The sequence below is a fragment of the Neodiprion fabricii genome, chromosome 2, assembly GCF_021155785.1.
Source record: "Neodiprion fabricii isolate iyNeoFabr1 chromosome 2, iyNeoFabr1.1, whole genome shotgun sequence".
Taxonomy (NCBI): Eukaryota; Metazoa; Arthropoda; class Insecta; order Hymenoptera; family Diprionidae; genus Neodiprion; species Neodiprion fabricii.
In genome coordinates this window covers 38,265,285-38,326,232 of record NC_060240.1, presented here as the reverse complement: position 1 = coordinate 38,326,232, position 60,948 = coordinate 38,265,285, and the positions used below count along the sequence as shown (strand labels likewise).

Below are 60,948 nucleotides of genomic sequence, written 5' to 3'. Positions count from 1 at the left end.
TTGGTCAAAAAAAAAGGAAGGTTAACCCCTTTGTATTTTTGGCGAAAATTTTCGCGACTTTGAAAAGTGCTGGAATAAATTAATTGCGGCGCTATTCCGACGTAATTTTGCGAGAAAAATCGATTGGATGCAGTCCCAATACGCTGCGATCAACGCATCGGAAGTTACAGCCAAAAAACGGAAACCTGAATTTTCGACATTTTTCAGCAGGTGCTTTTTCCTTCGTCATTGCTCTCCTGTTGATCCCACGCTCTCTTCGCTGCGTTTACTGAGTTCCTTGGGGTCCAATTGGTCGGACAAAAGTCATACGAATCAATTCTGAGACGAAAAATTTTTTGGTCAAAAAAAAAGGAAGGTTAACCCCTTTGTATTTTTGGCGAAAATTTTCGCGACTTTGAAAAGTGCTGGAATAAATTAATTGCGGCGCTATTCCGACGTAATTTTGCGAGAAAAATCGATTGGATGCAGTCCCAATACGCTGCGATCAATGCATCGGAAGTTACAGCCAAAAAACGGAAACCTGAATTTTCGACATTTTTCAGCAGGTGCTTTTTCCTTCGTCATTGCTCTCCTGTTGATCCCACGCTCTCTTCGCTGCGTTTACTGAGTTCCTTGGGGTCCAATTGGTCGGACAAAAGTCATACGAATCAATTCTGAGACGAAAAATTTTTTGGTCAAAAAAAAAGGAAGGTTAACCCCTTTGTATTTTTGGCGAAAATTTTCGCGACTTTGAAAAGTGCTGGAATAAATTAATTGCGGCGCTATTCCGACGTAATTTTGCGAGAAAAATCGATTGGATGCAGTCCCAATACGCTGCGATCAACGCATCGGAAGTTACAGCCAAAAAACGGAAACCTGAATTTTCGACATTTTTCAGCAGGTGCTTTTTCCTTCGTCATTGCTCTCCTGTTGATCCCACGCTCTCTTCGCTGCGTTTACTGAGTTCCTTGGGGTCCAATTGGTCGGACAAAAGTCATACGAATCAATTCTGAGACGAAAAATTTTTTGGTCAAAAAAAAAGGAAGGTTAACCCCTTTGTATTTTTGGCGAAAATTTTCGCGACTTTGAAAAGTGCTGGAATAAATTAATTGCGGCGCTATTCCGACGTAATTTTGCGAGAAAAATCGATTGGATGCAGTCCCAATACGCTGCGATCAACGCATCGGAAGTTACAGCCAAAAAACGGAAACCTGAATTTTCGACATTTTTCAGCAGGTGCTTTTTCCTTCGTCATTGCTCTCCTGTTGATCCCACGCTCTTTTCGCTGCGTTTACTGAGTTCCTTGGGGTCCAATTGGTCGGACAAAAGTCATACGAATCAATTCTGAGACGAAAAATTTTTTGGTCAAAAAAAAAGGAAGGTTAACCCCTTTGTATTTTTGGCGAAAATTTTCGCGACTTTGAAAAGTGCTGGAATAAATTAATTGCGGCGCTATTCCGACGTAATTTTGCGAGAAAAATCGATTGGATGCAGTCCCAATACGCTGCGATCAACGCATCGGAAGTTACAGCCAAAAAACGGAAACCTGAATTTTCGACATTTTTCAGCAGGTGCTTTTTCCTTCGTCATTGCTCTCCTGTTGATCCCACGCTCTTTTCGCTGCGTTTACTGAGTTCCTTGGGGTCCAATTGGTCGGACAAAAGTCATACGAATCAATTCTGAGACGAAAAATTTTTTGGTCAAAAAAAAAGGAAGGTTAACCCCTTTGTATTTTTGGCGAAAATTTTCGCGACTTTGAAAAGTGCTGGAATAAATTAATTGCGGCGCTATTCCGACGTAATTTTGCGAGAAAAATCGATTGGATGCAGTCCCAATACGCTGCGATCAATGCATCGGAAGTTACAGCCAAAAAACGGAAACCTGAATTTTCGACATTTTTCAGCAGGTGCTTTTTCCTTCGTCATTGCTCTCCTGTTGATCCCACGCTCTTTTCGCTGCGTTTACTGAGTTCCTTGGGGTCCAATTGGTCGGACAAAAGTCATACGAATCAATTCTGAGACGAAAAATTTTTTGGTCAAAAAAAAAGGAAGGTTAACCCCTTTGTATTTTTGGCGAAAATTTTCGCGACTTTGAAAAGTGCTGGAATAAATTAATTGCGGCGCTATTCCGACGTAATTTTGCGAGAAAAATCGATTGGATGCAGTCCCAATACGCTGCGATCAACGCATCGGAAGTTACAGCCAAAAAACGGAAACCTGAATTTTCGACATTTTTCAGCAGGTGCTTTTTCCTTCGTCATTGCTCTCCTGTTGATCCCACGCTCTTTTCGCTGCGTTTACTGAGTTCCTTGGGGTCCAATTGGTCGGACAAAAGTCATACGAATCAATTCTGAGACGAAAAATTTTTTGGTCAAAAAAAAAGGAAGGTTAACCCCTTTGTATTTTTGGCGAAAATTTTCGCGACTTTGAAAAGTGCTGGAATAAATTAATTGCGGCGCTATTCCGACGTAATTTTGCGAGAAAAATCGATTGGATGCAGTCCCAATACGCTGCGATCAACGCATCGGAAGTTACAGCCAAAAAACGGAAACCTGAATTTTCGACATTTTTCAGCAGGTGCTTTTTCCTTCGTCATTGCTCTCCTGTTGATCCCACGCTCTCTTCGCTGCGTTTACTGAGTTCCTTGGGGTCCAATTGGTCGGACAAAAGTCATACGAATCAATTCTGAGACGAAAAATTTTTTGGTCAAAAAAAAAGGAAGGTTAACCCCTTTGTATTTTTGGCGAAAATTTTCGCGACTTTGAAAAGTGCTGGAATAAATTAATTGCGGCGCTATTCCGACGTAATTTTGCGAGAAAAATCGATTGGATGCAGTCCCAATACGCTGCGATCAATGCATCGGAAGTTACAGCCAAAAAACGGAAACCTGAATTTTCGACATTTTTCAGCAGGTGCTTTTTCCTTCGTCATTGCTCTCCTGTTGATCCCACGCTCTCTTCGCTGCGTTTACTGAGTTCCTTGGGGTCCAATTGGTCGGACAAAAGTCATACGAATCAATTCTGAGACGAAAAATTTTTTGGTCAAAAAAAAAGGAAGGTTAACCCCTTTGTATTTTTGGCGAAAATTTTCGCGACTTTGAAAAGTGCTGGAATAAATTAATTGCGGCGCTATTCCGACGTAATTTTGCGAGAAAAATCGATTGGATGCAGTCCCAATACGCTGCGATCAACGCATCGGAAGTTACAGCCAAAAAACGGAAACCTGAATTTTCGACATTTTTCAGCAGGTGCTTTTTCCTTCGTCATTGCTCTCCTGTTGATCCCACGCTCTCTTCGCTGCGTTTACTGAGTTCCTTGGGGTCCAATTGGTCGGACAAAAGTCATACGAATCAATTCTGAGACGAAAAATTTTTTGGTCAAAAAAAAAGGAAGGTTAACCCCTTTGTATTTTTGGCGAAAATTTTCGCGACTTTGAAAAGTGCTGGAATAAATTAATTGCGGCGCTATTCCGACGTAATTTTGCGAGAAAAATCGATTGGATGCAGTCCCAATACGCTGCGATCAATGCATCGGAAGTTACAGCCAAAAAACGGAAACCTGAATTTTCGACATTTTTCAGCAGGTGCTTTTTCCTTCGTCATTGCTCTCCTGTTGATCCCACGCTCTCTTCGCTGCGTTTACTGAGTTCCTTGGGGTCCAATTGGTCGGACAAAAGTCATACGAATCAATTCTGAGACGAAAAATTTTTTGGTCAAAAAAAAAGGAAGGTTAACCCCTTTGTATTTTTGGCGAAAATTTTCGCGACTTTGAAAAGTGCTGGAATAAATTAATTGCGGCGCTATTCCGACGTAATTTTGCGAGAAAAATCGATTGGATGCAGTCCCAATACGCTGCGATCAACGCATCGGAAGTTACAGCCAAAAAACCAGAACCTGTGTTTTCGACATTTTTCAGCAGGTGCTTTTTCCTCCGTCACTTCTTCCCTGTTGATCCTACGCTCTTTTCGCTGCGTTTTCTCGGTTCCTAAGGGTCCAATTAGTCAGAAAAGGGTCATTTGAATCGAATCAGAGACCAAAAATTTTCAGCTCAAAAAATGAAGAAAAAAAGCAAGGCTAACCCCTTTGCATTTTTGGCGAAAATTTTCGCGATTTTGAAAAGTGCTGGAATAAATTCTTTCTTGCACTATTCCAACGTAATTTGGCGAGAGAAATCGATTAGGCGCAATCCCATTGCGCTGCGAGCAATGGATCAGAAGTTACCGCCTAAAATTATAAAATTTCTACTGGGTTTTCCTGCAGAGATGAGGAAGGAAAATGAAAAAGTCATATATATATGGTTTTTGTTTTATTTCAGACACCCTTTATTACATATTTCTTCTATCTTGTACATGCATTTGAATGTCAGCGTATAGTTCGAAAAAAAATTGACAAGTTGTGTTATAGTCAAAGACAAAGAAAGTATTAAGAAAGAGTGAGCAAAGTGCAATAGACATTTGTTAGAGCAGACCATAAAAAATGATATTTGAACTAGTTATCATTCTAGTTGGTAAGCATAGTTCATGTTTAATATTCCCTCCATGTGCAATGTATCTCCCTAACATACGATGTATTGTGTGATATTTATTCGTCACTGTTTCACGTCACCTGCATTTATATCAATAAATAATTTAATTTTCCCTATACTCTTCGTATTTCTGCAGCTGCTGGTCCTACACTATTTTGAATGCCTCGTTCGCAATTCTTGGTAATTTCTTTGCTGCCGGGCCTCTGCTCTCTTTGATGTCTCTTTCTCGTTTCCTAGGGTGCAATCATTCCGAAAAGTGTCATCTAAATCGATCCTGAAACAAAAAATCATATGCTCTGAAAATCACGAAATAAGTGAGGCTACTTCAGAACCCTTCGGGTTTGAGCTGAAAACTTTAACGATTCCGAAAATAAAAAGTCTTTATTTCGTTGTTGTTACTTTCATCAGACGTCTACCACGGAGTAGGTTTCCGAATAAAAACATTCAATGAAATGAGAATCTATTTGAATCGTAATTTTCACATCATTGATCGAGATTCAATTCCCTTTACCGGGTGAGCAATTTTTGTTTCATGGGATATCACAATCATATTTCACGTATGTGCAACTTTGACATCTCCGCATCAAATCTCTACGATTCATCTCATTATATCCGACTAGCCAATATAACCTCACGAAATCATTTCATCGAGATTCATACGTAAGATTTTCATCTTACCGATCAATGATTTCAAAGCTTGCAAATTATGATTTTCCATGTGCATGTTTTACTCTCAATTACACAGAATAAACTGGGCCATCAGTAAACGATATTACAATGAAAATCGGCCAACATTTTCTTACGCTCTAAGAACTCCAAAAAACCAGCGCAATTTGCCGAACGCCTCAAGAATTAATAATCACACGAAGAGGTCGATTAAAGTGAATACTCGCGTAGGTATTCCCGCGAACAAGTTCAACCGCAATTAATACTAACGTCATAAACGCCGAGGCTTTGATCAAAGGCAACAGATCAACGCATTTTGATTAAACGAAATCCCATCACCTGCAGCATTGCGTATATCAAGACATGCGGACGATGCCTGTCTGAAATGTCGCGTAGAGCTGACTCCGTAACAAATCCTGTGGAGTCGGAGATCAATTTCTCTACCTGTTGCAATACATTTATCGCGCCCTAAGATACTATCGGCTGTATGTACCCAACCTAGAAGTCTAATATGCAATCTAATAAACCTGCAAACAGTTTAACGTATAACAATGAAGTGCCCCAATTGTGGGTGGTGTTGCAAAAAATTCAATTAGCTAACAATAAATCTAATTTCAAACTTATCTTATCAGAATCTGTCCAGGCTCTTACTCAATGGATCCTGATTCAATTTCGACCATCGCTGCCTACCGCGTATTACGCTTCACGTCAAACAATGACGACCATTGATGTTTTCTGAAGAAAAACTAAATAAGAGACCGCAAAAATTATGGAGAATTGATGAAAAACGAGTTTAAAAAATTTCACGTTTTTCGTAAACTGTAAAGAATTGGTAAAAAAAAAAAAAAAATACGTCAAAAATTTTAATCCTACCCGTATGAACAAAATGTTTATTGATCACATCTTCGGACATTGGTGTAGATAAAAACTCGTAAAAAAAACTCGTAATTATGCCTTAGTCCGACGTAACGGCTTCCTTAAATCCATACGCTTCAGAGCTCATGATGGATCTTCTCATTTGAGATCACTTTAGTCTGCTCCAATGACCCGAAACCCTTGACTTTTTGAATATTGTCCTCATTTCAGTTGAGGGTTAGACATGGCCAGGCCATTGCGATTTGGAAACAGATTATTTCTTACCCAATCTGCAGACTTACTCCACGCTTGTAGTTATTCACCAGACCGCGTTGTTTTTTTCTTGGAACTCTCGCTGAACGAATTAATTCGATGCTTGTTTCAATGTTATGCAATTTTAATGAAGCTACCTCAGGGTGAATCATTCCTGATCGTGAGCTGTATTCATGCAGCTCTTTGTGGCCACCGTGAACCCGCAGAAAAAATTCAGCATGAATCAGTGCCTAACCCCTGAGAAACACATTCACTTTGGATTTTGCAGACTGGATGATTATTTAGATTTCTCTGTAGAAGCTGAGCTATGCAGTTGGTCTGAATACATAAATTGTTTGACCAGTAGATAGAGATGAAACACGAATGTAATGAATGGAATTTTTTCTGCTTTGCACTTTCAAATTCCTTCAAACAGCCACCTGGTCACGAATATCTCTCTCTCTCTCTCTCTCTCTCTCTCTCTCTCTCTCTCTATTTTTCTCGCGGTTATTTTAGGCCTGTCAATTGCTCAACGCAACTGACTCAGACATAATGAGAATGAAACCTGAGCGAAGGAACAGCTAGGCGAGGCCCTTTCACCCTTTAATGATTTTGATCCTTTGTTTCCTGCGACATTGGGCAACGCCGGTATAATTCTGGCTTTCTTCAACCTTCGCCATTTGAAACCTCGAACCGATTGATCGCCATGCCTGTCAATGGAGCGCACTGGAAATCATGATTAATGGATTCACGAACTTCATAGGTTCAGTCCTTGTTCCGTGAAGGGATAACTCTTCACAAAATTGCATTCCAAATCACGACCGTGCATTTTCGAGGTGGCATTGAAAGCTGCAGCTTAGAAGATCGACAGCCGAACGTTCAATTTCACAGTTAGTTCTTGTTCATTACGGTATGATCAGACCAATACCCTGTAATCATCGAATGTAGTGTAACGGCCCGAACAATCCCGGTGCGGCGTGTATATAATTATACAAATGACGTAAGACTTTTTGATCTACGACTCGAGGCGGCGAGCAAGGTCGCCGGTACATAAAAGAGCATCCTTCAACTGCTCTTCATCACGCCTAGAATCTCGCAACGCATCGCAGAATAAACCAGCCGTATAAGACAAACGAGTTACAAGCCTGGTCAGCTGGTCCCACCGTTGCTCCGGAATTTTTACTGGCTGGGCGTGAGGCACGCGTTTTAGTGCGTGCGTTACCAATTATTTCGAATGATCCAAAGGTCACGTTCAATTAGTATGAGCAGGCTGATTGGACAGATTATTGCCGAAGAATAGTCCGAGGTACACAACCTGGGCGCCAAAGAACTCGATACCAATTCTCGGGTAACTCAGGGTAAAGTCGGCAGGAATTTCGAAACTCAAAGGACGTGTTAGACTCACTTACGGCGGTGATGCGATCCGCGGTATTTACGACTATTTTTTTTTTTTTTTACATCATTACCTGGGCCAATAATCGTGCAGGTTCTTCATAGTTCGGTAGCAGCCGGACTCACCTTGGTTGTGAATAACGTACAATCATACAATCGATGGTCGGTGATTACTTCTTGAGATGGAAATCCAGCTTAGTTTATTGGCCAATCGACCTAGGCGCCTCGTCACGAACTCAGTAACACCGAATCAATCCAATGCATGCGCTGAAATTGCGACCTTTGTCACTCAACAAAGTCTCCTCAAATTCTTCTCCACTCGAAAACAACCGTGCAAGTTGCCGAAACTAATAATATACGGGTAATAAGGGACAAGGTGAATTTCTAAATTAAACGGATATCGTATTGATGTAACAACGTCATATAATGCTAATGCATCATGCTCATTGAGTCAGCCAATATTGCACTATCTAAATTTCCATGGAGTGAAAACTGCGCAATTCTTCGAGAGTAAACTTCAACTCGAAACTCTTAGAATGAAAATGATCGCTCCAAATTTCACTCGTTGGAGTGAAATATTCACTCGATATAGATTTACGCAATTTTCACTCTCGCTTGGTGATTTCTTATTATATTGAAGTGAATTGTAACTCCAAGACAATAAGAGACCAGTTGACTTATTGTTAGCTGAATCAACTAACAACATATCATTACTGTGCTCAAGTAAATGCGATTCGTTAAACATGCTATTATTCTTTCATTCAAGAAAACGTTCGTAGATTCGATTGGCTCCATAAACTGAATCGTTTACGAAACTGAAACAGATTATAAAGTTTACTGAACTATATTAGATTTGTCAACTGTACGTTCATTCATTTGACTCAAGCACCAGCCGGCTTGAGTCAACTGACTCCCTGAACTAAATATTTAACCAGGCTCAACTAAACAGAAATTGTTAGAAATACTTTTTTTTTCATTTAATGTGAATTCACGCTAGTTCATTTAAATAAAAATTTGTCTACCATGTATACACTTAGTTGATTTAACAAACCCTTTTCTCTGTGTGCTTTTTCTTATCGATTATATTTCGAGGACTATTATCAATATTATTCTCAGAAATAAGCTCCACGACATTTGAAAAGCTTCCAAGTCGTTTCGCGAAGCCAGTTCGTCAGAGTGAAGTGATTGGGCATTAACTTTTTTCCAATCGTCCTACTTCGATCGATCGATTTTTGGCGCGTTATCGATCGCTGCATAAGTAATAAACCACTGCACTCAATAATTCGATATAATATTAGTACGTGTGATATTACTGTCGTGCAGGTTCTGAATAATAAATGCATTTGGATCAAGTTTGTGTTGTGATATGCTAGCTGGGAGCTAGACGATCGTGATTCCTATCGATGCTACGTGATCCGAGCTGGAAATAATACACCTTGACATTTTGATTCGGGTTGTTATTACTTAATAACACTGTCCACTTTTGATATATCCCTGTACATGTTCGGCTTTTGATCAGCGGACCAGGCTCCTAAAATTCCTCAGGTTTTCTCTCGAATCCATAAATCCTTCCCCCTGACCACAGCTCCGCGGTTATTAACATGGAACATTAAATACCAGAACGAATCGCACGGCTGTTTGGCAGATGATAATGTTCTACCAAAATATATACCTTCAACACACAAGGCATTAACACCACCACGGTGAGACTATTCCGATTGATTTCGTTTAGTCAAACGGCGCTGACTTCGCATCATCGATTCTTTTCTTACATCTCGTTAAAAAAAATCCATATTCTTTCGCAAAAGAATCTCGAATAGGGCATTTATTCCAAGTTTTTAAGATAAACTGATTCCCCAAAAGCAAAAGATATTGAAAGATAAAAATAGCTGCATAAAAAACATTAATCGATATCGAAAGAGATTTTCTTGAAATAATGCCAAAGGGAGAAGAATCACCTCACATTCGAAAGTAAGAGTTTGGCATATCATGCGGTACTATGCAAGAGTATAAAGCGTGGGTCGAAGAAGACGTTCCCAGTGATCTGGTTCACTTCGGCAATGATTTGCCATTTTGAAATTGAGTTTCGGGAGGATGTCGGAGGTGAAACTACATAGCCAGATATTGCGGACACCGAAACCTCAGACCGAGACATAGACGGATTGATCAGCGTGTTTGCTCTGCAGGTGGGAGTGGCTCGTGGAATTTTTCATTGTACATTTATCCCGATCGGCTGGCTCTTGAGCAATAGCGAATGATCTCGGTTCACGAGGCGATCAGTTTTGCCCGAAAGTTGACTGCAGATCGAAAGGAATGAAAGAGTCGGCATATTATCTCCTCCGTCCTTTCGTGGGAAAGAATATTTATCACACCTCATCAGCAGTGTCAAATGATTGAAGTCGCATTGCATTGGTTCGAACGAGGGATGCGTTGAGCAACGCTGCAATGGCCATAACTCATTTTCACGAGCTCGTTAGAGCGACCGGGGCGATATTTTATCGCGACTTGTTCACCGACTCAGAAACGGTTGTCAGAACGTCGGCGTAAAGTCCTCGTCGTCTTTACACAATGGACCACTGTTTGACGATATTCAGCTGCGATTACTTCGGGCGCAACCTTGTCTGCATCAGGTAACTCGGGTGCCTTAAGTTAAGCTCCCAAGTCTCGTACCCTCGCCGTAACGCGACGCGGAGACGAATGATCGAGATAGTATCTGATCATGCCGCGCATTGTGCTCGGTCATACCCCGCACACAATCGCGAGCTTGGCAAAATGGCGAACTCGGATTTAGTAATTGGGGCACTTAAGATCCTATCATTGGATCGCCTGGGTGTACCTACACGTTACGCGTTTCGTTTGTTCCACTAATGTAAATAGTCCACGTCCACCCACCGTTAGAAAGTGTTTGATGGACTCTGCCGGTCGCTTCTATTCTTGTCGAAATCCGGCCAATCGCGAGCCTGATCGATCAATCCATCGTCCGTACCGCTACCGTCTGACGTGCTCAAGGTGACGATGTGCTCGTCAAAGTGTTGTTCCAAATTCTTGTGGTGCATATCGGGACTGATCAGAGTTCTTGGAACGAATTGCAAACGGTAACATCAACCATCGAAGAAACGAAATTGATGAAGTTATTCAAACCAAGTATACATTACGTCCCTGCATTGTGTTATTTGCCCTGGGTTCATGTCCCGAAGGACGTCTTCTGGACGGGACAGCCTTGAGGGTTGCGGGAGTAGCCTCGATCAGAAATCGTGGTATTCAGTGGTATTCAGGCCACTGGTTTTCAATTGGCATTCGTAAGCCAGGCGCCGGTATTGTCGGCATAACTAGATCGATACTCGTCCACTCACCCACCTCGAGAAACTTCCTCCAATTTCGCACCTCCTGCAATCTGTCTTATTTCCTACTAGGCTGTCTTTCACCCCGAATACACTACAATTCACCAAATTCCGTTCAATGCCAGTTACGCCCGTGCGGCACCAACTCTGAGCTGGATTTGCCCACTCGATTCGAGATTTATCCACGTCTACAGGTCCCATTAATGACTGTCTGGATTCTAACTGATAGGACCCAAGTGCCAATGATCCACTTATATCGACCAGATAAAATGTTGGGTTTAATTAAGACTTCCATTCGTTTACTGTTTATCATTCCAATGATCAATACCTGCTAGGCACGGGCCCAAATTCTATTCTATTCTTAAGTTCCGAAAGCAAAAAACAAAAATATACGAGTCAAGGATCAATGTACCGTTGTTGCACCGCAACTCGCCCGTTCGATCTCTGGAACAATGAACCGAAGCTGTGTTAGAACTCTGTGTGGGCGTTGGTGTCATGTTAGTGCAGCTACCGCATTTAGGGACCTATTATACTCACGGCATAATTATATTCGTGCAAGTAAGATGTCCTTTCGTTGCCTTCGGGCTAGGGAACTTTTTAGAGAACAATGTTACGCCGATGCGTTCATATATCGTTAAGACTATTAAACAAGGTGTGTTATAATGTTGTGGTCGTGATGCGGCTGCTCACCCACCATTGTTCCGGTATTTCATCGTTTTTAGTAACTGCGGTGTACCGTTAATTCATTCCCTTATTTTCTAGTTCTCGTTTGCTACATGAGCTATTTTTGTTCTTTCCAAACATAATTAAGTGTCAATTTAATTGTTCCGTTTACCTTTTATCGGCAGTTACATTTTTTACAAAATCATCCTTCTTCTCTTTCGTACCAAGCATTGATGGGTTATTTTACAATTTCTTTACGAAGCAGGAACTCCGTGAATAGTACACATCCTTTGGTATAAATAAAATTCGAAGTTCATGTGAATTTGTTTCAGTTTAAAAAGTGCAGCTGCACCGCCGGACGGAACTTGATGACCTTATAAAATAAAATTAAATTGAAAGAAAAACAAGTGAATACGTAACGGAACAAAATAGAAAAAAAAATTTATACCTACGGCAAGGTGTTCCAGATTTAAAATACCTGAATATTAATCGTTGTATACTTGGTCCGGGCTGTACGGATATATACAGCTGTTACAAAACCGCCTGTGACATTTCGTTATCTATTTTTCTATGTATACGCGCGTTATAGATTTTTTTCTAAAGGTATGCAACGATTGAGAAATTGAAACCAACCGAAGTCATGGTATAAAAAATACCGCATCGATATGACGTACAATAATATTCCTAAGACAGTCCAAATGGTGAATTACACTGCGAAATATACGTTGCGGTCTGATTCGCAGTGCAATTTGTACAAGTGATGTCGACTCGAGTCCAAAGGTCACATTGTATTGTCGAAGATGCTGAACAGCAGGAGCTACAATAATCGTTTGGATACGTCTACACGCTGGTTGGAAAGACAATACCCTCCACCCACACTCCGAACCTACGGCAAGCACCCGAACAGAATATATATATACATACATATATATATATATATATATATATCGCTACCGATCGCCGATAAGACTGACAGGTTCGATCAGCAGTGACGTAAGGTCGGACAGACTCGTGTCCAACATCGTTTCAATGGCGAAAAAAGGAACCGCCCTAAAAATTAAGCCGAATATCCTGACCGGCGTTACAGGCTACCAGGGTACGCAGGTTCGCCAAGAAGCAAGCCTGCGGTGAGTCAGAATCGCGAACCGATCGATCGGACCGAAACCCCCCCATGCAGCTTGTACGTACATGTTATCATACTCCTCGGAGTTCATATCTGGATCTATGGTCACCGGCGATTTTTATTTGTCGGCACGAAGAGTGACTGCGTTCTCTGCAAGGAGTCGCCGACTGCTCGACTCGTATCCGGAGGTAATATGCACGCATTACACCGAGAGGATGTCATGCGGCGGCCGCGGCTAAGGTCCTTGACATAATTGCGGCCGCGTTGGGTGCGCGAACGCGAAACTTTTGACCGTAATTCCATGCCTCGTTCGCCACCCACACCTTGGGATAAACTGCATTATCGGTCGCGTGCAGACGGTGGTCGATGATCGATGATCGATTTTCGACTCGCTTGTCCGAGTCACGGACGGCATCCTGCGATCGGTGCAACGTGTACGCCCAGAAATTCTACACGCCCGTGAACTGGAACCGGTATTGGGTATTTTAAGATTGAGAAAATTATCTTGTTCCCTCACTGGCGACTGCAATTGGGTCAGTGGATCGCGTCCCGCTCGGTTTTCAACAGAACCTTCAATCTTATCGCTGCAGGTCGGGCGATCAGGCCGAAACTTTTGATAAGGCGAGACAAGTTTTATTGCCTGTATAAACGAGGATTTAGCAATTCATAGGTTCACCGTCATTTCAACAGTATTGACAACACTCTGGTTAAACTCTCGATTTCTATGATAATTGCCGAACGAATCGTGTTTCACGATGGCTGCATCGATTCACTTTCACCAATTGAGATACTCAGTCCGTGTGTAGGTGGATTTAAGGCAGAATCTAACGAAACTTAATCAGCTTATCTTGATGTCTGCTCTGATGAAATATTTTGTAAGCCGCAATTATAAACGAATTCAGTTACAACTTTGAAACATTTGGATAATTGTATTTATGTTAGAACGTTTAATCGATAGCTGCCACTAGATTATTTATTTAGAAAAATCATTCGGCAAATAGAGGTATTAACATCGTTTTGTGCATATTACTCACAATCCACACATTATAGTTTGTCACTCATCGTACAAAGAAAATTGCTTCAATGATCTGCAGTAATTCCTGCAGCTCCGAAAGTGGTGTAATATCAAACTCTATTAAAAAAGTACAAAGAGGAGATAGCAATGGAATTGAATAAGCCTCGAGGTACATCGTGATTGTAAAGTACGTCTAAATTCCATTTATTTGTCTCGCGATAAAGAATGCTCAAATTTCAAATATATCTTATATCACCGCAGACGTGAATTCACGTCAGGTAAGTTTTTTAATAGTCTATATCATATAATATAAGGAGGGTGACGTGACATACACAGTCACAGTGGGTATGAATGCAGATCGGACAATAATTATACATCGAAATTGCAGAGCGCGTGGGCGTGTCTGACAATGTGTAACACGGGACCGACTTACGCGATTATGACTAAGTGTACCTATAATATCAGTTTGATAGTGATTGGATCAGTTTTGCGCACAGACACAAACCTACACCGGGTGGCCCAGGGAGCACTTTGTTATTATTTTATCTGATTATCTGAAGCCCGCTGTCGTTCCGTTGTCCACCGCGATTCGGCGATCTTGTCTAATACCGATCGATTCCCATTTATTCATTGGTGCTATGGGTACGTCTATGATACATATTGCGAGCGAGTGAAATGTTCGCTTTCGTACGCTCGAAGGACGATCTCGAAATAGTTGTATCAGGCGGCGCTATTTGGACTCAATTTGACATAACAAGTGCGGATACAAGCTTGTGCGAAGGAGCTTTCATCCTGCCTGTAAAGCTTTGCCAAATACTTTTCTTACCGTACCAGCGTTTTTTCAAGTCTTCTGCAGTCAGACCCGACGGCGATGGATTCTTTGTCACCGTTCGCTCTGAAGTTGCACCCTTTTTTGTCGCGTCATCTAGGAACAATTTGATGGGAACGGCAGATAATCACCCTCTGAGAATGAAAGCGTGCTATTTAATGATGCAATGTTTTACATACAAGTGGATGACACCTTGCTATTCTAAGATGCAAAAATCTCGAACCGTATTATCCTGATGAGGTGATAGAAAAAATGAAGGCAATAATATTTCTGCAGATGCCTAGGTACCAATATTTCGTCATTTTCAAGAGTAACGCTCAAAGTAGGAAATTTCTTACTCTCCAATCACGGTTCTTCAATTTCCAATTAATGTGGAAGATTTTAGAAACACGACCGGTGTTTGTCATCTATGATAATTATTTTCTGTAGAACTATTGCTATCTAATAGTTTCCTGTTCATAACATTATTCTTATTTGTAAGAGTCGTTCAAGTCTTTCATAATGTAACCAAGTGTAAAATATCAATTTCCGCAATGGAGCCAGATATTTATAAGTTAAAAAAATTAAAGACCGATGTTACACACTTTCGAAACGAATATTAGGTCAATTGTATACAAATCGGAAGTAATTATCATCATCGAAATTTCAATATCCGCCTCAAAATGGATAATTTAATTTCTCCATCCAAAGGAAAGTGCGACTTGCAGTGAACGAAGATTTTAGTACCTCTGAACTTCTGAAGATATCACATTCCGGCATAAATTACGTTATACTTGGGACTACTGCTCCAGATGAGCGATAGAATGCCTACAAATCACCTCTTTGATCCATTTACAGGTGAAATGTTCTCCGCATTCAATGATCCGTTTTAATCTATACGCTGCAGTTTCATCTGAAGCACTTGGCGCTTGCCGTAGGTGTAAATGGTCTGCGCCAACTAACCAGTCGGTTGTAAATACAGATACCTGAATGTATGCCAAAACGAGAAAATATAATAATCGCAAAAGCAAAGTTATAACATGTAACTTCTTGCCTGGGAGGCTGACGCCACTTCCCTGGGGCACATTTGCAAACAAATAACATGCAATTATGTGTGCGAGGTAGTACCTACATAATCATCAGAGAACAATATGAACCAGCAAACGAAAACCATAAATTATACATTAGTGCATGTATATCATACTTATATTCGTGTCGCACAACCCACTTCGGATAGACGACATTGTTTTGCGATGATACCGCGCTTATTGAGGTAGGTAACGACTTGTCGCTTTTCCTTCGGGTTATTTCTCACCTCTGCATCGTTATATGAGTGAAAAGTTGAATGCTGAACTTCGATCTTGTTAATCCGATTTAGAAGTTAGCAATTTTCAATTTATTCAGCGGAATGGAAATTCAAAAACAAGTAAATAAACTTTGCGTAACTCTAGATTACAGATGTAGCGATACAGAGGAGATCAATGATTTGATCTTGGATCGATGTGAATCACATAAGAAGTCATTTTAATTGAATCCAACCTTACCAATCTCATAAACATCATGGTACCCATGAAAGTACTTGCTCTTTTTTGGTACTTATTAATCAACTATGAAAAAAATAAACGTTGTTGAATGTTGGCTCTTTCTAAAACCGCCGATAAGGTAGAATGTCAATAGTTCGACGGGTATTTTTTAACGGGTACGTCAAAATGATCGACAGCGATGTTCTGTACCAACAGCCGGTAAGTGGAAGTCGAACATTAGTATCAGCATCAGATCCCTTATCGACCGAATAATCTGCGCACTTGTCAGAATACGTGTCGTGATTGAAAAATCGTCCAGAGTACACGGGTTTTAAACGTCATATAATGTCTGAGATATATTTGCGTCAATTTGCGTGTTAAAATCGCTGCACTCAGTTGTCAATTTTATTTTTGAAACGTGTATTTTTAAAGCTATGCGGGACACGCAGGAACGAAAATCACGAGTTTCGTGCCTTTGACATACCGAGACATCATTCATCTCTCTAACACATGATATCACGGTGTTCAATCACGTCTCATTTCGTGATACAATTGACATGTCAAATCAGTTGACGCAATTGATGTTTGAGGTAGATTTGGCGTATTATACTCGCTTGCGTAGTACAACTCTAATAGAATATTAAAAACGATTTGAATTATCAACTTCGTCGTAATATTTTTAACGAATCGCAATCGAGGGTTTCCTTCTTTCGATAGAATTCCGTTCTCTGAAAATAGTCATAAAAACCAAATCAAACAGAGAGAAAAAAACTTGATTGATAATTTTATTGAGTATCTTATCATGCTCCTGTTTTCAATTTATTTCAGACACCTGCGATCTCAATCGTACCGACGCTTCGGAATTTCTCGATTAGTGTACCATCGCCTTAATTCTCATCGAACAGAGAAGGTTCAGCGAAAGGATGAGAATGCGTGCAATAAATCCGCGATTAGCGTTTCTAACGCAAATCTGTTTGGTCGAGTTTAAAAATGCATTTCTATCTAGCGTGTGAATTGACCGTCGGGCATGCGCGTCGAAACGATGTCTCGTAAAGTGAATCAGGGCGCCGTCGAAGCGAAGTGGGTGAAAAGGTTTTCAGTTCTCTGGTGGCCGGTTTGAGAAGAACTGCCACGAGAGTCTACCAAGTCTGCGCGTGCGCGAAGTAGCCGAGTTGTAAGCTAGTGACGAAGACCCTACAAGATTTTCCCTGCGGAAGAGCAGCAATGTCGTATTGCGTTCGCGTTTTTAAGGCCCAGGTATGAGGAAAACAATTCGTACCAAGTACGAATGAATAAAACATAGAATATTAAAAACGCCGGGGTTTCAATTGAAATTCCAACGGCGCACTCGGTTCGCGAGATTCGAAAATTGAATCGAAAAAAACGTTAAAAAACCTCTTGTATAAGCGGCACGCAGATAGATATCCACCTCGACCTCGTCCAGAGGTCATACGAAATCTTACAAATTAAGTAATTAATCGGCAGACGGTGAACTCTGAACTTTGTCTGGACCGGTGGGCCGGTTTTTGTTGTTCATATCGCACTAATTATGCGCATTTGTAATTTTGTGAACAAACATTGAAGAAGCACGTAACTACATCGAGTAGCCGTTACAAATTTTGATCTGCGCCTTTAGTTTGCAGTAGCAATACGCGTCGTCTCGTCGCCGATGATTTATTCGTTTCGTAAACTCTTATCAATGTAAACTTTGATATCTAGACTTGAATTTTTATATCCTGAGGTATACGCAATTTATTGCTTAGCTTTGCTTATCGATATACTTGGTGCAAAATTGCGTTACAGCTGGACTTTTCATCTTACGCCAGAAATAGATCGCAGCGATGTTTTTCATTCAAAGATTAATTGTCAGCTATACGAACCTGCATTGCGGTGAACTCGATCTCGATTGTGAATGATCGGAGCTCCGTTATGCACACTTTTCTTGAACGCTAGAAGTATTATGCAAACAAAAATAACCCGAACAAGCATTCAATAAAAATAGAAAAAAGAAGACCATTCGCTCCTCTCCAGTTACGTAACTGAACGAGGAAAGAATACTATTGATTGTCTACCACGTTTCTAGGTTATGTTGTCTTTGCTCCTGCTAATGCTTTGACTGCCCAGAATCAATTTCCAAAAAGTACAAACGTATTGCTACATCACACTAAATGCTTTTTAGCTACTTTATATACCTTGGTGTTTATGAATTTGATTTTTTGTACGAAACAGAGGCTAGCTGGGTTTGCTACCGACATCCAACAAAGATGTTTCAGCGTGAGTCCGTTGAGCTTCGCCGCCGCAAAGGTGGCGATGTCCAAATTCGACCAAACTACCTACCTTCCCTACGACAAACTCGAAGAGAACATCAAAATCGTGAAGAAACGGTGAGAGCTACTTCATTTGATTCCAGACTAGTTTTTCACTTCATGCCAACGTTTGCAAAGTTAGTTTTAAAAATGAAGCAATTGATCGAAATCATAATCGAAATTCTACTTTCAGACTCAACCGACCACTGACATTATCTGAAAAGGTTTTGTACTCTCACCTGGATGAACCGCAGACGCAAGATGTTGTCCGTGGAACGAGTTACCTCAGATTACGACCAGACCGTGTTGCTATGCAGGATGCTACAGCACAGATGGCAATGCTGCAGTTCATTAGCTCCGGTTAGTAATTTTGTTTTTTCTTCAGACAAAAGTGATCTATAAAAGAGTCTTCTCACTAAAGATTCTCACTAAAGATTCTAAACACTAAGAATAGTTTCGTATCTGAATAGATTCAATTTCTATTAGCTTACCTGTTTTTGTCTCTCCTTTAGGTCTCCCCAAAGTCGCTGTGCCCTCGACCATCCACTGCGATCACTTGATCGAAGCTCAAATTGGTGGAACTGAAGATTTGGCCCGAGCCAAGGACGTAAATAAGGAAGTATACAATTTCCTGAAGACAGCTGGTGCCAAGTACGGCGTTGGATTCTGGAACCCTGGATCCGGTATCATCCACCAAATTATTCTGGAAAACTACGCGTTCCCTGGGCTGCTGATGATTGGTACAGACTCTCACACACCGAACGGAGGAGGCTTGGGCGGCTTGTGTATTGGTGTTGGTGGAGCTGACGCTGTTGACGTGATGGCCAATATTCCGTGGGAATTGAAGTGCCCCAAAGTTATTGGTGTCAAGTTGACTGGCCAGCTCAAAGGTTGGACGAGTCCGAAGGACATCATTCTGAAGGTGAGATATGCTGTGCATGAAATGCGGTGCAAAAATAATAAGACGACAATTTTCTACAGGTTGCAGGTATCCTGACGGTGAAAGGAGGCACTGGAGCGATTGTAGAATACTTTGGCCCTGGTGTGGACAGCATTAGCTGTACTGGTATGGCCACGATTTGTAACATGGGTGCGGAAATTGGTGCTACGACTTCAGTTTTTCCGTACAATGGACGCATGCAGGATTATCTGAAGGCGACTGGACGTGGGGAAATTTCCGTTGCGGCTGATCAGTACAAGGAGAGTCTCCTCACTGCTGATTCCAACGCTAAATACGACCAGGTCATCGAATTGGATCTTTCAACGCTGGAGCCACATGTCAACGGACCGTTTACACCCGACCTCGCTCACCCTATTTCCAAATTGGGTGAGTTCAATTATTTAAGTAAAGATTGACAGGGGAGCCTCATGATTTTATCGTTCTTTCCTTATTTCACGACTATATACTTTTGGTGGCATCATGAAAAAGAAACCTTGTATTCAAACGATAAGATTTACCTGATTGCTTTAATTTGTGTCCTGTTCAACAGAGCTTACTGTTCATTGTAGTATTATATAATCTCCCCTTCCCCCAATATCTTAATGATCATGCAGTTATTCGAATCTACATAGTTTGATTACGTTGTTACAAAGCGATATTCAATCAATCTCAAACATTTTGTGCTGTGATTAGTATAGATTGGGTTACTCCAGATGCCCGTATGTGTTCGTTACTTAGGCGCTTTCGCATGCTTATGTAGTTTTTAAATTTCAGGTGAAACTGCAAAGAAAAATGGATGGCCAAATGAGATAAAAGTCGGTCTCATTGGATCGTGCACAAACAGTTCTTACGAAGACATGGGCCGATGTGCAAGCATTGCCAAGCAGGCCATGAAGCACGGAATTAAGTCCAAATCCACCTTCAACGTAACTCCTGGCTCTGAGCAAATTCGTGCCACCATCGAACGCGACGGAATTGTAATATCATATTCCTAATACATATGTTTCGTCGTTAATAATAATAACAGAGAGTAACTGACTTTCTTTGGGAAAACCATTTTGGTTGGAAATTGTCACAGTAACAACCAATTCTCGTTGCACTTGCAATGAAAACAAAATGCTACTTCACATTTATTTAATCTCGAACTAACTCTGTAACCCTATTAAACAGGCCGAAACGCTTCGTCAATTCGGAGGCGTCGTTCTCGCTAACGCGTGTGGTCCTTGCATTGGGCAATGGGATCGTCAAGACATCAAAAAGGGCGACAAAAACACTATCGTAACATCGTACAACCGCAACTTCACTGGTCGTAACGACGCAAACCCGGCAACTCACGCTTTCGTAACAAGTCCAGAGCTGGTAACAGCGTTGTCAATCGCTGGACGATTAGATTTCAACCCGGTTACGGACAAACTGAAGGGCGCTGACGGCAAAGAGTTCTTGCTGGACGATCCATTCGCTGACGAACTGCCCAGCCGTGGCTTCGACCCTGGCCAAGAAACGTACGACCATCCTCCGGCTGACGGTAGCTCAGTCAAAGTTGACGTCGATCCCAAATCTCAAAGGCTTCAGCTTCTGGACCCGTTCGACAAATGGGACGGCAAAGATCTTACCGATCTAGTCGTCCTTATCAAAGCGAAGGGAAAATGTACGACCGATCACATATCCGCCGCTGGACCGTGGCTAAAGTACCGTGGTCACTTGGACAACATTTCTAACAACATGTTCATCGGGTATGTGGCCGCTATTACGTATTATTCTTATCAACTTTTAGAAACACTTCTATCTACTTGTTTGGAGGTTTCCAATTTTCCTTGTTTTTCAGTGCCGTCAATGCGGAAAACGGCGAAGTCAACAAAATCAAGAACCAGCTTACGGGAGAGTGGGGAGCTGTTCCCGATGTTGCTCGACATTACAAAAAGAATGGCGTCAGATGGGTAACTATCGGCGATGAAAACTACGGTGAAGGTTCATCTCGGGAACACGCTGCTCTCGAGCCCAGACATCTTGGAGGACGTGCCATAATTGTGAAGAGTTTTGCTAGGATCCACGAAACCAATTTGAAAAAGCAGGGTATGCTTCCATTGACTTTCGCTGACCCAAGTGATTACGACAAAATCCAACCAACTGACAAGATCAACCTCCTTGGTCTCAAGGATTTAGCTCCTGGAAAGGTTCGTTGATAAAGTTGTTTGACCTAAACGCCAAAATTATATTTCAGATTTCATTCTATTTCCCAGATGAGATCAGTAATTAACACATCTGATTCAGTGCTTGTGATTATTTGTCTTGTTTTTTAATTTGTTTTAGCCTATCAAGGCAGAAATCAAACACAAAGACGGAAAGGTTGACACCATCACTTTGAATCACACGTTCAATGAGCAGCAGATTGGTTGGTTTAAAGCAGGCTCAGCATTGAACCGTATGAAGGAAGTAGCCCTAGGAAAGTAGAGGGGTAAACGAAACTGAAGAAACGAAGGATGAAGATGTCGAATTGAGAAGTCGAACAATGCCAAAAATGTCAACTAGCAGTAAGCTAGTATGTCACATGTATTGAATTTTCGAAAGCAAATAGGGAAAATTTACGAAATCGTTCGTAGACAGGGAATTTTAGTTCCGATAGAAATTTGATTTTTGAAGCGGCAGTTACGCGTACAGACGGTAGATATTTAGGAAATAGAACAATGCAAATATAAGGTAGTATTCATTACGAGAACTGAAATTTAAGGGAGCTAATTATCACTAAGAATCATGCGATATTAGAGAAATTTTATAATCGGGCTAAAGTTGCATACTTTTTTTTATGCATGTACGATGTACAATAAGTAATGAAACTTCCCTTCAATTGACAAAATTATTGTACGTATTATTGATTATGGATGTGTATATTCAAACTCGAATCAAGACTAGACTCAAATCTAAAATCGGTAGCTACTTTTTAGTCTCAATTCAACGATGCTATTCTGCGTCTTTATAATCCATTGCCAATCATTCAAGTCTGATTTTGCCAACTGAATAAAAGATGAATCGTAAAGACCAGTGCTCCTTGGGTCAGTTCTGTATAAAAAAAAAATTGTATATTAAGCAAGTCGGTGATTTAATCTGAATAATAATGCCCATTAGTACATTAATAACTGTTACTTAGGATATCATTTACACAGTAATACTTATTGTATATATTATTCTCTGTATCGATCGATTAAAAAGCAAAAGCTGTCATTTTTAACAGTTTTTGCCGTGTTAATAAAGTTTTACCTAGTATGCGTTAGTAGTTTGAAGTCGAAATTTTTCATTGAATAATTTTGTGGCTACTTCAATACCGATCGTATATTTTAGTAGAGTACTGCAAGTTTATTTCCAAAAATAATCATTTTAATAAAAGTTTCACTGGGTTCTTACATTACTTTTAATTCGATCGTTAAATTTATGAAATAAATCAGTTCACCGGGAAAAGTGAAGAGCTATTATCACCGAGTACCTAACAAAATTTTGATAATTCGTAATGAAATGCTTGAATTGTCATTTGGTGTAGAATATAAGCGCCTAGCGCAATTATCTTTGGAACCACGGATGTATCGCAAGTTGCTTGTCCAAACTTCATCAGGCGTTTTACCCGTTAATCGTCGAAACGCGCGGATATCGTCATGACAACGCAGAATGACGAAATTCACAACAAATAGTAACGCGAACGCGTAAAAGCAAACCTTTGGTAGTCGATAGAGAAAATATCATCTGATCTGACGGAGAAGTAATTTATATCCATGTCAGTCGAGGGTGAATTTTTCTTATCAGTGACAGGATCGATCGAGTACGCAAACTTCTATGACATTGATAACGTGTATTGCAAATATGGATACCACTTTGGACCGGACTGGAGCATCGTCAGGGTATACATATCACACATTATTGGTTTACTTTCTTATCGGTGTTTTTTTTTTTATTTCAATATTCCGACCGCTTGGTTAATTTTCTCAGTACTAACAATTCCATTTCTCACGGAAAAATTGTAAAAATGGTTTTTGTTTTATCCACTATCGTAATTGTACCAATACTGGGCAAAAGTTTCAATTATTATCTACCGTTGCTCGGTTATTAATTTGAAAATTTCTACGCGCTCAATCCAGTGACGACAACAAAATCATTTATTTATTATCACGCGAGTTATTCAACGATGGAGATAATTTATACATTCCTCAAATACTTGATTTGCATTTTACCTGCAGCTGCCGTGTAACAAGAAGTGATTCGTGTGTTCACATCAGTCGGTAACATTCTGTTAGATATTTTAAGAGAATAAAGTAAGTTAATAAAAACTGATAACGTAAAAGTTACTGATCTGATTTCCGATTTGCGCTAATCATAAACTTCTGTTGGGAGAATTTTTTTTCCATCAATAATCGATGTACATGTCGATGAACGTACCGCGGAATGAATCTTGATTATTCCTGGGTGTTATAGCCATAAAATTTAAGTGCCCAATTAATTACGGGCTAGATGATAAATTTATTTTATATTCAAATGTTAGGCTTCGCGTACAGCACAAGATCCTGCTTGCCTTTAGTCATGTCATTCAAATAATCGCTTTCCAAGCTTTTAATAACGCTACATGTTATAACATACATAATACGGACGGCTTGGTCGATTTTTGCAGAAATTTATTCACCCACTTAATCTTGATAGTTTCAAATAATCTTGATGAAAGGAAAGGAGTTTGGTATACTGTTCTTTTATTGTTATATTCCTCTTGTTTTCTTCCGCTCTCGAAAGAATTACCCATACAGCTCATAACCACATCGAAGTATAGATATCACTTAAGGTTATTAAATTTCGTTGAAAGAATTTCGTCTCTATGAGTAACCCAAGTATTCACCCGCGGTTATACCGCGGCATAAATTGAATGGGAAAATATTCACAACCGGGGATTGAGCGCACGTGCTCTTGTCGCTCTCGAGATTGGATCATGAGGTAGCTGGTTGTGAGAATTCGTGACTACAATTGAAACGCTGGGAAGAAAAACGTGACAAAAGGCTTTCGTAGGGTATCATCCTCAAAGATTCCTCTACAGTACATGTAAAACAGGGGTGTATCGCACCGATAATTTTCATTTCTACGATCTCCTCTCAATAACAATTCCGCCGATTTGAATAATATACAGTATGTCGCATGTAGAATTGTAAACCAAAATTTTTCAACTCCACAGGGAATCGAGGAGGGGCTTACGCAAATGAGTAAAAAAAGCATCGACGCTCGCCAGGTTGCTGTTTGGAACTTTCCTCTCGATATTGCGTTCAAGAGTATCAATCCCCAGGGATGTAGGTATAGCTTGAAAACCCATAAAAATAAGAAAATAGAAATAAAAAAAAAAAAAATACAACAGAACAACCACCTTTTACAATGTTTGCCAAGTTTCAAAATGTTTTGACTACAATTAGTATACGTAGAATTTAAAAGATTAAATACTAGACGTAACAATATTCTTATCGCAGCAATGCATAATCACCCGTGGCACGATAAGATATCAGACGTTCTCAACATTGAATTTTTTTTTTTTTTTACGTTTTCAAATAGCAAAATACATCGATTGCACTTACTAAATACCATTTTCCATCTGTTTTAGGGCCTCAGTTGATTCTGTCAGTTTACGGTTTGGACTGTTTTGGCCATGATGTGGTTAGAGGCTACGGAGTTTGTCACTTGCCACTCGCGACTGGCACGCACACAAAAAAGTACTTCAATTTTATCCACATTTTTCAGACGCCCGCTTATATTTGAGTGGAATTGCATCATAGTCGTTCAACTGTCTCGATCGAACCGTGGAATAAAAATTTACACAGCAATTAATTCGGACGTTTATTTTTCAATTTCTGCGAAGCGAGAAATGTCCTTTTGATAAGGCACGTCAGCCGTACGACCTGCAGAGGCAGTTCAAGAATGACGTGACCCCATTTTTTTCCACTTACCCACTTTGCCCTCGAATATCAGATCTCTTCTCGTTTCCCTTAAGCTTCAATTTTTTTTTTAACATGCATAAATAAACGATACGCTTCATTTTGGTGGAAAAAATTGTAGATAATATTTAAAAGTGACCGCTTAATTTTCTGCGCAATCGATACAAAAAAATAAATAAAAAAACAAATAAATAAGTGAACATTAGAATTTACAGCCACTTTTGGCAAGGTATGTAATCAGTTTCATTAGCGCAAACGTTTCGTTTTCAGGGTGGCTGTGTATGTTCCGCAATCTTCTTCGATATTGCAACAATTTATTGCCTGGTTCTCCGGAAGGAGACCGGAACTAATAGATCCAACGATACTCGCAACTGGCGGAGGGCGAGAGCGTAAGAACCATTCGAATACCCAACATCCACAGCTTACACGACACACGACACATTTATTTTCGCACGTCGCTTGCCTCGGTTTCTTACCGCATTATAACGCATAAAGCTGAGCGATACTTTTATTTCGCGAGGAAACTCGCGATCGTCAATGTATTTTATTTTTCACCACACTTCACGAACAATATTCGACGTGAACAGAGCTTGGCACAATAACACTAGAGCTCGTCTTTGGCAAATTTAAAATTGCACCTACTGTAATATTAATATTTCCAATTCAGCGCAGTTTTAAATTTGAAAAATTTAGGGATATTATTTTTTCAGTCACGAGGATGATTTCCCAAGGAACTATTACAGTGCGTTTTAACGTATCGATGAAGGATTTTTTTAAACTGGGTTACAGCAACGGCCAGCAGGCGGATAGGTAACACTATACGTTATCGAAACCCTTGAATAAATATTATGCTTTGTATGTTTATTGCCAAAACCCTGTATGTACACGTATGCACATGCGCATGTATTGTATGTTTATATTACAAATAAATAACCTGTAATTAGATGAACCGTATTTATGATGTCTCCAGCACATCTGTATACGTCGAGGTATACGTACATCATACGCGGCCTATTCGCAGGTAAATTAGGCATTATATTATGGAATTTATACTAATGGAATCTGCCGGTATTCAAACGTAACGTATTGTCAATTATTACATCCACTTAAGCGTATTTCTCTGTACCGTGCTTTATTATCATAAAAATACTGTTACGGCGTTCATTCAGCAAGTTCCTGATGGCGAACGCATTTGACACTCCTCGCATTACAATATTTATTCAACACATGTTTCAAAAATTTGTTTTAAAACAGTTGCACTTTGCCCGTAAGAATCACTATGCTTTTCTATTTTTGCAACACGGTATTTTTTTTTTTTCCTTTTTCTCCACAGTTTTATCGCACTTTTCGTAGATATTAATATTGTCGGTTATATTATTGGAAAACAATTAGGACCGGATTATTTTACCACCCTTATCGTATACGGTATAACGACTAATATTTGCCGAGCGTCTTTCTTAAGTAAATCATTGTAGACTAATTCTCAACGAAAGCGCTCTCGGTGAACTTTTCTTCTGAGGTATTTACGTATAATGCCTGAATTCTGAGGGACCTGGAACAGATAAATGAGAGAAATTTATTCAGATGTTAGTCCATTGATTGAAATATTATCAGAACCTTATTCGTCCAACTGTGCAACCCAATTCGTTTTCAATTGGTAATTTTGGCGCGTGTTCAATTCTCGGGGACGTTATAACGAGAAAAAGGTCGAGAACGAAAGTTTCGAATTCAATCTTTAATCATTCCCTCGTCGCCGTGCTGGTGGTTCGCATACGTTCGAGAGCATAAAGCGGGGGCGGCTAATTGAGGCTGAATTAATCGAGCGATCCTGTTCGATCACGGTTTTCGTGGTTTGAGGGTAAAATGAGGTATCGGACTCCAGCTGGACGCGGCAAGTCGCATCGAGTACGCTTTCATTGATCGGCGTCGTTTCGCGTGTAGTGGAGGATCGTTTAAGCGATGAAAATACCGGGGCTTCAGGGGCTTGATCACGATCATCCTCTTTCAAGCACATAGATTAAAGCGTCCGTCGTTTGTCCCACCGATACGCGGTGCTTTCCTAGGAGAGAAAGTACGTCGTTTCACTCGTCGACCAAATTCCCAGCCGTTATACCTATATTACACTGGCTTTGCACAAGTATTTGCCGTCGCGAATCGATCTACGCAGAGTCAAACTGAACGAGCAAAAGGCTAATTGTAAAATAAACACGAAAGGAAAAGCTCAGAGTATCGGTCTGTGGGAAAAAGAAAAGGGTGGATACCTGAATGGCAAATTCTAGATCGGGAATTATCGCTTTTATCGATTTCTTTCCAAATGACGCACATTGAAAATACGAGTTCCTCCCCTTACCGCAAAACACATAACTTCGAAAACCGCGATCAGTTGTGATTTAAATTTAGACCATTTCTCCAATATGATTCAATAAAATAAAGTACATCACCGGTTGTTCATGAGGCTGAAATCGGGCAAGTTACGTCGCTTTCAGTCGTCGCCTTGTCCGCAGAATATTCGGCAGTAAACGTTGTCGAAACGAAGTATTATAGAAGCTGTGCAACCTTTCCGAAGAGGGCGGTAAAACTCTGCTTATCACCGGCTTGTGCATATAAAGAAGACGGGCGTAATAAGTTGCAATAAAGGCTGCGTAATAAATGCCGAGGACAATAAAGAACACCGCATAATGCAGCGTCGATGCAAGCACCGCCTTGCAGAAGCCGTGAATAAAGGTAGGCGTGATGATCTTGTCGGACCGCCGCAGGATCTGCAAGGATCAGACGATCGAGTAAAACGCGCACGTTGATACGATTTAAATCCGCGTTCGCGTGTCGGGGATTCTTTGGGATATTAGCCGTTGTTTCATCAGCGAAAGGTCCTTAGAAAAAACGGCGAACAACTACGGGATTCTCATAACGAGAAGTACACAAGAATTTTGCCGAAGGCAACGCGAAACGAACATCGTCCTGAGTTGGGATTTTCTTACTCGCGATGCTGCCTTTCAACTCTGACATCCCTGAAACACCGCTGCACTGCTTCCCACGTTCGAAATCCAGACCCTTGGAACTGATTTTTACCGCATTATTTTCGTCGCGTATAATTTGTTTCTCTCGTGATACAATGCGTCGTATAATCACGCGCGAAAAGACCGACGACTTTTCTCGGCCAATTTACGCGAAGCTGATATTGCACGATAAAAATTGACGCAGTAGTCTGAAGATACCGGATTTTCAAACTGCCTCTGCATTGAACAGATAAATAATCGCAGGATATTTGTTGTGCGACCGTCGCGTCGATTGATCGGAAATGCAGTGAAAATCAGTCGAGCGGAAAAGTATATAACTGCCGAATGAAGTACATCCTCAGATATCCACGCTCAATTAATTCCGAATACCTGTACCTCCATATCGAATTCCACGATACTCGTTACGCTCTGTTCGCTGTAATCGAATAGAAATTAGCAACTTTTCCACTCACTGCATCGTTGTTGCGCGTATGTTCGAATTCAATGAGGAATCGAAGGTTGATCGAACAGATGAGATAATTATTGCTCGTGGTTTTGAGCAATTATTTCCAGGCATAAGTTAACCATGCCTGCGATTGCAAACTCATTCGAGTGACGATGAATATGACGATTAAAATAGAATTAAGTTTATCTTCCTAACGCGTCATTAGCATAACGATTACTTGATTACAATAAAAATCGCATGGTAAAACTGCATCGGTAAGAAACAAGAATTAGCACGTTTCACCGCGTTTCTTCTTCTTCTTTTTTTTTTTTTTGTTTTATGAGAATAATACCCATATCTCTCGTCTTATCTGCAGTCTTCGACGCGAATTTTCAAGTATATCAGATGTATACGTACGTGTGAATAAATTTAATTTTTTTCCCCCACTTCACGGGGGAGTTCAGTCGGAGGTGTTGCGGTTCAGAGCTCATTTCGTCTCTCGCGAGATATTCGTATGTGAAATGGCGTTTTTTTTTTTTTTTTTTTTTTTTTTTTCACACCTAGCTCGTTCCCTCGTCTTTCCGACTTCCTCACGCTTCTTTCTCCTCCTCCTCCGTCTTTCTCCCATCTATTCTCCTGAGAGCCGAATCAAATATTTACGTCGGAAATTCATCCGGTTCAACACGGCCGCGCCTCCAGCTTCACTGCGTCACGTACTGGCGCGGAAAATTGCTCGTCAAATTAAATTCAGATGCCGAAATTCGTTTGGGCATAATATACGATACTTTTGATCCAATTATTTTTAATTTTACCAATGTACACGTAATAACACCGCTATTGAAAGTTTTTCTCGTGCAATATCGATCTTCTTCGCAGAATAATTTCTTTTTTTTTTTCGCTTCGATTTGTATTATTTTGCTTTGTTTTTAGCGTCGCACGTGATCACGATCAGCTGCGGGACTTTTAGATCTTTCGATCTTCATCCTCTCTCAGTTTCTTAACATTCTTTCGCACGCGATACGTCATACGGTATAATACACTGTATGTGAAGATTCCATGGATCTGGTCACGTTCGTTTCACAGATCCCTTGAGGCTCCGTCACCCTGAATATACGTCTTGTAGGTTCTTTGCATGATGTTAGTAACACTTTACGTATAATGATAATGATAATAACGATAAGTGCAGGAGTGACGGGGAGAAAGAAGGAAAGAGAGGAGTTACAGGGCAATAAGACATTTCCTGTACGTATTAAATGGAAATAATACATAATACAAGTAAAAGAGCGCTTTTCACATCAGAACGGCTGCAAACTTTCCCAGTGGAAGTTGTCCGCTTTAACAAATGCAAATGATCGTCGACGGTCCTGCCGGGGGAAACGACAGGGTTCCACCAGCGCCAATTTCGGTGGAAGAAGGAAATTAAATAAAAGAAAAAAGCAAAAGAGAAAAGGAGAATCGCAGATAACTGCGGGGCTTATATAGCAAGACTTTGTCGTTGCTCCGCCTCGCGCTCAGGCCTCGAGTCCTGCGAATCCCCAAAGGACTCTACTACAGAAATACATAATCCAGAATTCTCAACACGATTCTACCATATAACCGAGAGTGCGGCTATTCCAGACTAGATCATCCGAGCTGCAGAAATGTTGCTGGCGGGAATAATCCCAGCTGGTACATAACCGGAAATATTCTGGCTCTACAAGTGACTTCGACTTTCCGACCTTGTCGATTGTTAACGTTGTAAATTATTTACCTGTATTTTTCTTTTTTTTTTTTCTCGTGCTCCCGGGGAAAACGGAGAACGCGAAGGAGAGGAAAATTAAAAAACAAACCAAGTTACGAGCAAGTTGGTTAATTGTTGGACGCTCGCCAGTTTGGCTTAATGACTCGTGCTTCATGCCAAAGATTTACCTTTGACATTTAAAATTTTTCCTGCAGCTTACCGCGGGAATACGTTTGAAAAATGTTCTTTTGGTTTTTTCTTTTCGTTTATTACGATCCATAATGTACTATTCAACTATATATATATATATATATATATATATATATATATATTCGATAAACTGAAGGGGCATGAATCGTTTCGAGTGTATTTCAATAAGGGAATAATTTTTTATCGGTTATTTGAGAAACCTGCCTGAACGATGGATTTTAGTGCGAATACCGCGAAACGTATAATTAAAATATGATTATTCCAAATAAAACAAACCAATAAACAAAAAAAAAAAAAAAACGTTTCATATATTTCCATAACCTGATTCGATATTTCATATTTACACCTTCTGAAAAATAATACCGTAATTTCCCGCAATTGCCAATTATTTGCAAGGGTACCCGCGCACGTGTGTGTATAATTTTAATGAGTTTCAGTTAAATTACGTTTGAGGATAGAAAATATGTTCATTTCAACTAGAGAATTTACTTTTCTCTGTAATAGGAAAATTCTTTAAGAAAAATAAATGATTAACTAACAAAAATAAAATTTTCACGCGGGACTTGGGGTTTCCTACAATCCCGTGAAAATTTACATTAGAAATATGTATTGCTCGACTGGGAATAGCTAAACGACTCTCACGAGGTGCAAAGTGGCCGTCCTCGACAGTTGATGGTAATATTTCAATCTTTATCTACCGAATATAAAGTCCGGTTCCGTAAATTGATTATCCCGTAATTTATAAAAATTTCACTTTGCATGAATTAGATGAAGACTGGATTGCATGTAATAATTTTTTAATGTTACAAATTTAGCGAAACCTACAATCAGATATTTTTTCAATTCTTCCGAGTTACTTTGTTCACGAGTACCAAACTTCCGGATTCCGCGAATAATGAATGGCGGATATCCTGCGATCGCTTTCCGGTTTCGAATTCTTCGACATTTGCAATCAGATTATAAGACTCTCTTCGACACTTCGGTAAATACCTCTATTGCTTTCCAATTATTTCTTTTAATCTTCAACCGCAAAGGGTTCGGTTTGCTTTCCTTGTTTACCTTTAATCGCAAGAGAATTAGGTATGTATAATAAACGGCGTACGATCTGAGAGAGAAATTCTATTCATCGTCAGTTGAGAAGTAAATTGCGCTCGGAATGTCCTAACAGGACTTTCCCCAGGCCGCCTTTCCGTAAGAAATATAATTCTCGCGTTTTATCACCCCTCGCTAACTCTTAATTGTAATTATAAATATTCTCATTTTCATTCCCCCTCGGCCCCCCATTTTTGAAGATGGGACGGCCTTAAGTAATTCGATAAACATTTTTAGTACCTCTTTGAACATCCGTTGGCTAGGAAGAAGTTTTTTTTATTACGCGCCAGGCAAAAACTTCTTTTATTTTTCACCACCTTCTTTTTTATACGTCGATAAAGGCGACGAAAAACCTTTCGTGGCGTTTTACGTAGGCCAGCGAAAATGTTTTCCCTTGTCTTTCACCAGGCAATGTATAGTAAACGTTTATCTATTATTATACATTGTTATATATTAAAGATATCGATACCGCATTCGTGTAGCAGCGATAAAATCAGTGCGGTTATTTCCCTTATTAACGTATAATATACCTATATTCATCTTTCGAAAATAGATTGAACCGAGTAAAAATAGCGAATATTAATTCGAAATCTCACCTTATCTCTCAGCTGCGTCACTGTCCGAATTCGACGCGCTATCTTCGCTGCTTATACTCTCACCCCATTGGTCCATGAACTCCATTATCACTCCGAGTGTCCACCCGAAGCCGGTTTGCACGTTATATTCACCCCCGCCTCCATACTTTCCTGGGTTGATTGCACTGTACTGAAAAATTAAAATAACAGTGTTGGAATTAAACCGGTAGATGAACAGACGCGGTAATCAGCCGGTTGCCAAGCAGACGGGAATAAAATTTCGGATTTATAAGTTCACTCAGGGATAACTCAAGTATAGCCGCAGCTCTTTGACGGTCCAATTTCATTTATTTTGACGTTTGAACGCGAGGTAGCGAAAGGAAGAAAAGAAAACTGATAAAGCTGTAAGCATGCCAATTTCAACGCGATCGATGAGTCAGCGGCTTTAATCGTACAGAATTTAACGTCGAATGGCAGGAAAGTCTCCTGTAGCTTGATCGTGCTTGATTAACATTTTCTTAATTTGCGGGTCGTTTAATAAGACCCTTCTTATCATAAATTAAAAAGAATTTCAATCATTCCCAGCTCCTTGCGGAGTTCAGCGGAATTGCTGCTCTTGAATTTATTATTATATGACTTTGGAATTTTAAATCCCCACCGTACAAACGCGTCTCATACCGTCCAAAAGTGTTATCAAAACTTACATTGTGCGCCAAAGTCCTTTAATAAAGCATCGTAATTCTTAACCCACTTAATGAAGCTTATACACTACAATTCAGCCACACATTTATTCCATGATCGTAAATATTACACTCAACCCTTTAACGCGTAGCGTATCGTGAAATATACGAGTTAATTATGCAAAGCGTTTAATTTCAAATAACATTTCAGGTTACTAAATCTGGAAAAAATCGATGAAGCTGTTTGAATACTTGAAAAAAAATCATGGGAAATTGCTTTTACTATGGTTTTAAAGGTGAAAAGTCGTATATTTTTTCAATATATAAACTCCACAGTATATCTAATATTTGCATTATGTATGCAAATGCGTGTCACACATATCGCGTATTATTATTACCGCTTCGAAAATATTACATAAATGCGTGGTGTAAATAACAAATTTCGATGCAGTAATATATGCGAGCACCTTCGGAGCAGCGTCGTGTTAATCCCGTCCCGTGGCGGTTTAAATCATTTCCCAAATACGTATATAATCCAAGTACGTAGCATCCCTTTGGCCTGATTGAAGGCCACCGCATATCAATAAATTAAATTTCAAATTACAAATTACCCAAGTTACATTGCTTTCCGAGCCTCCAAAGGGCCAGAGGCCAAAGGATTTTGAATTAAATTGAAACGTACAACGCAATCTGGCGTTATATTTATTCCGGTCCCGTTTTACGACGCGCCAAACAACGTCTTTCAGAAAACTTGCGCCTTCGTATAATTCTCCAGCATAACGCATTGTGTCGCAGATAAAATAGTTACGACTAGAATTCCACGAGATCGTAATAAAACCCCATAAGTACAGATTGCAATTCTTAGACACACGCACGTTTATAAAATGTATTTCCATGGCAGAAAATTCATCTCAGTATGTAGCAGGAAATTATTTTAGCGGGTAAATCTTCTCTGTTCTATTTCAATAAAATTATTCCAAAATTGCTGCAGAATTTTTTCAACGAATTTTCACTCGCGTATAAACTGTTTTGAGTCTCGAGAAAAATTCCAACTCTACTTGTAATTAGTTCAATGACAATCGGTATCTGTGAAAATTTTTCAGTCATTTTAATACATTTTGATGCAATATGTGCGTACTGGGTTTCCTTTTGAGCGCAATAATTAATGGCGGCGGGAGATCTTGAATAATTCAGGACCGCGAGATCCTTGGTTAGAAATTTTCACTCCGAATCCAACGTCCATATTACTCAGCTCGACCTGAAGATGGGTCTGATTCTTTGTCAGCCCTCGGGTATATATCTTCCTTGTGAATTCTCCTACGCAAATCGGATTTTCTCTGATATACTCGAACGAAGCTGTCCACCTTATCGAATATCCCAAAAATACCGAAACGGACCGCCGTATTATCCGATATATATCCAGGTCCCATCGCTTCGCAGGATTTTATTTATAACCCGTCTTATTTATATTTCATCCACACATCCAGGTTTTGTTCCACCCTCCGCATCCGCAAAGAGATATTTCGAAACGTCGGGGCGGTGAACATCCGTCCCTGTCACGTGCCGCTGCGTCGGGTATATAACGACCTTATTCTCACCGAGAGATTTGAATTTGCAGCCCGTAATGCTCCGCAAGCATCGTTACTTACCGCCTTGACGCAGGATATTTATTTCGCGAGAACTTGACAAATTCCACTCTTCCTCTCAAGCTCTTTCCCCATAAATTTATCTTTCTCTCTTCATTCGCGAAAAATATTTCCGGCAAAGCGACGCGATCTATTTCACGCAGCCGCGCATCGTCTTGGGAACGAAACTCACCAAAGGTGATAAAATTTCGAGATTATCAGGCATTCCGCACCCTTCGTTCATTCACTTTTCCTCGGTTCGTTCCTCCGCCCTGCGGATATCCTCACCTTTTCAAACAGCACTCCGTACTCGGAGAATCCAAGGTAGTTCGAGTGGAGCCATCTGGTCGCCAGGACCTTCGCCAAGGACGTGGCAGGCTCCCATCCGGTTCTTTGAAGGCCGAACACTATCACCGATTGCATGTTGGGCCAGGCGTTCGGATAATCCCATTGCTCCCCGGTGTTGTCCTTAGAAACGGGGCTGCCTCCTGCGAAGGAATCCGTCACGCAAGGTTTCATTCGGTCCCAATTACGTAATTACTTCCAGGCAGGGAAAATAGACCTGTTTTCTCTAATTTCAATTCGGCTTGTGGATAACTAGACAAGATCCCGGGAGCTTTTTCCCTGACTGTGCCGGACGATTTGCAGGATAAAGAATCACGGTGATTTTTTTATGACCCCTTCACGGATACGATAAAAAATTCCGTACCCAGACACAAAGGCGCATTTGACGTCGATGCGGGAATGATAGACCGACGATGCGTACCAGACGTCTATCCATTGAAAAGCTCTACTTTCACTTCAGCGAGGAAAATTTATGGAGAATTTGATAACGGGGATAGGTACTAAAAAAGGTACATGGTCCTTACGATTCGCGAGCAATACCAGCAGTTCTGAAGTAAAAATAGCAAGCCCGGTACTTGCGATACAACAAAAAGGATTGATTCGACATTTTTTTTTTTTTCATTCTTGTTTATTTTCTTTTGATGATAAAATTCATCGAACTCACCCATAAACTGCGTGATGCCGTGTTTTTCAAGATGTCGAACGCTGCTCCCGGCGAGATCCTTGGCCTTCGAACGATTGTAGCTTCCGCAATAAAGGGGAGCGAAGTTAGAGGCGTAGTACCGATTCCTCGATCTCTGCTGTTCGATGTCGTAATCGAGCCACATCTCTTCTTGCTCGTTCCAGAGAACGTTGTCAAGCCCGTCTTGAATGAGGTTGGCCATCTTGCCCCAGTACTCAGATTTCTGTAACCAGAACACAAAAAATTTATACGAAGCGTAATTACAGGCAGGCTAAAGCTTTTACTACGTTCGATCCTTTTCAGAAGAAGACAAAGATTACGGAAAAAAGGAAATAAATAAACGAATAAAAGCTAGCCCAGGCGATCGGAGCACGTGAGCTTTGTCTCTGTGCTGAGGCGAAGCTGGGCGGTGAATTTTGGCCGAAATAGCCTGGGTCAGGACTCGATTAGGGTCACTCGGTGGAAGACGTGGCCAATTAATTCAATTACACCCGGTAACGTGGATTCGAAATATTCCGCGACAACGTCACGAACGCGGTGTCGCAACCTGCGTTTTCATTTCGCAAACGAGTTACTTTTACGAATCCCCAGAACACATTTGCCAATACGGCAAGTGTACCGTTGTACCGGTTTATAATTTGGTGTATAAGCTTGCTTGTGCGTACGTCAATGGGATGAATTTGATATTCTACGAGGGGACGTTTCAATTGTAAAAAAGCATTTCTCGTCGTTCTATTTCTACGGTTGCCAGAATCGTACCGATGTGCTCGGAATCGTATTGTTGGCGAATTTCCAATCGGGCTACTTCATTTTGTGCAATTCGCGTAAAACAATTCATGTTTCCCCTTCGGTTCGAATTAGCCTGTTATTGAAGCCTACGTACTGCTTACAATCGCATCTGGTGATGCAAGAGTTACAGGGATTATTTGTGCCAGACGTGAGAATTTCCGGGTTGAGAATTCCATTGAGAAATCAAGGCGGAGTCACTTCATATAAAAACTGTGGATCTTGGCTGATACGTTGTATGATTGATAGATCCTAGATCGTTGTTTTGCAATACTTGACGCATCATGGGCTTCGTGCATGCGAGGTGTTTATGGATTTGTGCGTTTGCAGCCTGGTGTAAGCCCTTTCAGAGAAACTTATCGGTATAGATTATAAATTACTTTTCTCTCCATCGAATGAAGCAGATTTTGAGTTATGTGAATATTGAAATTTAACTCAGTCAGAGGTGAATTAGAAAAGAAAGATCATGATCCTATTACGGATATCGGAAAACTCTGAATCACTTGTGACATAAGGACGTCTAAGGTTTGCTCTTCCGTCTAAAAAACACCCTTTACAATTTTAGTACGAAAATTTGCAACATTCAAGTTCGCACCATCGTTAGTCATGTCTAAAAGTCATAACTGAACTTGGAATCTCAATCGATTAATTGTAGAATTTCAATGTATCTAAGAGAAATACCACAAAAAAACTTGCGCGACATAATTTTATGATGTTTCTCGATCCTTCAACGTATATATTAATTATCACGTACAAATTCCGAACGCCAATAAAATTTCTCAAGAAAAATTCTCATAACGGTGGGATAAAGAAAAGTATTTTACAGAAAAAATACAAGTATGATAAAATAATGGTCTGCTTCGTTATTCGCGTGTGCCAAAAAACTGTAAAAGCAAGCAACTTTGGCAAGTAAGTAGTTTGTTCCCTCAAGTTCGTGTCTTTAGTAGTCTGAGACGTGAGCAGGTGCTTTTGGCACGTATAATACTGCAAGCCCACGCAAGACGTCTCAAAACCTCTCAGGGCTAGTAAATAATGGGGCTTTAAGTCAGCCGTGAAACGGACACTGAGCTGCACCCACATGTTCTTGGTAATGGATCCAGCACGCGTTAACTTCCTCGCAACATGTAGAAATCTGCGTAGGTACAATCAGTTGCTAATAATTGAAATCAACGTCATCCGGTGATACTCCCTTTCATTAAATAAGGGTAGAATCCGTAAAAGGAAAGAACAGTCAGAGAAAATACGGGGTTAAAAAAAAAGGAAAGACAGACTCATGGGTATAATATCCAGAAATGAACTCACCTTAGGTTCGTTCAACCATAAGTAAAACTTGGCGAGAAGCTGGGCATCCCTCTGCAAAAAGGCGTTGAGATCGACAGGTACGATCGTCCTGGTCCTGATCGTAGTGAGATTACCGAGCACCCCGTCTGTCTCATCGAACCAACGACCTGTAAAGTCCCAACCACTTTGGGCACCGGCCTTCATGTCCGTGTAGAAACTTTCCGAACGATCACTCCCGAGCTTCTGTGCGTTGTTGTAGTCCTCCCTGTACATGTGGGAAATGAGATAAATGCGGAATTCCGTGAATCGCTTGCCGTACTCCGACATGCCAGTTCATTAGGTCCCATAATTTGTCTTGTTTGCCTCCAAACCATGGATCTCGAGGCATCAATGTTTACGGAATTTTTTCCACGTTACAGAATCGAAAGATAGGTGGAAGCAAGGACAGCGAAATACGGACCGTTCTCTGTCTCTCTCTCTCTTGGATACAATTATCTCGAGAAAACGTGCTCAAGTGGTAGCAGAGAGTGCAAAAAGGTGGAGAAAAAATAACGGTAAAATAAGAATAAGGATGGGAAAGAGAAGATAACGCGGAGTGTGTGAGAGAGAGAGAGAAAGAGAGAGAGAGAGAGAGAGAAATGAGACGGATCTTTCTTGTCTGCCGATTCATGGGATTCCTGTCATTCGCTTTGTCCCCAAAAAAAAGGGAACAGCTCTTGAGATTACTTTTCTCGATCCAGCTGACTTGCAACTCTTTTATTCCTTTTATTCGTGCGTACACCTGCGCTAACGACAATTATGATAATAATGAAGTTCTCGCATTGCTGCGATTCTACGTACCGATAACTTTCTGGCCGTGGTCCGACATCGCTGTGGACCGTGTATCGGGCCACTTGATAAGTTTTCCCGCCTTTTTTCACCTCGACGAACATCTCTTGGAGCCAATAGTCCAACTCTAGTTCTATCGTAGCAATGTTTGCCCTCAGGAAATCAATGTCATTGGTAACTTCCATGTAACTTGCCACCTAAGCAAACGAGAATATTACGTCGATTTTTTTCCTTTCCACTATGTAAGATGTTGCGAAGAGATTTCAATGTGGCTGGAAATTCGCCCCCGTCTCTCAGCTCACCTTCAATATCGACCTTCTGTGCCAATTTTAACGGTCATATTAAATTACGGCGACTTATCGATGCGAAATTTACATGGTCGTGTAATTTATTTGAAATTCTTACAGACGTAATACCTTCGTCCTTTGCGCAAGTGATTAGATCGCGAATAATAACCACGCGCTGATAATTTGAAATGGTGTTTATAACTTTTTAAGTCGAGATTGGGGAGCCGTGAAATTACTTTCTGCGAAGACTTTTTTCCACCCCCGAATGATTGGTATAATTCGTTCATGGACAGAGCAGTTCTCTTCAATAGGGGACCTAAGTGAACCGAACAAGCGGGTGCAAACGAAGGTTGGAATCACAGGTAATATGAATAAATTATTTCGAAGATTTGACAGTTAATTATATCCTTTGAAAGGTGGTAGGTTTCTTTAGTTTTCTTTTTTTTTACTTATTCGATGTTTTTCTTTTCGTATTTTTTTTCTTCCCTCTTGTTTTCACTCTAAGTCAAAAAAATTTTTAAAAAAAATAAAAGTTTGCCGACCGTTGGGATTGACGGGGTTCGGTCTTTCCTATCTCGACTCGTTAAATTGTTTTGGCTGACGAGTTTGTTTCGAAACTGTTTCACCTTTGTCCTGCCAGCCTCACAGATACTTCTCGGTACTTTTTGCGCGTGTAAAAAAAGTCTAGAAATTCCTTCATCCGAAGTAAAAGAAACTTAGATAAAGAGAACCACTATCCATACCCGTTACAATTAATTCTGTGATTGGATGCAGTGCTTTTTTGTATTGACAACGCTGCTTGTTGTTTATCGATATTGTCCGATTTCCATTGCGGCAGTTTTGTCAAACATATTTTTTCTCAACTTTCTTCCCGCGGAAAATTTCACAGTGTGAGATGGAAATATCTTCGAGACTTAAGATACGTGGATGTAGTGGAAAAGTACATAGAGAGAGAACGCGTTGCGACCGTGTCAAAGATCCAATATCGTCTATTATACCCGAGTGTCTTCAGAGTTGAATGGAAATTGCAGTACAGAGATACGTTGAATGTGGCGATGATAACCTTTGGCATAACTGTATCGTAACTATGTACAATTACCGAGAGAAGCGGTTGTAGTTGCTTCCACACGAACGGAACACAGAGAATCGCAAATGCGACGATCGCAGACGAACCGAGAACTGGTACTCCTGCTCCAGCTACCATCGCAAGTGCCGGATCGATATTCTCAACATGAATTCAAGCCACATTCACTAATTGTAACCCCGAAACAGCCCAACAACATTTGTCGAAATCTGTAAGACACGATTAGCCATAGTTTTGGGATAAGTTGAGCGATAACCGTCGGTGATGAGTGGAAGTTTCGATTCGATAACGAAGTCCGATTCCCAAGGTTCCCAACAAACATTCCCAGCTTCGAAGAAGGAGGAAAAATTATATCAGCTGTATCGTCTTAAAACCCAATCGTCAAATATCCAATTCTATGAAATGTAAACCGTGGGTGGTTTTTCTTATTCGATCGTCGATCCGCCTGTCGGTTGAGCGCTTTTATATCTAAGAGTATCGGTTGCCTGTCAAGAGAATTATTGAAACAGATGAATGAATGCTTTCGTTTTTGGACCTACCATCTGCGCTAACATAGGTGGCTGACTTCTCATGAGATAGTAGCTTCTGAATCCATTTGGTATGAACCCGTATTTTTTTATCACAGTGAAGAAGTTCTCCAGCATTCCTCGAACCGTATCGTTCATACCGCACAAAAGCATTCCGCGCATTGCCCAGTAACTGTCCCAGTAGTAGCATTCTGTAATTTAATTATTCACCAAAAGAAAACGACGGTTAGATACCGCACTGACTTATCTCTGGGGGGGTGTAAGAGGCAAAAAAAAAAGTAGAAAAAGAATGATCCACACGCGGTTCATCCTCACCTCTGAATCGGCCACCAGGAACGATGAAACCGTTCGGTGCGTAAATGAGACTGTGTCTTTCCGGATGTTCGGCCACTTCGGGTTTAACTTTTCTGGCAAGTTGAGGCCATATGCGATTCAGCTCCTTTACCCATTTTCGGTATGTTTCATCCTTGATGCGATTCAGTATCGGCGGATTTTCTTGCCAGTCAGGCGGTGACCACGTTTCCAGCTCGGAATCAGACTCCTGTGCGAAATTTTCACTCACGAACTCTGTCACCTGAGAGTGGTTCGGATTGTTGTCCGTTGCCTCCATCAGTTTTTTGAAGCTGTAAAACGAGACGATTGCTTGTGTGCAACGAGAAACACGATTGCGTTCTTCTTCACGGGGTATCTCAAGGGGTTTATACCACGGTACAACGTTTCGCGACTACACACGTCGACACGTCGTCGGGTCTGAATTTTTGAATACGTTTCACAAGCTGAAAAGAACAATGGACTCACTTGCTGAGCGTAACTTCTGGGTCGTTGAGTTGGTAGAGGTCGACGAACGTCTTGCTGTCATTGAATATTTCAGCGAGTTGGACGGTTTTGAGTAAATCTCCTTGGCAGTAGATCGAGCTGAAAGAAAATAAGGCTCTGGTTATACGCGGGTGATGATTTAAGATCAGCTCGTTCGCACAGAAATTTTCCTTTATCATTACGGGCGGACATGTTAACGTTAGTACATTGAAAATTTCTCGAGGTTAACTTCAGTCGATAAATCCCAACCTGATCACGCGCCGTGCGACAATTCTTTTTTCTTTATCCAATCGGTTTTGTTTCAAAGATATTCACTTGTCCCCGAGGTTCGGTTGGCTGGACGAAGAATATTAAAGTAGGTACGCGATCGGTTATTCGCAATCTCCTTGCGAAGACAATGCGAGTGCGATTTTCACTTGAAATATACCCATCGGATAGCGATGTGTCTTTTGAACTCCGATCAACTGCTTACAGTCTTGATTTATCTTGTACGGTTTTTTTTTTAAGGGGTGCCAATAGAGGGGGCGAGATTTATTCGCAGAAACTGCAAAAATAAGTTACCGCTCTTGCGACTCCCATCCCTGCTGAAAAAAAAAACTCCAAGTTTTTCTAACAAGAACTTGCAACTTTGCTTTATATATTTTACCGCCGTTTCTCGAGGGTCTCAAAAACTTTCTAAATCCTAAATCGTGGTCACTGCTCGACGATAAAGTTTCGTCGACAATTTCCGCTCGAGGATCTTGAGACAGACGACAATTTTTCATCTTTCACTTCAGACGCGTGTCAATAGCGGCTGGAAGCGTCGCTGCAGCGCAATTTTGTCAAGACTGTGTAAGAGAGATGCATAAACGAGTTTTTCGAGCGGATTTGGTCAAGGCTCTTCTAATCAACATGACATTTTTTTGATAATAAACTTTGAACTTCATCGTCGTAATTTTAATCCTCAGGCCTTGAATTTTCTCGTAATAAACTTTTGGCCGCGTCGCTCTGAAAGTAACGAGACTCTGCAAATATTTTTCTCAGTTTTCGTCAGGCTACGCGGAAAAACGAATGTAGGTACCTACTATATCATTTCTCCAAGATAAGCTGTATCTCGGTAATCTCCGTTTAATTCCTCTCGTAGCAAGACCTCCGCGTCTACCGGCTACTAATCTGCTGTTATACTTACGAGATTGCTTGTCGCGCTTCTATAAGTTGGATTCGAAATTCGCTTTCGCAGTGCTGTAGAGATCAGATATATATATATAGACGACTGAAGAAATTTTCCACAGGGAGAAACGAATAGGATTATATAAATGATATTTGACCGTATAATTAAATTGGAAAAAGATAATTGTAACGGGATGGTGAAATTTGTCCTCTTTTGTCGTGTACTGTTAACCCTCGCAGCTTAAAAAATTGATAAAATTACGTACCGTAATTCACAAACAAAAATGAAGAGTGTACTACTTCCAAGTGTCGAGAGGAGAAAGAGGACGAGAAAAAACAACGGCTACAATAATAAAAAATGCACAAGGCTGCTTGATTATCTTTAAAAATTTTAATTAAAATTATACATAAATTACGAGGAACACTTTGAAAAGCGTGTATGTGACGTGAGTGGACAATCTCAAAGCGGTGGAAAACGCAAATATTAATTAATTTTTTCAAATTATTATTATTATTATTATCATTACTTTGCCGACTTCGTGATAAAAATTTATGCGACCTCGGACTGACCTGGCACGTATAACGTTTCACTAATCAACTCAGACGTTTTAAATTTATTTCCGCATCCAAATCATTGAACCTGTATCTTGACCTCGGCTTATACATATACACAACGTATTGTATGTATAAGTATACCACACGCATATATGTATTCATATATAACCAATATTCAATGGATCGAGTAGAAACAAAAACGATGCTAGATGATGCCTATAAACCGTCCTGCAGCGTTAAAACGCGAATGGTCCCATAAAAGTACATTTTATTAGGAGGTGGACATGGGTTATTCATTTGGTGAAATTGATCCGTTTATACCCACCGTCACTCACCGAGACCCGCGTATAGAATAATACAACGGCATTGACCGAGGGAGCGTCGCTCGCCAGTGGCAATAACTCATCGTTGGACCCGTTATCCTCCGAAGATAATGATGATAATAATAATAACAATAATAATAATAATAATAGTAATAACAATAATTAAACAAACAAGAAAGTAGGCACGAAAGCCTCGGATATATTTACCGGATATTGGTGAATAACTTTTCCCAATGTCACTCGAGCGGGAAGATCATGCCTCGATGCATCGGTAATTAATGTCGTACTTCATTATTCTGATATAGCGGCGCGAACTCGTGCGTGATCTCTAATTAATTTCGGGTATTACTCGGCGAATAACTTTTCATTGTTATGTCATCGTACAGCTCGACTTACACCCACGATTATCGATTTGCGGTTTTCTCATTAGGTGATTTACAGGGTTACGCATAACGTTGATGGCAGAACGGTTCGACGAAAGTTTCGGCCATATACCGATCTTGGAATATCCTGTTACACTTACTTCCGCCGAATAAGGCAAATAGACACATGTATATATGAACAACAAGGGCGACTCGGTTTCTCTTCGATTTCTGTGCGCCTCTTGCCAATTAATCAATTAACTTCGTAGTAAATTGACCACACGGATGTCTTCTCTGCTGCTTGCATGCTTCGATTATATTAGTCATATAAGAAATATTTTATTACAACAATCAACGTCTGTCGATCGCAGATATCACTTTGAAAATTGACTATTCGGCTCGAGAATATTGCACGCTATTCTATACAGTTTCATTTTGCAATGTAGGTACAATTCAGGTTCACGAAGTACGAACTTTCGAGCCGTTCGAAGCCTGCATCCAGATCAAACACCGTATCCATAGTCTTCGTAAAAGCACAGGAATCATCGTACGGATTCCAGATGCAGGTTTCCATAGCCTCATTTCAAGCGAAAGGTGCGCGAGAATAATTCGAAACGGAATACACGAGGCTCGACGCATTACAAAGCCGGCGAGGATCAAAGCTGAGCAGCCGAACAGGTGAAATCTTTGAAAACCCTCACGAAACGCACAGATTTTCCTCCTTCTCAAGTATTCAACATTTTTTTCGAGTCTCGCAGCGCTTTCAGTGAATTACGAGGTTTGTGCCCGGGAGTCGGCGTCGATGCTTGATTTATTACTTCACTTCGCGAGACGACGATTCGTTTGCTTTGGCGCAGATGCGATTTGCAGGTGACGCGGAGCAAAGAAGAAACGTAAAAGAGGGGCGGAGATTAAGAGGCGAGGAAATATATATCCACCCGTACTCGAGATCCGCCATTATAAAGCTCGCGTACTTGAACCGCGGTTGATGTTACCCAGAACCACCTGGTATCTATCCGTCCAGCTTTTCCTCCTCGAACTCGTTTCCGATACTTTATCCATATACCCGCAGTAACGACGTCTCAGCTCATCGCGGTTCACTAGCGGCTATCATTATATACACCTACTTATTTTCCTTGCATGCGATGCGATGCGTTATAATTAATTTGGCAAGTAGATATTTCGCAGTTTGCGGTAATTGGCCGAAGTCATTGATCAGTCGGTGCAATTAATACCAAGATTTTTATGTATAATAATACGTGAATATTACAAGTCGTATGTACGTACGTAGAAATGTACGAGGCTAAATAAAAGCCGGTGTTCTTCTCCCCTTATGTTGCCGGGTAATTAGACAGGGAAAAATCTGACCCACTTGTATTTGCACTCGTATATTCGTTATACGGCTGTACCTGACGCGTTTTATGTGCCTATAAAAAGTAGAAAAAATATCGTGCCGTTCCCGTACACATTTATAATAATAACGGGTCCAATATCACATCCAACGGACGTCAGCTGTTGTCCTCCCGGATAACGCGAATGCCCGACTTTATTGTTCTTGCGTTATAAAAATGGAGGAAAAAATATTTACATAATACCTGTTGTGCCGCGTATCCATCGGACGTGGGAATAATTGCCTATCCGCGTGTATTTGTACAATAAAAGTGGGTCGGTTTACGCAACGTTTTAGATTTTAAATTATCGAGGAAGCAGCGCCGCCGTTGCAAAAGTAGGTTCGACGCGAGATTATAGATTATTGCAACGCGTCGGGGAAAGTTGATAAAAAAGAAAAGTATCGAAATACACGAAATGAGGATAACCTGCACGAACGTTTCGCCGACGCGACGCCTGTTCTTGCACATCGTGAAACCTGGTGAGCAAGTCTGGTTCAAGAACAACAGAAATTTAAAACCCCGCAGAGAAATCATGCGTCATATGTGTATTACAAAGGGTAAAACGCACGGAGTCTGAAGCGTTCGACGCGGATTGGATCGTTGTGAAAGACGCGTGCCACGTAACGATAAGCTTCTGTGATAAATGTTGGGTCAAGGTCTTCCGCATTGACGAACGGGGGTTAAAGAGTTGGAGGTAGTGAGCTATGCTCTGCAGTTCGGATGGACGGACGAATTTAACTGCAAGTATTAAAAAAGACGAGTAAAAAAGGGAAGAAGCGAGGGTAGAATATTAAATATACGTGTATGTGAAAATTCGGTAATTTAATAGCACGTTCGATAAAATTTTATTTCACCTTTATTGACAATAAAATATTTAACAACTTCAAGTGACGTTAGCGGAACAATTGGTATCGAAAATAAAAGAGTTATGAAATTCGTAAGTGGCGGTAAAATCAGCGTTAAAATGCACGGGAATGTTTTGTTACAAAAAAAAAAAAAATGTCAACTCAATTCTTGTTTTTTAATTTTTATATTTTGTTCTTGCAATGATATTTGTACCTACCATCTATAAGGTTCTGCAAAGGTAAAATTCATGCGTACCAATTTCACCGATTTTCCAGTAGTGGTCAATACACATTTTAAATACGATAATTTTACAGGTGAATTATTGCGCCGGCTGCAGATCGGCTGCAGTATTTTCAACATCATCTGCATTTCACTGTATTATATACATAAAAATGCGTGTGTATATATGTTGACAAAAAATTTCTCCTAAACAAAGCCACGGTCTGCGCCAACTATTTACCAAGTTATGAATAATCGATGGAACGTAAAGAATTAACGAAGGGGAACAAAAAATCTGCTTCCGAATCAGATCGCGCCGTTTTTACCGATCGTTATTCGCTTCTTAGGTACGTCGATTGGTTTCAGAGACCTTCTGACAACTGTCACTTATCTAGCCACGTTTTTCGACCTTTAAACCGTAGCCAACTGCGGATGTACTTGAACAGAGGCTCGCCAAGTCACGTGCATTGGTGCAGGTCTAGAGAGAGAGAGAGAGAGAGAGAGAGAATTATGAATGTTGAATACCTATCGCGGCTGCGGATAGTTCGACTTTACAACGCGCGAACTCACGCGGTCTTAGTGTGGTAGGTAAAATTAGCATCTGAGTTGTCCAACGCTATCGGCGATTCGAAAATAGCATCGCCGGGAATATTTGAATCCCATTTGTTCAATGAGTACCAAGAATAACTGGGGCAAACTCAAGGCGCACTAACGCCGAGGGGCAATGCAAAACTTTTTGAATACCTTGTTATCGGAATTCGGACTTACTTGCATTATAACGACTCGTTGCCTAGATCAAAGCTCTCCGAGTGAATAGTTGAAATTTGCTGTATTTTTTAACGGTTAAAGCTTGAAATATTCTCCGGTTTTTAGGTAATTAGAAAAAAAAAAAAAATCATTCATTCGCTACGTTCAACACATACATTCCTGAATTTCGAAAGTTCCGCTCGATGGAATACGAGGACAGAAAAGCAATTTTCTTCGCGAAATAGGAAACGAATTATACAGAATTTTGAATTGCCTTCAACTCAAATATATCACGTTACGTTTGTCGAAGGACCTTGGTATGTATTTACTTTTCATTTGTATTAATCCCCTCCGGCTTAGTTTACGTTTAATTCCTTATTCCCTCGGCGGTATTAGACGGCTGATTGTACCTATCATTTACGCAGATATATTCAGATGTGCCGCGGGTGGTTTATTCACTGCCGCGCAAATCCTAAATCGCAAACTTTTCGCGACAAACACGTTCCATTCACGACTCATCGTTCGGTACATGGTTAAAATGTTACACGGCAACGACGCGGAGTCGAATATTGCACTTGAACAAATTTTATCCTTGGTCGGAATTCACGTCTTTTGTCCTCATTTCAAAATTACCGTTTTTGTTTTCTCTGCGTGAAAAATATTTTCGTACAAAGCCAGTCTCTCTTCTCCGACGATTCTTTATCGCCTTGCAAATTTTCATTCGCACAATAACAAAACTGACGAATGAATATTGACCGAGACGATTTTCCAGACGGCGTTGCAACGTGGGTGTGTAATTTTTTCACACATTTTATGCCGTATTAATGGAATACAAGTGTTTTCAGGTTCGTAAGTGCTCAATAACGTATAAATAACCGTAATTGCCACCGTTTAAAGAACAATTAAAATTCAATTATTGTTTACGCAGAAACCTGTCGAGAGATAGGGATCAAAACTTGTTTACCCCAGTCATTTTTTAACCTTCGTTTGGAAATTAGATGGTATGCTGTAATATAATTACCAACAATTTTTGTGGAATCGTTATTCGGTCACCAAGCGGTGCTTTCGTATCTCCGAAAAGCTTTCCGTAAATTCAATTATCACTACAGATAATTATTCTTTAGCGGTACTTAGTTTTTACCTTGATGTTTTTGTTCCATTTTTTTTTTCCCAATCTTCATTTTTGCCGACGTAACTCAACTTTATAAACGACCCCGCAGACCTCTAATTATTATATCAACAGTTAACGACGTGTCAGGGCAAACTGCTACCATTAGCCGTAACAATTAATCTTCCTTTACAAAGCTGTCACTAATAATTCTACTTAAAGTACGGATAAAATAATAGCGACAGGGTTTACTCTTGACCATTAGAAGCTAAGCTCCTTTACACAATGATCCGCCTGATTACGGATCCAATCATTTTCCTAATTTCAGTATCTCACCTTCATTTTTCACCACCAAAATTATATATATGTATAATCCTCTTCTGTCGGAAAAATCAAGTATACGTACATAATTCACAGCTTACGATTGTAGAATTCCATTCCTGATAACGATGATGTCCATTTTCAGTGCAGAAATGAAAAGTTATTCTTGTTTATAATATACGTATCCGTAGCTCGGACGAACTCGACTAATTACTCCAAGTGGAAATTTCCACTGGCGCTGACAACTCGGAGAGATAATTATTATTACAGTTCGAACATTGAACAGAATGTGCAGTGAAATAATTTTTTCTTAGCTTGGAGCAATAAATCTCACATAAAATTGTATCGGTATACATTCATCCAATTATTCACTCGCATAGAAATATCAATTGTCTGTTTAAAACAAAATGTATATGAAGTTAAAATTGTATATGCATATCGTTTTTCGTTAGTCATGATTAGATGAATAAATCATATTTATTTAGTTTAAATTGCATTTCTGCCATTTTTCATTGATTTGCAAAAATTCTCTCTTTAATTTTATTTCCCGCGTTGAAGTTTATTCCGATACTGGTAATTTAACTTGCTTAATTTTTCTATGCCGTTCTATCGAAGATCTTCAATGGCCACGGATAAGTTGAATATGTTTGTGACGTTTTTACGTTTTCGAAGGAAGATGGTAATGTCTAAGGTATCGCTTCACCTTTTATTTTACTATCTGAAAGATACTTCGTACAGACACTTGATACTAGAGAATTGTTATAGTTATTATCAAAATTTTTAAGACATTTCATAGACATTTTATTGAGAAACGATTCCGATCAGACGGATGGAAATGGCCGAAGGTTTATACCACCGACGATTGACCCCAAGAGTCAAGTTCCGTGCAGCCCTTGATTCCATTTTACGCGGGTATACTTGAATCGTTACATAATTCGTTCGTGACCCTCGAACGGCTCAAGTGTGCGAAGTAACGATATTACAAGACCAATGTTCTGTCCCACTGCAAGGCTGCTTATGTCCATAAATCGATTCCAATCTATTCAAATCCAAGATAATTACGGTAGTCGGTTAATTAATGTATGGCCGCGTAGTTAATCGGTGCTGAATCGAGTATACATCTCGTTAACACGACGAGTAAGTTTCTACAAACTTTACAGTCTGTGGCGAACGATGTTTTTGCCCCGTCAATTTTGTCCCAGCCGACAAGTTCGCCACATTAATTAATCTCTCTAATCGAACGTAATTTTTCAAGCATAGTAAATAACAATAATGCTAAAATCCCGAAATTTGCTCGATTCAATATCTTTGACGATGAATAATAATTATTCGGCACGATACGAAGACTGGTAGGTATAAACCAATGAAGGTACGTATTACGGCTATCTACTACTCAAAATCTGTCTGACCAATGCAAACGGAACTCATTTAACTGTCAATCGGCTTTTATTCCTTGTGTAATTAGTCGCAAAGTGTTTGCCAAAATAAATTTAGAGAGGCTTCAACCTGTACGCAATAGGTAAGCACTTCGTTTATGGACACGTTGATCACACATCACCGTGTTCAACATCGTTCGAGTGGCTACGAGGTCAGGCTTTTGGAACTCGATGGCTCGAAGTATAATCGCTTCGCAGAAACGTTTGACTTTGCTTCGCTAGAAGCGTTGATAAACCGCAGACACGGTAAGCCTGTCTCAGATTTCATGTTCACGTCGCGTACGACGGATGTGCAACTTTCGCTCTAGCCGTTGTTCATAATTTCATGTTCCGAAACACTTTTCATACGCTTATTATTTTTACACACGCGATGCGAGACGCGACCCTCATTCATTTGCTGACCCAGCTGGGCTCTCAACTGGGGTAATTACAACTGTTCAACAACAATAGCACTTACACGTGACACGGAACAACGTCTCGTGCATTCAAGTACACGTGTCAAATCCTACGATTTCCAACGAGGAGACAGGTTATCAGTTATTATAATTCTTCCCGATCAACGATATGTACAGATGTGTTAAATCAGGTCGTGATTATTCCATGCGACATTGATTTTTCAGACGGTCGATACGGTGGACTGAATAACGAATGAATTACACGATCAAGCTAAAGAGGCCTAAGACTTCTGAAGCTTATTTTATTTCACAGATCATGCAGAATTTATGACTATTGTTTGTTTCGGCTAGGGCTACAAGTGAGAATTACATTTTGTATAATTTCATTGCTCGAACGTTCAAGAAAGTTGAAAATCTTCAGAACAAAACTGTCGATCAATTATTTTATAATCATTCAACGCCTGCAATTGAAATAGATTGAAAACAAAACATTCTCAATCAAAAATTTTTACGCGCATTTGTTGACGCGTGTTCGGTTGGCTTGAGATAAACTTTCACGTACCGTGCTTGACGATACGATTAATATAAGCGTAAGAATTTTATTATCAATGAATTGCCTGCAATAATTCGCCTTTTAGAACTCAGCGTCTGTCCCCGTATGAAGATAAGAGAGAGAAGCAATCAATTGCCCACCAGAGTTCCGTCTTATAACGGAATACATACAACAAAAATTACTATTTGATGAAGATAAAATATTTCGCACTTATGTGCCCGACAGTGATGATTTTATCAAAATAAACTTAGCTAATTGGTTTTTTTGAATCTTAATTTATTTTCCTTAGTAACAGATGCACTGTCAATCAAACACGTTGAATAACAAAGCAAAAAAAGTTTAATAATGCTGCAGGATTTGTAAGCAAATGTTTATCGATCACCTAATGTTTGCTCAACGAACAAGGTTAATGGGAAGAAAACTAACTAAAAATAAAGATAATAGGTGCGCACAGCTTGGAATAATAATTTTTAAATTGTAGTGAAATGTTTTTTGTTTTTTGATACGATGACCGTGTTGTACAATTCTGTAGAAAAACAAAGTTCCGATAAACATTCGCGACTTTGTACGATGTGTGCTTTCACCTTTGATAATATAAAAAGAATCACACTGTACAGTAATTCGACGATATGTTTTCAACAGAAAGAGTTACAATGTCGGAGAAAAATAACCGTGAAAAAACCGTATAAATTTTTTCTATTCACGTAGTATATACCGCGGCCTCAAAAAGAATGTCGCGATACAGCTGTTATTGACCGAACGACGGATATATTAGGACGGTTATTCTAGCATAATAACGTGAATAATTTATAACACTCTGAAACGAGATACTTTTCGATGTATTACCAGCTTACGACGACTCCCAAGAATGTAAAAATAAATAAATAAGCAATACTTCAAGTAGAATTTTATAATTTTGATACGTCTTGTTACGTACATAGTGCCAAGAATCAATGCTGATAAAAGATAGTAACGTTTGGTTATCAAACGAATTGGCAGAGATGAAAATGATTGAAAATATCGATTATATTTACCTGTTACAGTCATGACGTATTTTGCCGTTTCTACCGATCGTAGCTGCGGTTGAAAGATGGATGACAAGACAAGCGAGGAACGAGTGGTAGAGCATCTTGAGGCGTTTTTTCACGTTGGAAAATCACCGTATGGATTGATGAATTTTGCATCAATCAATCACGGATACCTTTCACCGAGCGGATCGCGCAAGTCCTAAAATTTTGGGCCTGACGTGTTTTAGTTGCTGTTTCCGGCGCCGCGACGTCGATACTTGTCCGCAGGTTTGACCAAAATCGGATAATAACAGCTTTGAAATAAACTACAACTCACGAAACTGCGGCGTTGCGGAAACGGTTTGCGGCAAATCGTATCCGCGCGGTTTCTAACGAGAGGTTCGCGCCGTCGCTCCTTTATATGCATCGCCGATTGATAGTAGCGCTTCGTCGATTGGTCGACAACCTTAACATTCTTTTTTCTGATTAGTCGCAGATCAGCCCGGGAGTCATCAGACCGAAGTTACGTACGAGCCGCGAGTTGTGCCGCGTATTATTCGACTATCATCGATCAAAGTAATATCACCGTCGGCGTTTAAGCTGCAACTCGACGGGATGCCGAACTCACGTGCACGTCCCACGATGAGAGAAACCGATTGTTTATTTGTTATTTGTTTATTTAGAGTGAAAAAGCCGATCGGGCAAACCCAAGGCAGGACACACAGGGGACAGAATAGATAAAACTGTTACGAATAACACGAGTAAAGAATAACCATTGATCCCTCCAATCAGATTATTTTGATCACGAACCCGAAAGCTGCTCACTCTGGTCTTTGAATAAATTTTAATTAACTATTTGGAAGAAAAAAATTTCACGCTCGACGCGCCTGCAGCGATAACTCTAATTGGGAAGAGATTCGAGCAGCTGAAAATCTAGCAATTATTCCGCAACCGTTTCAATTCCGTTACGCATCAGCAGCTGCAGCTGATCTCGAAGCGTTACATTGATGCCTCGTGAGCCGGATCACGTAGGTGTAATCACGTCGTGTAATAACGTTGCCGGCGACACGATGCATCGGGAAGCTGCGGGTATCGTCTGAACCTGCGGAATCGATTGCACTGGTCCGGAAACTGAGGGAGTAGGAATTGCAATGATGAAGCATAGCCAAGGCAATCGTATTCCGAACGTATCGATCATCGGCGCAACTCGAGGCAATTTGAAAAGCTTTGAACCTCGTCATTTTTCGCCTCTGTTTTCGCCGAGCTGCGATTCTACCTAAAACTGCAGGAAAAGAGGAACACGTCAGGTTTGTTGGTAAATTGTACTTTTTGGAAATATCTAATTTACTCTAGAAACAGTGAGGACAGTATAATTTATAAATTCTCAAAACATTTTTTTTTTCCATCATTAAAAATACCGTCGACGTGGATACTTTATTCCAATTTGTACGCGTTACTCTTTTTCTTCTCGCGAATCTTTTTTCTCTCCGCGTCCTGCTTCAAATTCCAAATGTTCACGGAATCGTTACAGTCGGCATTCGATATTCGATTCCGCCAATAAATAACAATCCCAATCGCTGATCATTATGCCCGAGAAGATACGTTATCGTCGTCTTTACGACGACCGGATTCTCCGCAAATAGAATAAACTGTCTTCGCGATCACCCCGATGATCAGTAGCATTGTTGCGTAATGAAACAACGGAAGATGATATCTACCGCGTTGTGTATTGAGCACAGTTATAAGGTTATGCACACGTAGTACAGGTATAGGATTTCCCTGCTTTGCTGCAATTAAATGTCACGAGGCTTGATGGGCTCTCGTATTTCCACACGCTGGCTGACACGTGTGTGTTTGTCACAGTGCCGAGCCACTATTAAATCCGCCCAACGGATCGGCGCTTTCATTCAGTCATACATTCCAGGACTTCCGGTATCAAATGATATAATTTCTGTCGGACCCGTGCTTTTCACCCTCGGAGTTATTACATTCTGTAGGTATATGCGTATAAATGTCTAGGATCGCACCACAATCGCCAGATTTCTGCACGGCCAATGAACCGCTCGCCGCGGTAATCAGGGACGTAAATCCAAGGAACTGAACGAGGAATGTGACGACAAAAAAAAAAACGGAAGCTACGTATTTTTTCGACAAATTAGCTGGAGGTAGATGGAATCGCGGGGAGCGAAAATTTCGGTCGAAAATTCACACCGATTACCTCGATCGGAAATTCGTTTGATTGGGATCGCAGCTGGATTGGAATGAGAAAACTTGGGTCAAATGGGAGGCCAGGAATGCCTCCGCAATTCCGAAGCTCGTTCCCAGGCTCGTGTTTGAGATACCTATTCCGTTTTCATGGCCGCGTTATGCTCGCTCACTTGGACGTAACGGGCCTGCCTTCGACGTCCCTGCAGTACCTTCGCCTATCCGTCCAACGAACCAGTTCACCTTGACACTAGGCGTAAATGGATTCGTAAATAGGCGAGTTATTGCCGCCTCTATAATTTTTACGAAATTGGGCTTCGACGTGTGGGCCGAAGGCGTCGGGATCCATCGCTCGGTTGAAAACAATAGAAAATGTGCCGATTATTCGACCCGACAGATGATTTCTCCCTTTACTTGCACAGATTTTCGCACGTACGTTTAATAATTTATTCCGCATTTGATTCTAATATCTTAAATTCAGAAATTCTCTCTTGCAAATATTGTTAAGATCGCGTATTATACACTCAAGTTTTATTTCATGTCTCGAATAAAATTCCTGCATCATTATGATTATGACGACTATCCAATTTATCCCTATTATGTTTGATGAACGTTTTTTCATTGTTGTTTTTTTTTTGTTTCTTTTATTTTTCATCATGCGGCGAAGATACGCAGAGCTGTGTAATCAGCTGCTCGAAACTATTAATCGGACCAGTATGTGACCGTGAGTTAATAAATTGCTCTTGTACAGTTGACTGGACTCGACGATTTAGTGAAAAAAAATAAAAAAAATAGTACTACTCGCGTATTTCATGCATTATATACACACGTGGAGATTACATTATGGTGATAAAATATGCTCACTCGAATCATGCAGATAGTGCATATCTGCCGGCGTATTAAGAGATTTCGTGATAAAATTGCTTTCCAAAAACTACTCAGCTGCAGTGAGGTGGATGGATTTCCACAAAAGGATCAAACTATTAGCAGAAGCTCGTAAGTCATGTATCGATTAAAATCAGGCACTTTGTTTTTATCGATAATTCGTTTCTCCGTTACACTCGCACGTATTAAAAAATTTTTATCACCTAAGTCGGTCTGGTTGACTAGATCGTACAGTCGTCATTATGCAGGTCGTATTTTCACTCGAGCCCCAGGATGCTTATCAACTTTCTAAATGCAATTACTACAGTTGTACGGACATTAGGACAGACTTACCGTTCACTAGTCGGTATTTTATGAATTTAAGGCAAGAGCTATAAGGCATATTACACCATAAACATGAATTTTGATTCTGTGTTCTAGATGTCACACTTTGATTTCTTCTACGTAAGTAATAAATGAAAACACAGTTTTATTAGAAGAAGTTTGTTTTTGTAGAAACCGCGACGATGTTTTAGATTTTAAGAAAAATTACCTATTTCCTCAAACATGAATAACAATTAAACGTACTTCAGTTTTGCATTTAAATCACTTTTATCCAAGAATAATAATTATTACAAGAAACTACAAATGTAAAAGAATTGATGGACAAAGTTTAAAAATGAATATTTTTCGTACTTTTTCTATTTTTATACGGACTTCCTCGTATCAAACCCCAAAGGTAATTTCCCATCATGCACTCATTATACTGCCCCTGATCACATTAATAACAATTATGTCCATCACACCTTTCTGAAAACGTTTTCATTTATCTTCTGAATAGGCACCCATATCAGCTATCAACCAAAAACTTCCAAGACTCATTTATCAACGTAAAAAAAACGAAAAGAAACTTTATTAGTAATGAATAAAGGTTTTGATTATTATTCGAAGTATAGAATTGAAATTTATTTATTTCAATATAAACTTTAAAAAAATCAATTATTTGTTTTGTTTGTTGTTCTGTGTTATCTTGCGGATAGTCGAATGCCTCGTTGTATAAGAAATGTAACCAGACACGATTTACAAAAAAACGACTTTGACTAAAAAATAAAAGATGAAACTTGCTTGAACGTATACGTATCATTTTACCCGTGAGTTGAACTCAAAGTAAGCTTGAAGTTTACTTCGCATGTAGAAAAACTTTATGCTGCAGTCAAGTACTTTTTCGTCTACATAATCTGTTTAAGTTTTCTGTATAGGTATTCGTAGTAAGTTTCTTCCGTTTAATTTGTGTTTTTATTTCCACTTATTTGATCTACCGGTAAATTTCCTGTATCTGTACACGTTTCCAGAATCGTGTTTCAATTTTTTATCGAAACTTCATGCGATGGCGTAATTAACATATTCGCTAAGGTTTTTCGTTCTTTTTCTTTTTCCGTGTCTATTTCTTTTTTTCGGTCAAACTAAGGTACCGTCTTTTTCTGGTTACTTAGTTTTTTTCGTAATACATCCGTATACGAATATACTGACTCTGGCTTGACAGATGTTAATGGCACGTTATGTGTGAGTAAATAGCAGTTGCCTAGCAGAAATTCAATTAGACTTGTTTTTTACGATTTTGCGATGTTAATATTTATTTTATATCCTCATTTGCGTTCAAGTTGAACCATCAGCTTTGGAAAGAAACTGCCAACGTGACGTAAGAAGCGGATGCACATCGCAATTTTATTTTTTGAAGCACAAAATCTCGGATCGCTGATTTATTCCGTGTAATTTGATTTTTTGCAATTTTTACAGCACGCAACTCTGCCATTATGGATTCGAGTAAGTGATTTGTGATCGAAATCGAATTCAATATTCAATTCACAACCTTTTTCAATACCCTGCACTCACTCGTGATATGAATTTGTCCGAGAAGCGAAGCGTATGTGTGTGTATACGTGTGAAGGGGGTGGGGGAGAAATTGATTTTAAAATCTTGAGATCGTATTCCGTTTTTCAGCTCCGGGGGACTCGAGCGATTCCTTGTAAAATGGAGTTTTCTCGCCTCGGGAATATAATATAATCTCTTGATCGCGCTGATGGATTTTATCGCCGACTCGAAGATCCCGTCTCCTCAAAATTGGCGATAATTTATACGCCTCAACCCAGTCAACCTTGCCTCTTCAAAAAGTGCCGATGAAATATTGCCATCCTCGAGCAACAGGCATACTGAGTATGATAATCGCGGTGATCCGAAGAGCGTAATTTTTAAAATAAACGGCGTATATTTTTCAAATAATTAGCTGTACCAAGTTGTTGGATTCCTCGAAGCCTTCGTCACGTTTTGAGTATCATGGATGTTTTTTTTTCAAGTTTCTTTTATCCACGTACGTGAGATAATTCAAATCACGGCGGAACGAAATCGTCGAAGTCACGGCAGATAAGCGAATGCAATTATCCCTGGAAAAGATTGAGTGTTACATTGTTAGAAAAAAAAATAAATAAAAATAATACGTCACGTTTTCGCGAGTGTTTTGAGATTTTATCATCTGTATTTTTTTTACTTCAATACCTTGTTTACGACTGTTTTGCAACTGAATCGTGCGGAGCGCCGATAATTATTTCAACATTCGTGCATAATGACACTTCCACAGTGTTTTCAAGGTGAAGAACACGACTTTGCAAGAATGAGTTTTGGAAATGAAAAAAGATCTTCTCCACACGTGCCAACAGGTACCGAACGAAATTGACGAGTGAATAAACGTCGTTGTTCAATCTCGTCATCCTGGATGATTACACAACGATTACAACGACAAGCTTACCGCCAGCCTTTGATACAAATCAGTTACATCAGGCGATAAGTCTTACATACCGAAACTTTACTCCTGCAGTACTTGGCTATCATGGTATTATTTCTATGCAACGGGTTGAAGTTGGAAAACTAATATGAAGCTGTAGAGATCTCTTTGCAGAGTTGAACAAGTTTGCCGTATTAATATCCACGTATAATCATAATCCATGGTAGCTTCGGGTACTATCGCAACTCGACCGGAAGCAATTAAATGGAGCTCCCCGGTTTTCTGTGTTTGTTGTACCGCTAAAATCCTAGCATTACCTGAAAGACCAAAAAAGAATTGCCGGTATTTTATACAATGAATTTCTGTCATTCGAGTCTGACTTAAGTCTTGAATCGTCCAGATAATTAACTTCGAATAACGTGCCACAGGTTTATTGGAGCTTGGGTGGAAAAATTCGTTATTCCGCAACCAAACCGTTTTTCCTGATGATAAATCTCGACAACGGTGAACGGGAATAAACATTTCATTGCGGATCGCTGCGAGCGGTGACAGATGGTAATTTTTCACGCCACTATCGAAGAATCGCAAATGTTAATTGGTATTAGAATTGTGGAAGGTAAGAAGAAGGAAAATTAACAATTATATCAGTGATCATGTATTCAATTGTAGATAAACGATCAAGCTTGCGAATAACTTTTAATCCGATAATTGCTCCGTCGTTTTTATTGAACATGTACTGAGAACTTGACTTGTAAAAGCCAGCTGGTATGCGTACACGAGTAGCAAAAAAAAAAAAAAAACACCAAGAGACTTACTTATCTGGTCAGGTTTCTCGCTCGTTCGTTTGCAGTCTGCGCAGATGCAGACATGAAGTTCTTTAAGTTGAGTGACATAACGTGGAGAGTTTCGAAATGATAATGACCATCCGGGAGGACCCGAATCTTCTAATTGAGAGAGGAAACCACTCCCCGAATATCAAAGGGCCACGTATCGCTCTAGTTTCTGCTGGCTGTATCCACTCAGCAGATATAACACCACCTCAATGCCATGATCCCAAGTTACACGCTGCGTCAGAATCCGAGCTCACCTTGATCCTCAGCTTCCGTTTACACATGCAGCAATGTTTACAGTGAAAGTTCGACGTTAATTCGAAACTTCACTCTGCGATAGCGAGCAAAACAGAGCAGAGAGCTCGGTTATTCACGATTGAAAAGTGTTAAATGGTTTGGAAAAAAAAAATCGAGTAGAAAAAAATAAATAAATAAAATAAGCGAGCCATTGTTTTAATTTCTACCCTCTAATTTAGTTCGGAGTAAATTTTGCTCTCGAGAGAAATAAATATATCGCATGTCGGCTTTTCCCGAGTATTTTCTTAGGGAGCGACGTAATTTGATTTAGGGTAATTAGGGGGCTCTGCGGTTATTCCACCGGTGCGTGACCAGAATGGCTGTAGTACCAGGCCAACAAAGTCGAGAGCATATGGCGCCGCAGAGCATTCGGTCGCAAATTTCGTTACACCTCGCATTATTCAGCACATGGCATGTATGAGAAAGATGGGAAGCAAAAAGGTGGCTCTTGCGTCTTTCTCTATCTCACCGGGCGTGTCAAAAATTTGGAACAAACGCTCCCACCCACCGCCATATCCGCGTCCTCCGGAAGGCTTCTTTGGCAATTTACCGTCTGCGCAATTTCTAATTAATTGATGTACGAGACGAAAAGGGGATGAAAATGTCCGGCGTGTTACAAGGGTTCGTTTTTACCGAAAACTCTCCGCACATTTGCACCAGACGATAATACAGGGTGTGTTTTACTCCTCCAAATTCAATAGCGCGGCGCTGTAAAAGACCGCCACGGATTTATGGAGTAGCGACAGAGCTTGCGGCCGGGCGAGCCGAGGCCGTAAGCTGCCGGACACAGGCTGCATATTGGCTTTTTCATACGGGTCGTTGGTCACTGATTTTTTACGAGCGCGATATATAAGTTTAATTGGCCGGGACATCTCCAGCTTTATGGAACGCGCGCTCTTGAATCGAGGACGCACTTCCAAATCCGTTGAAAATTCAAGCGCGTATAAATAACCGCGTTGGGGCTTTCCCAATAAGTTCGGAATTGATGCGCGCCGCAGTCCGACTGCTTTCGCACCTTCCTACGCCCCAGAGCTTCTAGGAGCGTGTTCAACAGACGTAATTTCACCCCTGCAAATAGAGTTCACAGCCGAAAACGGGATCGCAGTTCACCCTTTGTTTGCACCGTGTTATTCCGTTAATTAGCTGCTTATGAAATGCTTGCCAAGTTACACAGGCACGCTGTGGAATACCTACAGAACGCGTGTGTGTCCTAAGTACATTTGAAACCGAGTTCTCGTTTCTTAGGCTCACTGTGAATTGTACCATCTTACCAGCGGGGTGGAAGGTTTCTGAAAGCTCAGCTTTCCGGCGAATAAATTTATACGTCGACGTGATGTTCAGCCCGGAGTCCATCACGCCGGCCAGTCAATTACCATTCAAATCCGACGATTACATCAGCTTAAAATACTCCCAGCCACGAAGTCTGGCTATCGAGAAAAGGCCGCTGGTGTTGACGAGTTATAACCTTTCATTATTTTCGTTATAACCGAATCATTCGGAGATCTTGGAGTCAGATAAACAAAACTCGATCAACTTTAAATTCTGCAAATTAGTAAGCTGTTATAAGCGCCTCGCAATCGATATAATTAGGTATAGAAATTTCGGATCAACCCTGAAAGCTCAAAGACCGAAACTGCGCTCTGCGTTATGGGCTTGAAATTCGCACGGCAGAATTGATTGCGCATAGATGAATTCCGTTTGGCATTAAACATTCATCAAACGCGTAGACTATAATTCCAGCTGGCAGCGATCTGTGGCACAAGGATCTGTCGTATCTACAGGACGGAAATGGCACCTATTTACGGAACGTATATGTCGCTGTTCCAGGTACACTCGGCGTCACGTTCGCAAAGCTAACACGTGCTGGTAATTCACATCACAGACAGTGCATCATTTTCCGCATAATCAGCCTTAGATCCTGCATATTGGAGAGACGCGGTTCTTTGGATTTCAAACAGAGTCTGTTAAACACGGTGCCTTTCTCCGTCTGTTTTAACGAGACAAAATTAACAGCGTATAAAAATACCCCAGAGCTTCTGCAGTGGGAATTGTCCCGTTTTTTCATGGATCAGGTGAATATGGCGGAAATAAAAATCGAGGTCAAGGACGTAGGGCGAGGCTTCAATTTGAAAGTGGGAGAACATGTCGACATGAGCTGCTATTTCATCCCTTGCCCTCGAAGCCTCAGGCCATAAAGGACGTGATGTCCCGTTCTTTTTCACTCGGGTCCTGCCAAAATTAAGGATATA

The 60,948-nt window shown here is 40.4% G+C and overlaps 3 protein-coding genes and 1 long non-coding RNA gene across 6 annotated transcripts; 3 read left to right on the top strand and 1 right to left on the bottom strand.

Moving 5' to 3' along the window:
- Positions 1–17,239: 17,239 nt before the first annotated feature.
- On the top strand, positions 17,240–22,447 carry LOC124176370 (aconitate hydratase, mitochondrial-like). Its single transcript, XM_046557582.1, has 9 exons — positions 17,240–17,396; positions 18,369–18,523; positions 18,639–18,805; positions 18,958–19,367; positions 19,427–19,772; positions 20,160–20,362; positions 20,556–21,118; positions 21,211–21,559; positions 21,696–22,447. Exons 1-9 carry the CDS (start codon positions 17,364–17,366, stop codon positions 21,834–21,836), a joined length of 2,367 nt encoding a protein of 788 aa, XP_046413538.1. The 5' UTR covers positions 17,240–17,363; the 3' UTR covers positions 21,837–22,447.
- LOC124176371 (trehalase-like) lies at positions 22,196–52,119 on the bottom strand. Of its 2 annotated transcripts, none has more exons than XM_046557584.1 (10): positions 51,752–52,119; positions 41,295–41,411; positions 40,812–41,119; positions 40,509–40,687; positions 38,611–38,795; positions 37,792–38,035; positions 35,686–35,926; positions 34,965–35,164; positions 32,393–32,561; positions 22,196–26,885 (listed from the first exon to the last, which is right to left on the bottom strand). In XM_046557584.1, exons 1-9 carry the CDS (start codon positions 51,844–51,846, stop codon positions 32,394–32,396), a joined length of 1,737 nt encoding a protein of 578 aa, XP_046413540.1. In that variant the 5' UTR covers positions 51,847–52,119; the 3' UTR covers positions 22,196–26,885; position 32,393. The 2 variants fall into 2 exon arrangements, with proteins under 2 accessions (XP_046413540.1, XP_046413539.1); XM_046557583.1 differs by lacking the exon at positions 51,752–52,119 and adding an exon at positions 46,156–46,529.
- Positions 23,141–26,554, top strand: LOC124176373 (B9 domain-containing protein 1-like). Of its 2 annotated transcripts, none has more exons than XM_046557589.1 (5): positions 23,141–23,272; positions 24,586–24,697; positions 25,003–25,111; positions 25,604–25,722; positions 26,044–26,554. In XM_046557589.1, exons 1-5 carry the CDS (start codon positions 23,147–23,149, stop codon positions 26,145–26,147), a joined length of 570 nt encoding a protein of 189 aa, XP_046413545.1. In that variant the 5' UTR covers positions 23,141–23,146; the 3' UTR covers positions 26,148–26,554. The 2 variants fall into 2 exon arrangements, with proteins under 2 accessions (XP_046413545.1, XP_046413546.1); XM_046557590.1 differs by having other exon boundaries at positions 26,027–26,554.
- A 5,867-nt stretch (positions 52,120–57,986) lies between the features above and the next one.
- Positions 57,987–58,800, top strand: LOC124176374. The gene is made up of 2 exons (XR_006869360.1): positions 57,987–58,188; positions 58,400–58,800. It is a non-coding gene; the product is annotated as an uncharacterized LOC124176374 (long non-coding RNA).
- The last annotated feature ends 2,148 nt before the right edge of the window (positions 58,801–60,948 follow it).

Excerpts from the sequence above, each read along its gene's own strand:
- LOC124176371 (XM_046557583.1), bottom strand. The coding sequence starts at position 46,307 with ATGCAGATGATGTTGAAAATACTGCAGCCGATCTGCAGCCGGCGCAAT. Across the intron at positions 38,036-38,610 it reads CCACGGCCAGAAAGTTATCG|GGAGGACTACAACAACGCAC; the intron begins GTACGTAGAATC and ends CCACATGTACAG. Across the intron at positions 35,927-37,791 it reads TATGGTTGAACGAACCTAAG|AAATCTGAGTACTGGGGCAA; the intron begins GTGAGTTCATTT and ends TTCTGGTTACAG.
- LOC124176370 (XM_046557582.1), top strand. The coding sequence starts at position 17,364 with ATGTCGTATTGCGTTCGCGTTTTTAAGGCCCAG. Across the intron at positions 19,368-19,426 it reads CGAAGGACATCATTCTGAAG|GTTGCAGGTATCCTGACGGT; the intron begins GTGAGATATGCT and ends AATTTTCTACAG. Across the intron at positions 19,773-20,159 it reads TCACCCTATTTCCAAATTGG|GTGAAACTGCAAAGAAAAAT; the intron begins GTGAGTTCAATT and ends TTTAAATTTCAG.
- LOC124176373 (XM_046557589.1), top strand. The coding sequence starts at position 23,147 with ATGTCAGTCGAGGGTGAATTTTTCTTATCAGTGACAGGATCGATCGAG. Across the intron at positions 24,698-25,002 it reads GAGTATCAATCCCCAGGGAT|GGCCTCAGTTGATTCTGTCA; the intron begins GTAGGTATAGCT and ends CATCTGTTTTAG. Across the intron at positions 25,112-25,603 it reads ACTGGCACGCACACAAAAAA|GGTGGCTGTGTATGTTCCGC; the intron begins GTACTTCAATTT and ends TTTCGTTTTCAG.